The 70,192-nt window shown below is 42.3% G+C and overlaps 5 protein-coding genes across 13 annotated transcripts; 4 read left to right on the top strand and 1 right to left on the bottom strand.

Annotated features, from left to right (window-relative positions):
* The first annotated feature begins 5,280 nt into the window (after positions 1 to 5,280).
* On the top strand, positions 5,281 to 7,744 carry psmg3 (proteasome (prosome, macropain) assembly chaperone 3). Of its 2 annotated transcripts, none has more exons than XM_056407179.1 (3): positions 5,281 to 5,390; positions 6,265 to 6,493; positions 7,372 to 7,744. In XM_056407179.1, coding segments are annotated over exons 1-3 (384 nt in total). In that variant the 5' UTR covers positions 5,281 to 5,388; the 3' UTR covers positions 7,525 to 7,744. The 2 variants fall into 2 exon arrangements, with proteins under 2 accessions (XP_056263154.1, XP_056263155.1); XM_056407180.1 differs by having other exon boundaries at positions 5,281 to 5,382.
* A 1,062-nt stretch (positions 7,745 to 8,806) lies between these two features.
* Positions 8,807 to 25,392, top strand: tmem184a (transmembrane protein 184a). The gene is made up of 9 exons (XM_056406800.1): positions 8,807 to 9,221; positions 9,474 to 9,695; positions 13,163 to 13,328; positions 14,116 to 14,206; positions 16,290 to 16,365; positions 19,787 to 19,878; positions 21,245 to 21,414; positions 21,526 to 21,723; positions 23,635 to 25,392. The coding sequence occupies exons 2-9, from the start codon at positions 9,474 to 9,476 to the stop codon at positions 23,862 to 23,864; spliced, it is 1,245 nt and encodes a 414-aa protein (XP_056262775.1). The 5' UTR covers positions 8,807 to 9,221; the 3' UTR covers positions 23,865 to 25,392.
* A 752-nt stretch (positions 25,393 to 26,144) lies between these two features.
* On the bottom strand, positions 26,145 to 35,896 carry mafk (v-maf avian musculoaponeurotic fibrosarcoma oncogene homolog K). Of its 2 annotated transcripts, XM_056406802.1 has the most exons (4): positions 35,711 to 35,896; positions 35,351 to 35,562; positions 29,533 to 29,611; positions 26,145 to 29,448 (listed from the first exon to the last, which is right to left on the bottom strand). In XM_056406802.1, the coding sequence occupies exons 3-4, from the start codon at positions 29,575 to 29,577 to the stop codon at positions 29,011 to 29,013; spliced, it is 483 nt and encodes a 160-aa protein (XP_056262777.1). In that variant the 5' UTR covers positions 29,578 to 29,611; positions 35,351 to 35,562; positions 35,711 to 35,896; the 3' UTR covers positions 26,145 to 29,010. The 2 variants fall into 2 exon arrangements, with proteins under 2 accessions (XP_056262777.1, XP_056262776.1); XM_056406801.1 differs by lacking the exon at positions 35,351 to 35,562.
* Positions 35,897 to 40,744: 4,848 nt separating this feature from the next.
* On the top strand, positions 40,745 to 59,587 carry ints1 (integrator complex subunit 1). 7 transcript variants are annotated; one of them, XM_056407459.1, is made up of 48 exons: positions 40,745 to 40,830; positions 41,153 to 41,260; positions 41,357 to 41,641; positions 41,708 to 41,904; positions 42,012 to 42,149; positions 42,235 to 42,394; positions 42,526 to 42,634; positions 42,769 to 42,976; positions 43,313 to 43,458; positions 43,554 to 43,695; positions 43,839 to 44,015; positions 44,099 to 44,207; positions 44,301 to 44,421; positions 44,513 to 44,590; positions 45,018 to 45,175; positions 45,349 to 45,448; positions 45,533 to 45,624; positions 45,710 to 45,770; positions 45,861 to 46,058; positions 46,313 to 46,442; positions 46,815 to 46,994; positions 47,219 to 47,368; positions 47,447 to 47,626; positions 47,736 to 47,849; positions 47,947 to 48,114; positions 48,420 to 48,531; positions 48,611 to 48,769; positions 48,865 to 49,011; positions 49,116 to 49,214; positions 49,459 to 49,583; positions 49,750 to 50,004; positions 50,505 to 50,664; positions 50,744 to 50,875; positions 51,376 to 51,544; positions 53,049 to 53,175; positions 53,277 to 53,392; positions 53,510 to 53,597; positions 53,711 to 53,961; positions 55,487 to 55,616; positions 56,344 to 56,477; positions 56,563 to 56,755; positions 56,851 to 56,975; positions 57,088 to 57,197; positions 57,670 to 57,783; positions 57,878 to 57,948; positions 58,042 to 58,133; positions 58,267 to 58,376; positions 58,529 to 59,587. In XM_056407459.1, exons 2-48 carry the CDS (start codon positions 41,206 to 41,208, stop codon positions 58,642 to 58,644), a joined length of 6,591 nt encoding a protein of 2,196 aa, XP_056263434.1. In that variant the 5' UTR covers positions 40,745 to 40,830; positions 41,153 to 41,205; the 3' UTR covers positions 58,645 to 59,587. The 7 variants fall into 7 exon arrangements, with proteins under 7 accessions (XP_056263434.1, XP_056263436.1, XP_056263438.1 ...); XM_056407461.1 differs by having other exon boundaries at positions 53,052 to 53,175; XM_056407463.1 differs by having other exon boundaries at positions 47,736 to 47,840.
* Positions 59,588 to 67,218: 7,631 nt separating this feature from the next.
* si:dkey-43p13.5 (visual system homeobox 2) lies at positions 67,219 to 69,397 on the top strand. Its single transcript, XM_056406890.1, has 4 exons — positions 67,219 to 67,237; positions 67,703 to 67,963; positions 68,257 to 68,414; positions 68,996 to 69,397. Exons 1-4 carry the CDS (start codon positions 67,219 to 67,221, stop codon positions 69,395 to 69,397), a joined length of 840 nt encoding a protein of 279 aa, XP_056262865.1.
* Positions 69,398 to 70,192: the final 795 nt, after the last annotated feature.

The following is a 70,192-nucleotide window of genomic DNA, read 5'->3' on the forward strand; positions in this document are numbered from 1 at the left end:
ACAAAAGCAGCAAATTTGAATGTGAAGACGAAATTACCGAGACTGTGTGTGAGACAGATATAGAAAGTGAACATGCTTCACTATTCAATTAAATTCAGTTTATTCTACATAGCCTAATATCACACATTAAGAATTTGCCTCAGTGGACTTTTACAATCTGTATAGTTAAACGGACACGATGTGTTTGTAAAATTGCAAATGATCAAGCACCATCAACTCTTTTTTAAATGTGTGACAGTGAACGTTTCTTAACTTTAAGGGTGCAGTTTGTGGTTTTTTTAGCATGTTAGAGCGCAAATAAAGATCGGGACAAAATATATCTCCTTCCGAGACAGTTTAAAGGGGATTCTGGTTCCTAGATTCGAAATGTCCTCCGAAGTACATGTTGATGAGTTCACGTTGCACAACCGACAACTACAATTGAACTCCTGTCCTTTGTTGATGTGTAATGCAAAGGTTCTGATTTCAAGTCCCTCCGATGCATTCACTGTAATTTCAAGGCTGCTATTTCTATCATGTAAGATGAGTTGGAAAAGTTTGAGGTAGCAAGCAGAGGAGTGGAAAAAAGGAAGGATACTAAGCCTTTGTTTTGAAAATAATTCACTAATAATTCAAGGCCTGTATATCTTCAGAATCGAATTAAAATGGATTAGACTACTTTTGTCCCCCTGGAAACAGCTCAAGGACCCTCGATACCCTGAAACAGCCACATTAAGGTGAGTCTACTATTCATTATGCAAAACAAGTCCTTGGTCATTTACAGAAAAATAGTACATGGAATGATTAATAAGATACGTATTACACATTTCCCATCATAAAAATCTTCTCTTGACCCACCGGATAAACCTGCTATGAACATGTTCTATATGTTCCTGAAAAGCAAAAGACATTTGTGAATTTGTAAATGTTTCACCAAAAGCAATGCTGTGGAGAATGTGAAAAATGTATAAATATACAGTATATGCCATGTAGTTTTATAAGACTGTTTGAGTGTTTTAAATGATGATGTATGAACAGTATAATGAGGAACTTGTTGCTGTTTGTCTTTAGTAAATAATGGTATATTTAGAGTAAAATAGACCATCAAGAAGGGTATGCTTTAGGGCGGGGCTACATTGTGATTGACAGGTCATTACCGCGATGTTCTCCAGTCTGAGAGTTGCCCATGTTTCTGTCTTACAACTTCAACCCTTTCACACTGTGTTTTCAGTTATTGTGCTATAGCAACACCCTCTCAGGTCACTTCTGGTAGCACAAAAATAAAATTGCGACAGTCCACAGACCAAAGGGTGATTATGTCTACTTCTTATGTACAGTCTATGATTTGTATTATTTTTCTACTCCCAACAATGAGTAACTGGCCTTTTGGCATAGCTCTGCATATTCATTGCAAGTAATGCATATTCATTCCCAAATATTTTATTAATGTCCTCATTTATTAAACATCTTCATTACCTCACTGTGGCCTTTCAAAACACATTTTTTTGTACATCGCTAGTTCACATGAGCATACTATGACAGATTTTGTGACAGTACTTTACACGACTAATGCTAAAATGTTTCATATTGATCTTTGAATTGCAAATGTGTGGATCAAAAGGATCAGTCAAGGACACGGATGGTCAGCCAGGGAGTATGGGGGAGCGGTCCAACCAATTTCATACCTACTGCTGCCTACTCAGAGTGCATAACAATTCCGCTGAGCCAGCTCTTTTTGACATTGTGAGTGTGTCATGTTCATGGGGATGGCTCCTTTTGGATCAGTCAGCCTGATGCAGCACTTGCAGACTTCAGTGGTGCTTCACATCCACCTGAAAAAAAAGGTCACGCAAGCACTTTTTCGAACAGTGAAAATGCCTGCACTGCTCACCTCTCCTGTAGCTATGAATGCAGATGTGACTCCTGTAGTTGGCAAATGTCACCAAAATGTAAAGGTCCTACTAAATTGCCTCGCAGAGACTGTATAAGATTTGAATGCAGTTAAAATACAACTGCTGACCTGAAAATACGTATGAAGCTGGTTTTCTCAGACATTAAAACAATTCATGGCTTGTTTATACTTCCATTTCATTTTTATCATAAAAATGTTAACCACCCGATTCAAGCAATCAAAAAACGTTCTCCTTTCCCCTCTATCTAATGCCACTATTTCAGAAAAATAAATGCTCAAAAGAAAATTAAATGAAAAAGAAAAGAAATGCTTTATCTGCCCCTAAAATTAAAGCTCCATTGACAGTTAATTGGAAAACATCTTGCCTCTGTGGTTTCTGGCTTTGGACGATTTGTTTAATATTGATTGAAATGTACCAGGGCAAAGGATCGGCTTACTTTTAAACCTAAAATACATTCACTCTTGATAATACTCAATTAAAGTTCAGTTGAATCATTCAAGATTCAAGATTCAAGATGTTTTATTTGTCACATACACACACAGGGTGTGCAGTGAAATGAAAGTGGCAATGCTCAGCAGGAATGTGCAAGGGCAACAAGTACACACTATTTACAATAAAAAACAACACAATATTTACAGTAAGTGTGTGTGTGTGTGTGTGCCTAAGAGGGGCAGTTGTGTGGGTCTATGTGGGGGTCCTGGTGAGGTCGGAGTTCACAATCCTGATGGCCTGAGGAAAGAAACTCCGTCTCAGTCTCTCTGTTCTTGCAGCGTGACTACGGGCGCCTGCCTGACCGCAGCAGCTGAAACAGTCTGTTGTTGGGGTGGTGAGGATCCTTCATGATCCTGCCGGCTCTGGTTCTGCACCTCCTGGTGTACAAGTCCTGCAGGGTGGGGAGTGTAGTTCCAATAGTGCGCTCAGCCGAACGCACTACTCTCTGCAGAGCCTTCCTGTCCTGAGCGGAGCAGTTTCCAAACCAGGCTGTGATGCTTCCTGTCAGGACGCTCTCTACAGCTCCAGAGTAGAAGGACTGAAGGATCCTCTGGGAAACTTTAAATTTCCTCAGCTGCCTGAGGTGGTAGAGGCGCTGCCTTGCCTTTCTCACCAGAGTGTCTGTGTTTGTTGACCATGTCAGATCCTCGGTGATGTGGACTCCCAGGTATTTATACCCGCTCACCCTCTCCACAGTAGTCCCGTTAATCCCCAGTGGTGAGTACGTCCTCTGTTGTTGTACCCTCCTAAAGTCCACAATCAGCTCCTTAGTTTTGGTGACATTCATGATGAGGCTGTTGTCCTGGCACCAGAGTGACAGATCAGCAACTTCCTCCAGGTAGGCCTTCTCGTCATTGTCGGAGATCAGGCCCACCACCACTGTGTCATCCGCAAACTTGATGATGGTGTTGGAGCTGAACCTGGCCACACAGTCATGTGTGTACAGGGAGTACAGTAGGGGCTGAGGACGCAACCCTGGGGGGATCCTGTGTTCAGGGTGAGGGTGCTGGAGGTGTGTCTGCCCACCCTGACCACCTGTGGCCTGGCGGTCAGGAAGTCCAGGATCCAAGCACACAGGGGGGTGTTCAGTCCCAGCTCAATCAGCTTGCCGGCCAGTCTGGAGGGGACTATGGTGTTGAAAGCTGAACTATAATCAATGAACAGCAGTCTCACATAGCCCCCCCTCTGGCTGTCCAGATGAGAGAGTGTGGTGTGCAGTACCTGGGAGACAGCATCATCCGTGGATCTGTTTGGGCGATAAGCAAACTGCAGCGGGTCCATGGAGGAAGGGAGGAAGGCGCAGATGTAGTCCTTTATCAGCCTCTCAGCATTTCATGACCACCGAGGTGAGGGCCACCGGTCGGTAGTCATTCATACATGCTGGAGAAGCATTCTTGGGCACAGGGACAATAGTGGATCTCTTGTAGCAGGCGGGGACCACGGACTCAGCCAGGGAGAGGTTGCATATTGTGGTGAACACTGGAGCTAGCTGGTTAGCACAGGTCTTCAGTACTCGCCCAGATATGCCATCTGGACCTGCAGCTTTCCTGGTGTTCACCCTCAACAGAGCCCTCCTCACACTGTGCTCGGTCACAGAGAGTGTGTGTTCATCCCCAGCGGTAGAACTCACCTCGGCTACGCTAACGGTGTTGTTGTTAGCCGGCGAGCTAGCGCTGTTGTTGCTAGCCTCAAACCGTGCATAAAATGAGTTCAGGTCGTCCGCTAGGGATGCGTCGGCACTCACCATAGCGCGGGGTCTGCTCTGGTAGTCTGTGATAGTCCGTAGCCCCTGCCATAGGCGCCTGGTGTCGCGCTGCTCCATCTGTGATTCCACTCTGTCTCGGTACCTCCTCTTGGCCTCCTCATCCTCACGTCACTGCAGTCCTTTCTAGGAAAATCACAATGCAGATTAAAGGAATACTTCAGCCTTAAAATAACTATTTGTAGATCAATGACTGGCTCTGTATTACTTTGGATCCTCAAAGGAAACTTTGTTTTGCTTATGCCTCCACGTTGAATAGAGAATCAAAAAGGGAAGATGGATGAGTTAAACCAAATGGGAGCCACATTGAACATAGTCTTATGCATCCTCGCTAAAAACTTCCTACTTAAAATAGTTCATACTAGTCTGGACTCACACAGACTAGTTATGAGCCTGCACAACAGTGATATGTTTAAAAAAAAATTCCTTTTATTGTGCATTAAACAACGCTCGAATGTTGAATACATTTTGTGAGAAAAATAAAGAGAAACACAAATGTATTTATTGTGTACTGTAGTTGTGGGGAAGATGTAGGAAAGGTTCATTATGATGACAATTATGTAAACATACACTCATTTTTAAGCATACACTCAACATGATATAATTTGTTCTGAGACATCTGCAGGTTCCTCGTGGTTTAAACATTAATATGAACAAGAGTTGTTCTTATGATCATGTATTTGCTTTATTAAAGTGTGTACAGACTTCCATATTATAATTTTTTCATTAGTTTTCATTCAATTAAATATAACCTTGGATGTTCTTACAAAATAAGTAAGCTATTAGTGGGATGTACTTACAATCACAAAAGGATTTAATTGAATCGAGGAATAATTGCAAAATATTTTGCCAAATCTGTACAAATTAATCAAATTCAGAACGCTTAATTATAGTTTTATTTAACAGGCTTACACTGAAAGGGCTCATGTAAGCTATAGTTGTTCGATACTAATAATCTGAATCTGAAAAGCGATTTTCCAATCATGCCAAACACATAAAAGCCGCATTCTGTTTCACTTTTACAGACGAGGGACCTCGTAATTCCTCTAATTTATTTGAAATTTAAAAGAATCTATCCCGGAAGTGCGATGTCACTTCCGCTACGTCATCGCGCATAAACAGTTTCCGCTCAACTTGTTTTTTTGTTTGTGAAAGACAAAGAGCAGCACATCTCCCTCCTGAAGTCACCGAAAGTGAAGAACCAGCTTCCCGCTTTTTTACCGACGAAGAAAAATAGTGAGGATGTGTGTTTTTTTTATTTACATAAGCGTCGAAAAATCTGTTCGTTGGAACGTCGATTTCGAAGATTACAACCTGAGCTTAAAGTGACCCTGTTCTGCTAACGGTAGCTTAGCTTCTCCGTGTTTTTGTGCTCCCTCAAAGCTGAGCGTCGTCTCCGCGGAGCTTTTCTTTCACTTCGTTGACGTTACTCCGATGTAAAGTAATAGTATAGTCTGTGCGAGTGGTGAGCTGTATATTTTAGTGAGTCCAAAACTCTTAAATACGTAAGCTATGTACTTAGCTAGTTAGCATTTAGCTGCTCACAATGTGATATGAGTCCGTAACCCCCCTTTTGTCTTTTTGCAAATCGTATCTCATCTTCGAAGATTATTGTCACATATTTTGCAAATGTTTTATGTGCAACAGTATGATACATTACATTCCAGTTATAGTCTTAAATTAATGATTTAACGCAGATAAGTCCCTTTAAATGTGAGAAAAACATGTTCCCCACTGGCGAGGTAACGGGATTACTTTTGCACTCCTGCAGTAACTGCATGTGTAGAGTTAAATGTGAGTCGAGCTACAATTTTTCTTTGTTCCCCGAGGTTTTCCTGCAATACATATAACAATAATAAGAAAATGGGTATATATTTAAATCTATAAAAAAATAGTAGGGTCAGAATATGACCAGATCAATACAGAATACACGGAGGAGTAAAGTACATAGTCATAAGACATGTTGTATAAATGTCACCTTGGGATCGACATTTTTTCACAATTTTCTGACATATAATCACTACTATTGATAATCAGATAAATTATAAAAGTAGAAAATTGTTGGCAGAATAATCAGTAGGTAGGGTAAATACTCATGGACCATTTCCTGTTTTTCAGGATTGAGAAAATGCCGTCCGCTGAGCCCACCGTCAGCTCAAAACAGGTCGTGAAAGAAATCAACGGAATAACAACCCAGATCGTCTGCACTGAGTTCAGCAACTACATCTTCATCGTGCTCTCTCAGTATGGGAAAATGGGGACCTTGATATCTGTCAGACCTGACACCCACTCTAATGATATCAACAACCCAGGACTCTCCACCAAAGTAATGCTGGGCAAAGACGAGGTAGGCTGGATGAAATTGTTCTCATAAATATTGTATCGTGTGTTATAGACTCGTTCACAGGACATCAGACGGATGTGTCGCAACACAGGGTTACTCATTTAATGCTTTGAAAGGGCAGATAAGATTAGTTCTGAACTGCTGTGGCGGACGTGAAGGAGGAGTTCAGTGGTCTGTTTAGAGTTTGCACAAGGCAAACTATTTCAGCTCTGCATTAGCATGTCGTCTTTAACTGGCAATATTGAAGCCCAGTCACAGACTATAAGAATGCTGATTTAATGTTATGTAATTTAATCAAGCTTTAACTCAACAGCCGAGTCTCCATCTACTCTGTTATTGGAAAGTTCACTGTGTTTCACAGTAGCCAGAAAACCTGCATCAACTTCATCAGGGATTTCGTTCAAATATAATTGTTTTGTTGTTCATATTGAGAGACGTGCTAACACTGCTTACTTTGGGAGAACTTTACAGAAAGAAATTCAATAAGGCTGCATGACAGTAAAGGCGAGTTATAACTATTTACCACATAGGAGATGGCAGCACAGAATGTAATTGGAAAAGTAAAAAAAAAAAAAATCATTTCACAGAGGATATGAGTTCTAAAGTGAGCTGATATCTATACAACCTCAGTGTTTGAAGACGTATTGAATAGAGAAGGATATTATTGATGCACATGATATGAAATAGAGAAAATGTAAAGGTGCCATTAAAGTGCGACTGGTTTAACCTCCTCATTTTTATCAGTGGAGTTTCACACGCATGTAAAACGATTGCAGAAGTCCTTCATGTTAATCAGTTAATTGTATTCTCAAATAAACATTTTCCATGAAAACATTTATCCGTGTAATAATCTAACACCTGATTTGTGTTTCCCTCTTCAGCCGATGACTCATGTGTGTGCCAAACACCTGGCAATGGATGTGTCTCAGGAGTCTGGCAACAGACCAGTCCTCCTGGGTCTGTCGCTCAAGGATTCCTCCCTTGATTCAATAAATCAAATGAAGGAGATCATACACAGTTGCAAAGTCTGGTAGTCAGCAAAATGGGCACAAAGCCTGTACGCTGGCTGAAGTACAGGCCTTCTGGATGCCCCCAATGTCACATTTTTAAACTGTGCTGTTTACTAGATGCCAGTCTGTGATTTAAAGATTGAAAAAAAACTGATGTTTGTACTGCAAGACAAATGTATGAATCCAATTTTAATTGGCTCTGATATTTTTGATTTGTTGATCCAGTAAAGTTTTTTTGAACATGTATCTGTTTTATCTGTTACTAACGAGGGATTTTCTGCAAGACACTGTGCTCTCAGAAAACAGCAGAATGACTGTCCATTGATTTTAGTTGTAGTTTGCAAAATGAGAGCATATACCTCAAGTTTCATCACTGAAATACATATTTACCTTTGCTCCTTTTGTTTGAAATACCTCATACTGTTTGCTATTTTAGTTTTTTTAGAAGGCAAATAAGCAATATTGTTTACTTAGTAGAAATAAAGCTCGATGGACCACTTTTAAAACGTGTCGTTTTTTTGGAAGAATATTTTAGGTTTTGCACTTGTCATATGCGTCACGAATATTCCCATCAAACTGGAAAATTGGACTGCCCTGTCTAATCTTTGTAATCTGCTTTATTTATCAATCGCATGTGAAACTGGGTTCAATGCGGTTAACCATTCATTTTGAATGATTTTCAACATTCTATATTTGCGTTTATTTATTGCAGATCGTGCATAAAAGCAACACGCACGCCAGAGGCTGAGATGACGATTGATTTGGCGTCATTAGAAATGTGTAAAACACAATAGATGAAAGGATTTGTAATATGCGAGTCATTTGGAATCGTATATGTGTGATTGATAGGTTACGATAAGGGTCTTGCCTTTGTAAAGTTAATTTTATGACTCGTAACATCACACTAGTAAAACTTGGATATACAGCATAACCTGCATACATATACCTATTATCAATCATATATTCTGTGTTTGATTGTGTTAGAGGCGTTTATTCAACTTTATGCTTGATTTACAGTCATTTCTGAGTTTGTGGTTAATTGTATTTAATTGCAATAGCCCATATATGCAAATAAATGTTAATACAAAAATTAGATTTGAAATATTTAAACACATTCACACACCTTTCTTTATGACAAAGTTTAACGTACAAATAATTCAAGTAAACAAAAAGCAACGCATACAGAACAAATATATATAGAATACATTTAGCTTGAAGGCTGGCTAATTCGTAACCTGTCCCAGATAAAGCCAACGTGATGACGACACACGTGGGGCTGCGGTCACGTGACCCGTTTACCTGCGTGCAACCTGTTCTCTGCTGCGCCTCCGACTCGCCTTTCAAAGAAACATTGGAAAAGCTCGTCGTTTACTTTTTAAAGTCAAGTCTTTTTCCACTGGTTTTTTTCTGAGGAAACACTTCAAGCTACCACGAAACTCTCACGTTTCTTTTTTATTCGAGCTTTTTTTTTGAGTCTTTTTATTCGACGCGTTTGTGGACTTCGAACGAGGTCAGGCACCTGTTTCAAACAAGGAAGTCCAGGCTGGTTGAACCCGTCTGAGATAATAATGTCGGCGAGGCGTCTGTACATGGCCGTGAATTAGGTCGGTTGTCTATTCTGAAAGGCGAGTTTATTCCCCATGTTAATCCTATAATTACGTTTTGGACCGTAGCCTGCCATCTAAACGGGATAAATCTGCGTCCACCCTCTCCGAGACAAGGTGAGCCGAGTGTTGACTGTAAAGAAAACCTATCGACACAATGAGGATTTAAACTGCGGTATTGTAGTCTTTCATATACATCTACAGTAGAATAATTAATTAATAAATAAGTGTTTGTTATAACAACACAATCAAAGTTGTGTTGGCTTCACAGCAGGCTGTATGACATCATTACGTAACATTCAGTGAAACCTGTAAGTTTCACACTGTGTGTGTGTGTGTGTGTTTTCTTTTCGCCTTCATCTGTTTCAGATGGATATGTCTTTGGAGCCCAAGTATTCATCAGCCGAGAACGGCTCCATTGTTAACCTGGATGCACTGATCATCCCAGACCAGTCTGACTTCTCCAATATGACCATCATCCGGACGAGCAACGGCTCCCTCAGAGAAGACTACATGTTTTTAAACACACTGGCGGCTCAGGCCCTCTCCGGGATATTCGTCTGGTCCGCCTTGCTCATGACATGCCACCAGGTGAGTTTGTTTCCGCTTAATCATCAAGAATATTTAGAAAATATTGGAGGACAATCCCTCAACCGCATAACACGAGTGATTACAAATAGCCGAGGGCCTCGAAGCATTGCACTCGGTGGTGTAAATGTAATCACAGACGGTTGCCTGATGACACATTGAACCTCGCCGTGCCAAAAGACACAACACGCTCTTATATCCACAAAGGATGATTACCTGACAGCACGGCGTCGTGAGCTCATTGTCTCAGCGCACACCGCTTATTTCCATACTCGCCCTGGCATGTGTCTCATCTAGTCAGAAAGTATTCCAGGCAGGTATTGCTCTCTCTCTCTCTGCTGTGTGCTTGCACTTCCTCGCATACATTGTTGGGAACGTTTTGCTTAGTTTATAGTCGACTATGAGATTAAAATGGAAAATCCTTGAGCTGATTTTTAAAAGGGCAATAAATACACAGCTCTCACTCGCTGTATGTTTGAGTGGGAGAGAATCAGGAAGAATAAATGACTCCTGTGTGGGCGAGTTACCCACTGCGCAGATGATGGCTTATCATTATGGTTTTATCATTGGTAGAGAGCAATAGGGTGCCGTGTATTATCAGCAGGGAAATCAATTCGATATGGAGATAACATTTACAGCGGTATAAAGGATGAGGGTCTCGTCTTGCTCGCTGTGGTTTTAATGGCGTACAGATGTTATACTTCACAGTTTTAGTCGATTGTATAACCCTGGAATTGAGACCGAATCAATCCAAGTCGTACGCCTGGATCGTATTTATTATCAACACTACGCAGTCATAACTGTCTGTATTTTAGTGTGATTAATGCAAGTTGTTATTCTTTTGGTACCTTTTTTTCTACAAAGCATAAACATGTTGCTGCCTGTGAGTATGAAAACAATCTGTGTTTAGGGGTTCGGGACTCGATATCCAGCAAATTGGTTTCTATCGTTTTTAATACAGTACCCGTTTGGCCAAACAAGAGACATTTTAATTGAAGAAATAAATAGCGAGCCAAACCGCAGGGAGAATAGATGAAGCAGGTGTTTGCAACGGGCATCTCCTCGGACACGGGGAGAATAAAATGATCTACAGGTCTAGTGTTGCAATGCTGCTGGTGTTTCATCTGACTTTGCTCTAGAGGATTGCTATAGACTCCCAAACTCACCTTCTGAATACTAAACGAGGAAAGACGATGACCTTACATCCTCTCTGCTGTAAAGTCGGCAATGCTTTTTGAGCCTTTGCACTTGTATTCTGGATTAAGAGCAACAGTGTACTCTCATGGTGGGCTGCATGGCACATTTAGGTACATATATGGATTAAACAGTGATGCCTATTGTGTTAGAAATGGTGGCTCCTCCATGTCTCCTGGCAGCCGATGCAGAAATGCATCCGAGCTCGACTTGAAGCCATTATTCAGCAAACGACTGTGCAGTACTGTCGGGTCAGCTGTGTGGAGTCAAGAAGGATGTCGTTGGCTTTTCTGGCTTTTCAGGTAAATTGAGGACATTAGTCTCCGGTCTGCTTCACTTCACACGTAGAGATGGCCAAATGCATCACGCACACCCCCCGCCCTCGCAGTAATCAGGCTTTAATGGGCATTTAATCAAGCCCAATGCGTCTAGCAGAGTGAGACTCTGGATGTTGTTTAGTTTTATTTTACGAATGAGGGATTTTGGAAATTAAAATGGTCACACCCACCCAAATAAGCAATTTGCATTGACGTCCGAGCTGATGTCTTCGTATTTCTCGTTTTGCAAACAGTCCAAAACTTAAAAAGAAAAGCAGGAACTCATCAGATTTGAGAAATTAGAGATGTCTGTCATTTTCGCTTGAAAAATAACCATCATTACAATCGTTAATATTCCTTCAATATACTAAACCATTCATTGTTTTATCAATCTGTTGACTTTCTTAAGTTAACTAATAGGTCGTCAGCATCTTGGTTCGCTGAGAAACTTTTAGTAGGTTAGCGATTACATTTGTTCTAATTTTGTAATTTTTTTTTTACATGGGCGCTTTATGAGTCCTCAGTCACTACTTGAAAAAGATTGCAACGTTCGTGGCATCACAATAAAATTCACTATACGTTTTGGTCTGTAATAAGCGCTACATAAACAATCTGCAGAGGGACATTGATGAAACTATTTCATAGGTTTTCCTATTAAATATGCTAATTGTTTGGTTGAAGAGATCCTATGAGCATTAGTCAGATATGAATTTAGTAACGCAAGCATGCATTAGATTCACTGGCTTATAGAGCATTCAAGTATTTCTATTCCATGTTGTCGTTGGCTCAGAGGTGTTGTTGTTTTCCTTCAGATTTATGTTGCAACAGCTTTGTTTTTGATGTGTTAACATTGTTGAGATTAGCTGCGGTCATATTGGTGTTACATAAGAGGGTGCAGTTTGACAGCGCTCGCTGCAGACATATAGATTGTTAAGTGCTGGATTTGCTTGATGCCAGAATGGATTAACTCAACACTCATTACAAGGAATTTAAAAATCATTATATCATGTGTTTATTTAGCCATGACTAAAGAATAAAGGCGTAACGATGCACACGGGTCACGGCGCGGTTCTCACCCTGGTTAAGGACTCTCGGTTCGGAACAGCCGGGAAAACAAATGCATTTATATTGAGCAGACTATAGTGACGGCAGCATTCTGGATCAACTGGAGGGACCTAAGAGTCTTATTAGAGCAGCCTGAGAATAAGGAGTTGCAGTAATCCAGTCTAGAAGTAACGAACGCGTGAACCAGCTTTTCTGCATCTTTTTGAGACCAAATGTGTCAGATTTTTAAAAATATTACGTAGATGAAAGAACGGCGTCCTTGAGATTTGCTTCACGTGAGACTTAAAGGACAAGTCCCGATCAAAGATAACGCCGAGATTCTTTACAGCGGTGTTGGCTGCCGGGTCAATGCCGTCTACAGACGCCACATCACCAGATAATTGATCTCTGAGGTGTTCAGGGCCGAGTAAAATAACTCGCACACAAAATAAACCATGTGCATCAGAAGGAGTGTTTTAATTACTTCCACCACGACATATCTAAACTGCATGTGTGTGTGTTCATATTGTCTGCGCTTGTATCTGAAGTTATTGTTGTACAATAGGTGTGGCCAACAGGAAAGAGGCTGGAATGTCTTTGGCACCATTGAAAATGGGACTCGAGTGATCTCCCTTGACTTTATTCACCCCTGCCGCCGTGTTTCATAGCGACGGATCGCACAGAGCAGTCGATACAAGATGAAATAAATGAAAGAACATTTTTGATTGTTGAGGATCCATCACGTTCACAGCCACGCGGTTTATGTTGCGTTTGCATTGTTGCTATAGTATGTCAGTTTCTACTTTTTATTTCTTCAGTTACCTCGTTGTTTAATCTATAATGACTCTTAACAGGGAATTAGGAATGGTTCTTGTTTACTTATGTTGTCCGCATGCTTTGCTTCTGTATTTTCAGATCTACACACACCTTCGGTCCTACACCGTCCCCAATGAGCAGCGCTACATCATCCGCATCCTGTTCATTGTGCCAGTCTATGCCTTCGATTCTTGGCTCAGCCTGCTCTTCATCAGCAACGACCAGTATTACGTCTACTTTGATTCTGTTCGAGACTGCTACGAAGGTACGGCTCACGAGAACGCTCGCCCCGACACTATTTGCACTTTTTTTTTTTTTTACACGGCTGCCAGGAAATGATCGACAAGGAACCGACCAAACTGGTTTGTTCTGTAGATGGACCTCTTGATTTGAGGCGTTGTACTTCTAGGAGGAGTCAGGAACATCTTTTTTTTGTGTCCCAGTTTTTGCACTTTGAAAATGAGAAGAAACGAATATATAATGTACGTTTTCTTAATGTATTGGTAAATCTGCAATGATTTTCAAGATTCAAATATTATAGTTCAGTTTCCTTTTGTCATTGTACTTCACCATTGGTGAGGTGAATCATATGCAAAATGGGTTGCAAGTAATTTAAGAAAAGGGGAATTAGAAAATACATTATTCAGGAGATTAGTTTACAGTTTGCAGGCCAATTTTGTGGCAGATTGATAAATGCAGCGCATCAGAAGGCATTATGACTGGAACAGCACCAGCGGCAGCGGCTAAAACATAATGAACCTTCTCTCGGCTGGACACCATTAGCTTCATTTAATCCCTCTTTAAATAGCAACAAAGGATTAGGAAGGAGTTTCCAAGACACAGAGCCCTTGGAAGCGTCTTAATGAAAGGACTGAAACTTTTATTGTTCCAAAAAGTAAGACTAATTATTTTTATCATGTGGATGTGTAATTTAAAAAAAAACATGCCGTGGTTCATGGGTTTTATGAAGTAAACCCGTGTGGATGTATGATTTAAAAAATCATGTCATTGTACATGGATTTTAAGAAGTAACTCTTCTCTTTCTGTTGCAGCGTTTGTCATTTACAATTTCCTGAGCCTGTCCTTTGAGTATCTGGGAGGAGAGAGTGGAATCATGTCGGAGCTCCGAGGGAAGTCCATCCAGTGAGTGCCCTCCTTCCAATTCATACACGTACACAGTGCTTTGGTTTGGTATCAGCTTGAAGATTATCTTCCCTTTTTAGCTCAATTTGGACAAATTCCGCTATGGTTTTGTCTTCCCACAAGGTGCAAGGTGCGTCCTTGAATTATCATTTGCCGTGAGCGACACCGTGGCAGAGCAAGAAGCGAGTACGTTCTTAATCTGTGAATCTTATCCTTTTATCTTGGAGCTCGTGACCGGCCTCAGACGGCGTGTGCTCATGTTCTTAAGACGCCGGTGACGGTGCATTCTACAGCTTCAGGAAGAAATCGGTGCACTGCCTCGTTGTAACACGCCCTAGGGTTTTCAAATGTTGTGGATAGTTCTGTAGCGTGTTGAGGTTCAGGTCGAGCATGTATTAATGAGATCGCACAGTTTAGTTGTTAGCGTGTTAGAAACATGGTCTCCGCAATTTGACCTACTCCTTTTCTGATAAATATCAACATAAGCTTCAGTTTAATATGTCATGTTCCCATTAATGAACTTGATTAAGTGGGATATTCCTCAATAATACATCCCGGATGTACACGGCTTCTGTGGGAATTAAAACGGAGCAAGAGACGCTTTGGCTCCCAAAACCCAATTTGTTTCTCAAATTCAATTTGACTGAATAACCAAGCTCTCATCGGCATACGAGGGTATGATCAGTAATCTACAATTATGGAAACGATTAACATAATTAGACGTGTCGACATTAGGCTATTCAATTATTGTGTTTGTCTGACAGGTATTCGTTTAGAAAATTAAAAATGTAATGCATGTTTATTTTTAATGAACTCTGGATTGTAAACAAACGGGACACACCTTTTTTGAAAATGCTTTTTTATCACAAATAGAAATACAAAATGTAAACGCTATTTGGTCGTGAAAGCCAAGTTGACCGACTTCCCCCCCCAAGACGAGTCACGGAGACGATCTGAGCCGGAGCCCTCGCTGTCATAACCTATGCGGGGCTCGGGGCTAAGGGCCCCAGCGGAAGCCTCCGGAGGTTCCATCATGCACAGGCGTGCACTGCCAAGAGAGGCGGTGCTTAATGCCCGGAGACAGCGGCCTTTAAAGCGGCAGCGTTTATGCTGCATATACCAACCGAGAGGTTGAGGCGCTCCTGCCCACGCAGCAGGTTGAGTTCTTCTCTCATTTCACTCTCTTGTCTCTCACTCGCCGACGAGGATGAGATGCGAGCTGTGTTGTTGTTTCTAAGTGGAAACGGTAGACTCTTCGAGTCGTAGAGCTTAATATATAAATAATTAAAATCGGAGAATTATGACCCGGCGAGGAAACCGAGAGTGCAAATGAAAACATGAGTCCCCCCCCAGGAAAAAAATTGGCAAGGGGTTGGCGAGTAAACCTAATCCTCCTCTCTGCTTCTTCCAGGCTCAGCCAATCAGCAGAGTGTGTCTCACCAGTTTGTTTATTTCTTTTACTGCACTTTCTTCTCATTAATTCTCTAAACACTCGCATTCCGAAATTGCCAATTAATCAAAATTAAGCTGACTGCTCACAATATGGTGTAAGAAGCTTGTTAATGTTTTTTATTTAGCTCTAAATAACTCCCAAGTTGGGATTTTGTCACGTAGGCCGCTTTCCAGGAATAATATAGTCTCAATTTGTTGACATTTTGGGCTATGTTTTACATTGTACATTTTATTAGTTTATTTTTTTATATATTTCTGCTCCTGGATGCGTGAAGTAAATGATGTCGTACAAATATTTGGAACATATCTTAATACATTGCGTAGAACTGAGTTAAAGCAGTTAGAAACTGGATAAAGCGGTTATAACTATTAATCAGTTAAATATATTTGTTGTCTATAACTTAACAGTGTCCCTCTATGGATTCCTATACAAAAATTACAAAATCAATTTCTATTTGATTCATTGATGAAACGACGTTAAAACATTTACGCAATCACGTTTCTTGGCGTAGCTACGAAGTACCTGTGTTTGTATTTGACATGTCACTCAATACATACTTTAACCTGCTTCTGCTTTGTGATGCTGAATGTTTGCGTGTGGACGGCTCATCACTTCCTGTTGCCTTCTCAGGTCAAGTTGTCTGTACGGTACCTGCTGCCTCGCCGGAAGCAGCTACTCCATCGGCTTCTTGAGATTCTGCAAACAGGTGAGCCTCGCCCGCTCATCTCTTCACTAGAGACGCTCCTTTTGACCACTGAGATGAATGTACGCCGACTGGAAATAAGAATGCCAAACGGTCTTCGATGTTGCGTTGTTGATTGTCATTCTGCTCAGATCTCCAGACTGCTTAAAAATTACCGCTTTTAGAATCGTCTGTGTGCTTTTCAGAGGATAAAATCCTCTGGTTTAAGAAAAGAAAGAAGAAGGGAATCAAAACCAACTGAGGCGAGAGAATAAACACAGAGAGGTGATGTGAGCTGTCAGCGCAGCGCTCTGGCCCATTGTCTTGGGATGTTGCACCAGCATAACGCTGATTTAAAAAAATATATATATACAAAATATATAGGGGAATTGTGATCTCACGTGAAATGTTTCTCAAGAGAAAATGCGACAAGTTCTCTCTTGTGGCATATCTGAAACAAATCGTGTATAGAGGATATTTGTTAGAGGACAATTATAGAGCCGCACGGTACATTTCACATTGTAGCATAACCCCCCCCCCCCCCCATTGTCACCTCGCTTTGTTGGAGTTTGCTGGGCCCATGACCCGATTAGGATATTCTTTCACTCCCCAAATGGAGACATTCAGTAAAGGTGTTTTGAATTATTTTCCTTGAATTCAAGTTACAAATTAAATATGCCTTTTTCGAAACTTTTATAGATCACAACGCTAATAATAATGTGCAAAGATAATAATAATAAAAAATCTATTTGTTTGTATTTCATGTAAAAATCTCATCCTCTTTTTTTCCCCCTGTGAATACCATATTGCGCTTAATTTAAAGTCTGCCCACTTTTTAGCCGTCCAATCAAATGCTAATGTTCCGTTTCAGTGTGAAACACACACAAGAGAATCTAAAGACGCTCTTATTTCCATTTCACTAGGACTTTAAAGGGAAGAACAGCAGCCAGAATACACAAGCGGTTGATGTAGAAAATTAAACCAATGTATTGACATCAGTTTTTATCTGAGTTTCAAAGCAGGAAATAAAGATGCAGGAGTGGACAGCTAAGTGTTCGGATGACAGTACAAGCAGTGACCTCATGGGCAGATACATCAATGCGTCTGTAATTGTCTGTGTTGTAATACCCAATCTACAAAGTTTCCGTTTAATGGAACTCAGAGAAATGTTAAAAGCAGTTATGTGGATGGTTGCCACCAGCAAAGTGAACTCTGATGTGGTGCAAGATCAGAGCAGAACGAAGATGCTTCGGGTCCTTTCAAGCTGTGAAATGATTTAGTATTGTGATGGGGAAACGCCGGCAGGCTGCTCACCAAATAAAAGTCAAATCTGGTGAACGTAACCGATGTGCGTGTCCTCTTAAATTCACACAATCTTTTAATGCAGCAGTTTAAAATGTAGAGCTATTTATTTTGTGTCAGTTGACACTGACGCTCGCGTGCAGCTTCGTACTCAAGTATATTAATAGATTTGTGTGCGGTTATTAAATCCATTAATTTGAAGCCGAAACGGTGGTTGGCTTTTAATCTACTGGTATCGTGACCATGATTTGTGTTTGGAATATTAAGCACGTCAGGAGATGATTTGCTTTGAAGCTTTTGCTACTGACAGTTTTTGCTTTTCCCCTTTTCCTGTTCTCGTGGCAGCCTGTCGCCTCCATAGACTCAAAGTTATCTAAATGATTACAGATGTCATTTTTTTCAAGCCCACGACCGATAACTTCGGCCGTTCAAGAGAGCCTCCGTCTGGCTAGTCAAGTCAAACACTCCTTGTTTGGTGCTTTCAAGTGCAGCAACGGGGATGGGAGTTTTGAGCGACCTCTGTCAAGTTGGTTGGTTCAGGCTTCAACACCCAACGCAGAGGACACCTGTCCTCCAGAGTTGAACTGCATGCAGGTCGACGTTCCCCTTTTAAAACTTTCATAACGGATGCATTCAATATATTTCATAATTACCTTTTTAATTAAGGTCTTTTAAATATGTGTTTGACATTCAGAAATATGCTTATTTGCTTACTTGCTGTTAATTGGATGAACAATATTGAAACATCTTTCATATCTGTCCTTTAAGTAAAGGCTGCAGCCATTCATCTTTTTGTTTTAATTGTATCTTTATGTAATCAGCCGGTCTCATTGAGATTCAAATCCATTAACCTAGAAGGACATTTACTGAATCATTCACAAGAACACAACAAGCAAAATGGAAACGACACAACAACATATTAAGTACAACGTGTAAAACTGTTAAAAGAATCATGTAAAACATCAGTTAATAAAGATTCAAAATCTCCCAGAGGAACACGAGACGGAGTTTAGAGGCAGTTTGCGGTTAATTCAATTAAAAAGGTGAGAAGCACGACAAGCCAGTACTGCCAACATTGGTGCATACATGAGTGATCGCTGAGGTTAAGTGGCTACTGGATCGCTGCTGTAGTGACAACATTTAAATGAGAGGAACAGAGGAGCTTTATAAAGGAATAACGTGAGGTGGTTATTTTTTTGTCTTGACTGCAAGAAGATCCATCCAACCAATATACAGGACTGTCTCAGAAAATTAGAATATTGTGATAAAGTTCTTTATTTTCTGTAATGCAATTAAAAAAACAAAAATGTCATGCATTCTGGATTCATTACAAATCAACTGAAATATTGCAAGCCTTTTATTCTTTTAATATTGCTGATTATGGCTTACAGCTTAAGAAAACTCTAAAATCCTATCTCATAAAATTTTAATATTTCCTCAGACCAAGTAAAAAAAAAGATTTATAACAGCTGAGTGTTTGTCAAGGCTCAGGAAACCCTTGCAGGTGTTTCGAGTTAATTAGACAATTCAAGTGATTTGTTTAATACCCTACTAGTATACTTTTTCATGATATTCTAATATTTAGAGATAGGATATTTGAGTTTTCTTAAGCTGTAAGCCATAATCAGCAATAAATCAGAATAAAAGGCTTGCAATATTGCAGTTGATTTGTAATGAATCCAGAATGCATGACATTTTTGTTTTTTTAATTGCATTACAGAAAATAAAGAACTTCATCACAATATTCTAATTTTCTGAGACAGTCCTGTATATATATATATATTTATTGTTTAACTGGTTATATCTTATTTGAGTGTGCTGCACTACTATATATATATATATATATATGTGTATGTTTATATATATATATGTTTGTATATATATGTTTATATATGTTTTGCTTGTTGGCTCAATGCCAACAAGCAAAACACTCAAATATATATATATAATCTCCTTCTTTTTTTTTTTACATGAAACCTTTTAAAGAGCGTTTTGCTTGTTGGCATTGAGCAGTTCCAGATATGTTTTCAGGTTATGAGACGTGAAAACAGATCCCGCCGCTCCTCTTCATCCCTCCGCTTCCTTTTCGTGGTGTCCTTGCTTGCCTAGGTGTCTCCTTTCTGAATTGTAATGTGTTCTCCAGGCGACTCTCCAGTTCTGCGTCGTCAAACCCATCATGGCCATCATCACCATCATCCTGCAGGCCTTTGGCAAATATCACGACGGAGATTTTAAGTGAGCCTCACCTCCCTCTTTCCATTTCACTCTTTTATTCATCTCACGCAGTCCATGTCATCGCCAGCAGGCTTGTGGGCTGTTTATGTGCTCCATGGAAATAATTTTTCAAAATGAAGATAATTGTGTCACATTTGGCACGATGAAGATGTTTCGAATTTTAAATGGTTTAATTTCAGACAAAGTGCTGGGATCAAAGTTTCCTGTGGGAGTCTGCAGGTACTTTGCTGCAGCTCGTCTCAGTCGTGTCCCACATAGTCACGTCCTCTGGCTGTTGTTGGTATTGCAAAAAGTAATGAAAGGTTTTATTTTATATATGGACTAAAGAAACTATATTTCCTAATAATTTTTTCCCAGATGTAATAAGTGTCTTGACACGAAGACACTTTAATTCGTTTTGTATGCTGCACTCCGTAAAGCCCAATATTCTAAAGGAAGATGGATTGTTTAATTTCATGCCTTTTACTCTGAATGCGGTACAAAGACGGGGAGGCAAATTGCAGACTGACAAACTCAAATTTTCGTGTATTTGCGGTCGCGTACCAGATGAGACTCTAAGGGTCCCAAAAGAATATAGAGAGGGTAATGAATCAATAAAATTGTCTTTTAGCGTGTAATCAAAAGCTATAAAAATCTGCAGCCCATAAACTGCCTGATATTTCTTCAGGTGCTCTTCGGCGCCTCTCGGCTCAGCGTCTCTTTCTGAAGATTCAGCTGTGACGCTTTGTGTTTTTTATTATTTTTAATGACTACGAAGAAGCACCGAGTTCAACAAGGGCTCGCGACTATCAGCTGGATATAATTTCCCTCTTACTATCGAGCTAAAAGATCGACGAGACTTAAATTCTTATTCCTCCATATACATCAACAGCAAAAAATTAGCAGGCAAAAAATTCTCAGGCATAAATAACTTGTCTTATTTCATGTCTTTCTTTAAGCCCTGTGGCAAGACCCGGATTATTCGCTGATTGTTTACTTCTACGCTTTTAGCCAACCATGCACACTATGGATGGGAGTAATTAGGGTAGTCACAGCTGAGGCTTCAGAGAAGCTCTCTGGAATGCAAAGAGGGTAGAAAGGCAGCCTGACAATGAAATATAGACGAGTCCGCCTGTTTACCAAATGCATCCTGGGAATAAGGACGAGGACAAACGGGCTCTAATAAATGTTTCATGTAAGAGGATAACAGGGCTGTACTTCCAGTTTAAAAAATGGCATTTTAGCTGCCATTCTTTTTCTCCATTCAGCCCAAAGTAATAAATGGATAAAAAAAACATGAATAAATGATGGTTGTCAAAGATATGGAAGTCATATGATTTGCCCAAATTTGTAATGACGTGACTTTCCTGTCTCCGTTTCTGCGCAGCATAAATGGAGGATACCTCTACATCTCCATCATCTACAACTTCTCCGTCAGCCTGGCCCTCTACGCTCTCTTCCTCTTCTTCTTCGCGACCAGTGACCTGCTCCGGCCGTACGAACCGGTGCTGAAATTCCTCACCATCAAATCCGTCATCTTCTTATCCTTCTGGCAAGGTGAGCTTCACCCGGTCGCTCTTTTTCTGTGTCCGTACATAAAAGTATGCGTTTCTGAATTATTATTATTATTTTATTTTTTTAACTGCTTTTTTGTTGTTGTTGTTGTAGGAATGCTCCTCGCCATCCTGGAGCGCTGCGAGGTCATACCCAACGTGCTCTTCATCGATGGACAAGAGGTCGGCGCCGGCACCGTGGCAGCGGGCTGGCAGAACTTCATCATCTGCATCGAAATGTTCTTTGCTGCCATCGCCCTCCGATACGCCTTCACCTGCACCGTCTACCAGGAGAAGAAATTGGACGTGTCGGGTAAGTGTGCGTCACCTCCTGCCCCCCTCCGGTTCTCCCCCACAGAATGAAGGCTCACACTGGCTTGGAAGTGTGAGCAACAGTGATTGCATTCCTGAGCTTTTGGCAGCCGGTTAGTCGAGTCAAACCGACTTTTAAAGTTCTCTGTTTTACCTGATGCTCCACCTGAATGTCCACATGGTTCCACGGTTGTACTTTAAATAAATGTAGTGCTGTCATAATCAGTGTCTTGCAGGTTGGGAGGGTCTCATGCAGCAATATTCTCTTAAATATCTTTATTTTCTATAAATCTTTTGAGAGAAATAAGGAAAGTTAATGCCCTATTCAACAAACGTTCTTACACACGTGTGCTGAATGATGGTCCACTTTGATCATACATTGGGGGGGTGTCGCTTTTTCGTTGTATTAACATAAGTAACACTCTCTAAACAGGATATAAATTCACATACTGAAACATCTAAAACTATTAGAATTGGAGCAACGCCAGCGAAAGAAAGTCGATACTGGTGTTACAGGAGATTCAAAAAGCATTGAAGAGGAGTACGTCAGCCATTCAGAATCCTAATGGTGATTAAATATAAGTGATATATGGTGAGTGCGAAACAAAATGTGAAACCGTGAGGGAGCGGCACCCCTTTGACATCAGCGCTGCTTGCAAGTAAAAAGACGAATGGAAGCCACGGGAAGAGCCTTCCGCGGCGATATCCATCATGTTCCCCCGCTGCAGTAAACCCGGTGTTCCCCGGAGCTGCTGAACACGCAGCCGCTCTGGAGGTGATCAGGAGAGCTGGAACCTTAATGCCTCTACTTGATATCACTTCTTTTATTATCAAGATGAAACCTCGGGGAGGTGAAGGGACAGAAGGATTGGTTAAAGTATAATAATGGTTCTTCGAAGTGTTTGACGGCTTTATTATTTCATTTGTTTTACTTTCTTTTTCCAGTCATCTATTCCCCACTGCAACGGAACTTTTTGACGCCATTCACACTGAACTTCAGCTGGTGCACACCCACCCTCAGGTGTTGTGTGTGACTGCAGATAAAACCAGACCTCTGGTTTACCCTCCCTCTGCTTCACCCTCCCTCTGCTTCAGTCCTCTGAGAGTCGCCAGTAAGGAGAGACTCAGCAGAGCGCCTAAGTGCCCTGGATACCCACCCACCCACTCCACCCACAACCCCACCTTGCCCTTCTCTTTGCCACCTCCATAAGCCGATCTAGACGGCACTGCCGGTGACCCTGAAATGGAAGGCTGTGGATGTTGGCCCACTTTTTATTTTATTTTTTTGCAGTTGTGGGCAAAATCCAACCTGGGTCCCAGCAGGGGGGCTAAGGGACCATCAGTGAGGAGGATGCCTGTGGCTGAATTGTGTGTTTGGTCAATTTATGAACTGCAGACAGTGAAGAAGTCCATGATGAAAGAAAGACATCATGCTTAATTATTTTTATTTTTTTTACCTACCAATCAAATATTACAGCTATAATGTTTCACAAAGGTTAGTTTTAGTACCAGCTTGCCAAAAAGATAATTAATTGATAAACCAAATTAATTTGACATGTCATTAAGTCATTTATGGAGGAAAACACGGGAAAAACATTTTGTTCTGGAATATTAATTTACTGTATTATAATTTTTTATGACATATCTCGTTTTTTAATGTTTTATCTACACCTCTAAATCAGCACTTTATGCATTATATTGTATTTCTTCCATTTATTCAAAACCGAAATTCTGAGTTTTATACAAGGTCTACGACGCTGGGCTGTTTTTTGGGCTGCGAAAAGTTGCCAGGCAACCGAAGGAAACTCCAGGAAGTAACTGTCGAGCCATCCTTTCATTTAAAGCTCCGACATCGCAGTCCGTGCATGACTATCTAATCGATCACCTCCCTAACCTCCTTTTGCTCCTACAGAAAACCAGCCGCCAATGCACAGCATCTCCAGCGGTCTGAAGGAAACCATAAACCCAGCAGACATGGTGCAAGATGCCATCCACAACTTCTCCCCAGCCTACCAGCAGTACACCCAGCAGTCCACGCAGGAGGTCGTCCAGCCCAGCAACAACGGGAAAGTGGCCGCGGGCAGCAAGAGCTCCCGCAAGTCTGACAAATTCATGCTGATCACCTCTGATGATGAATTATAGCCCTTTTTCTCTTTTAATCCAGCAAGATCCAGATGTTTGGGTCCGTGCCACCCATATCTCTGACCCCCTGGGGAAACAGCTGTATCGCACAGAGCTGGATTGAATCCAGGTGTTTCATTGTCATGTTCCTCGTATTTAAGATGGACTGCTTGCTTCTGTCCTGTTTTAATGAATAAATTAAAGCAGCGAGAGGAGGAAGAAATGTAATAGTAGTTTTAAAATGCATAGCTCAACGACCAGAGAACTCACCTGTCTTCATCTCCTTTGGTAATAATCTCAGGAAGACGACGTGTCACCTTCACGGTATCGGGAGACATCTGGAGCATGTGCAATTTCTTTAAATCAAGCCGCTGCATCTTCAGCATGTTCCCCCCCCCCCCCCCCCCCCCCCGTCGTAACTTTCTGATTCGGTCATTGTGCCGGCGCTCGTTCTCCGGCCGCCCTGAAGTGCGTTCCCTCTGATTCATGTCGGCTTTCAAAGAGGACGTTATTAATATGTGACTTCGAGAGGGAAGCGGGGGAAGCCAGCGGTGGCTGGGAATGACACTTTATGGACCGTCTCTCGCATCTGCTTGTTTGAAGTGTGTGCCGAGCGTTTCCCAAGGCCCGGTTTCCTGACAAATGGGACGATTTTTTTGAACGGAGACTCATTCGTTTTGGAGCGGGCACTTCAAACCGCAGGCTGTACCACTTCGCCGTCCTTTTGTATTCGCCGTGGCGAGGACAAATTGGATGAACCCGTCTCCTCCAAAGTGGGGGTTCTAGTCTTCTCGTTAATTTTTCCCAGCATGCTAAAGAGTTTTAATTCAGTGCAACCAGACAGCCGTTCGATTACCGCCTTGTTTCGTCAGTGTTTGGCAGAACCTGTTCACATCATTATTTGTGTTTTTATGATTCCATGTCCCAGGGATTATGAAGCGTACACCGAATTTGATTGGTGTAAATCATATTTTCTGTTTTTATTTTAAAAAATAACTGTTTTGGATTTTAAATTGGGAAGATTTTAATGTGTTTTTTTATTTTATTTTTTAGACAACCAGATATTCTGTGTGGTGGAGAAGTAGCTCAACAAATTTGTGTGTGTGTGTGGAGAGACTTTGTAGTTTCTTCTCCCGCTTAGTTTTTTTAAATTTAGAAATGCTATGTTGATGTGACATGGGAGACGTAAAGCTTAAGTACATTATTGGAAACGACTTTTTTCATGGGTTGTTTGCATTTTCATACCTTGTGCCAATTATAGCTGTCTTTCTGGGAAAGCTGAAATCAATGTTGGGTTCAAGAATATAATTAACTTTTGTGTCTTTAGTCCTATTTTTGTTTTGTGTAACTTGAACCGAGTGAGTCTGCACTTCTAGAGGAGATCAAAAGCTTTATTTGAAAAAACCAAAACCCCAAAAGACAAATTTTTAGAATAATACCATTCTTTAAAATCAAGAGTAGAAACAAATAGACTTTATTTGTACATGAGGGTAGTTCATTGAGAAAACATGTAAATAAATGACTGTAAAATAAAAATAATTTAGATGTTTTTTTTTTATTCAATGAAATAAATTAGAAAATATATATGCGCAGAGTGATGACTTTGTTATGGGTACATACTCAGTTTATGCTGCCTTATTATGATCTTTGTTTGGCCTCAACATGTTTTGAGACTAGAAACAGGAAACCATGAACATCGAAATACAAACGCTTCTGTTAAACTAACATGTAATGTTTTTCACCCACAACGCTATTATACATGCTCCACTCCTTCTATTATGGAGCTTCTTCTGAATTTATAGTAAAAACCTCATTTTAATCTAGAGTACTAAAACTGACTCTACACGTCTAAAGTTGAATACTGTAGGTTGTTGAACTGGCGAAGCTGGTCTTATTTAATCAGACGGGTTTTATGGACAGATTTTTAAATTAAAACCTTGAATACATAGTCGAGTTGCACAAGAAACCTCATTTCCATGCATTTGCATTGTTATGGTTCATAAACATGTCGAATAACCACTGATGTCTATAAACGGCTCCACTATACTTGGTTGGATAACGAGATTCACCTGCAGGAAGAGACTTATCCGTGTTAGGTAATGTTTCTGCTTCTTCTCGCCCGTATAATTTATGGTTATTTACACATCTGCTTACAATTCAGCATAAAAGTGGCTTGTAGAAAATGTACATTATCAGAATATTTGCTTGTGGTAAACTAGCCTAAGTGTGTTAGAGCTTGAGTAGACCTGTGCTGGCTCGCACTGGATGAAGGATTAACAACAAAGAATGAATTCACCTGGAGAGGTTTTGTCTTTTTATTACGGGACGGAATAGTATACTTCCTACAGTTTATATTATTTAAAAAATGTGCTGCCTGAATGCATCAACCTTGGATCTGAATACAGCAATATGGGCTTAAATATACAAATGCCTAAATTTACAGCATTTAGTTTTGATACTTTACCACAAGAGCTCACTAATGCTTCGAGCAGTATTGTCTTGTAAATTGACTCATTCAAACATGTAGTATGTATTTATCGATGCATATATTCTTCAGACTATCTTGACACAAAGAGTGGACATTTTTTTTAGCAGCTTTGGAATTATTTTCCGGGATGTTTTTTTTTAGAGGTTATAAAAGCGTTACATCATCTACAACAACAGACTATGCAGATTATGTTTATAGATTATTTATTTTTCTGAATAAATGTTTTCATTTATTCTTTATCTAATGGCCCAACAATGTTCATAAAAATACTATAATAGATGTACAAGTTATGAAGTAACTAATGTGTCGGAGAACTTGCAGTCAGAATGTCATTTCCTTGTTTATTTTAACTGTTAATTATTGACTTCCAGATAATTAGCTGCAGCCTCTATTTAACTTCGGTCACGGTCCGATGACGAGACAAATGTGATTAAAGTTATGAAAATAGTTTTGTCATTGTGAATACAACTTATTTAGAAAAAGGTCAGCGTCAACATAGATTGACTGATTACATAATCACACCACTCCCAGGTTAGTCGAAGACATAAATATAGAAAAATCTCTAATATATATATATTTTATACTGTATATGCATACAAAACTATCAGGAAAAGAACATGGGATGAACCAATGTAGAAACAAAGTGAAAATACAAAAAGTGAGAACGCAGCATTGCTCCTGCTAACAAATGGCAGCAGGTTGTACAGCAGCATCGTCCCCCAGCTGTTCCTCGCAGCTGTGGAACAAGGGATAAAAAAAAAAATCATGTCCTCTTAGCCAAGATTAAATCCTGACATGAACAATCTATATTGACTTCACTCCAAATTAGGAATGGATCCCCTGTAAAAAAAAAAAAAAATTAAAAAGCGTGAATTTCATATTTAGATATCTCGCAACGGGAGGAAGGAGTTTAATGCATTTAGTTGTCGTGACATCACCATTTCTAGAGATGGCCGTCGGGAGTTCTCTTGCAGAAGAGCGTGTCAAAAAGCGTTACTCCTGTTTCAGAGTCGCCGACGCCGGCCACAGCACTTCTCGTGACCCGGCAGTTGGAATGATTTCTTATTTGGACGGGAGTTGTCGACGTAAAGCAACAAAAAGGAGGCAGTGGGAGCTTCATCAGTTCGGTAGTCTGTAATATACAGGAAGAAAGTTGAATTGCATTTCACTTGTAAGGACCACTCTCGTTATGACTGCATCCAATATGGATTACCTACCAAAGAGCGGCGCGTGGGGGGAAAGATGCACACCAGAACCCAGTAAGTGCTGTGGCATACGTATCGGAGTCCACCGTCCCGAGGTACGTGAGGCTCGACCTCGCACCACGTTTTATCATCACGATGCGATTGAGCCCGGCTAACTTCAGAAATGCAAGATTGCCTTCTGTCTGCGAACTCTAATTCGAGGATTTTTTTTTTTTTTTTTCAACCGCATCCTAACGGTTCCTTTAGTGCTCTACGGGGGCAGAAGATGGCTGAAGTCGGATCTTCTGAATCCGAACAAATGCTCATTCATCTTGTTCGAATTCCACATCGTACTCTTCCCAAATCTGCCCGTTTTAATTAAATGGCATTTCCAATCTATATAAAACAAGTATTCACCTCTTTTGCTTTAAAAAAAAATATTAGAGCAGCAGTTGTGACTACGTTCTGTCGTCAAAGGGCCACAAAGATACCAGAAGAACCTCCCATGTCTGAAACGACGCTTTTCAGCCCCTCGGACAAATCCAACGATTCCTCAAGCGTTGCATGAATGAGCTCTAGCAAAGGCACATTTAAGGTTAAAAAAAAAGAAGAAAAAATGGCATAAATGGCCATCTTTTCTAATATAACACAAGTCCTAGCAAAGGCTTGCATTTAAAATTTGGCCAATTAGAGTTTTTTTAACTTTTCAAACACCTCACAACTCCTAAATAATGCCGACACGGACAACAAATACGAACAACAGCACATCACGAGTAAGAGGCCTTCAGTCGAAAGTTGGTCAGTCTTCAATCTGCATAATGCAGTGCTCTTGACGGACCCCGGAGTGCCGTGAGGGGCCTCCAACAGGTGCCTCCAACAGGTGCCTGAACTGCTTAGAGGAGCTAATCAGTGGACACATCTGTTGTTTGGCTGGCTCTTTTTGAAAAAAGGCATCTGGTTGGGAGACCGCTGGCAACTGAAGCTGTGAAGAGGTTTTCCACCTGACCTCAACGCTGGAACAATAAATCCTCTGTGTCAAACCACATGCACGTAATCTATACACATCTGTATCGATCACTTTAAGGCAGCTTCAAAGGCTCAATTGACATCGAGACCCTTGTACTTGGAGGGAAATGTCCTTTTGGCATCAGCTTTACCGCCTCATAGGTACTACTCAAGTGCTTCATGTATGCTTAACGGCAGCCCAATCTCTGCTTAGTCATGTTTGACGTGGTCGCCGATGCCCAGAACTCTGCTGGGGGGGGGGGGGGGGGGGGGGCGAGCAGCTTGCACAGTGCACAGACAGTGTAGATTGCGTAATAAAGACAAAAGGAGACAGACAGATTTGTGAATGCAGCATAACGCACATAGAGCCCCCCCCCCCCCTTATCTCATCCCTCAGTCTAACTCCTGAGCGTCCTCTCAGTACAGGATGAGTGGGTTCAGGCTGGGGTCCGAACCCGGGGAAGGAAGGAGAGCCCAGACCCAGAACCCACTAGGCGAGGGTTGAGAACGGGGTGGGGCTGGCGTTGTTGTGGTTGGAGGACTTGACGATGGTGATGACACTGGTGGTAGCCACCTTGCCCGGCGAGAGGGGCCCGCGGGTCACGGAGCGGGCGAAGCACTGCAGGGCCTCGTACTTGGCTCGCAGGGCGTCGAGCTCCAGCTTCATGCTGGCGTTCTCGCGGGCCAGCTTGTCCACCTCGCGCTGCAGCTCCATCTTCTGTCGCTCCAGCTCCTCCTTCTGGGTGACGCGTTTGACGCGGCAGCTGGCGGCGTAGCCGCGGTTCTTCAGGGTCCGCCGCCGCTGCTTCAGCTTGGCGACGTCATCCTTGGTCAGCCCGCGCAGGTGCAGGTTGAGCTCCCGCACGGTCATGGCCACCAACTCGTCGTCGCTGACCACCGGGGCATTCTCACCCAGCTCCTTCTTGACCTGCAGCACGTGAGCAACGGGGTGAGGAACGGAGGGCGTGTCTGGATGTTGGCGACGGTCACGTTCCTCCCGTTTCTCACTCACCTTTAAATCTTTGCTCGTCTTGAAATTAGTCGTCATTCCCTGCATGCAGACAACTGGCCAGAATCTCACAGAAGACACACTGAGAAGTGGAAAGAAGAAATCATAACATAAAAACAATGTAAAAGTGATGGAAAGTCACAAAGTACTTTTATTCAACTGCTGTACTGACATTCAGTATTTCCATAACATTTAAGATTTTAAAGAGATCATTTAGTTATAAATATGATATGCATAATATGATTTAAAGTATCTCTGTTTTTTAACATTAAAATGCTGTTTACACATCTATCAAAAATAATAACGAAATAACATGTAATTCGAGATCACAGAAGGGGCATTATGTTTTTAAAAAGTACTTTTTAATTACTAAAAATGGTAGTATTTGATGATATGATAACACATTAACGCATATTTCTTTCTTATATTACAGATTCTGACATAATATCGGCACTTCTCTCCACACATTCACTTTAAAGACACAACAACATTCCAGTTTTATGGCACGTGTCAACATGCATGTGTGCGTGTTAGGGCCACTGCTGCCAGCAGGGGGCAGCACGAGCCCGTTTAACACAAGCGCGTGTCAGGAGGAGGAGGAGGAGGAGGAGGAGGAGGAGGAGGAGGAGGAGGAGGATATGTTCACCAGACCAAACAATCTCAGAATCAGACGGCCTCACGCCACACATCTTTGCATCAAAGCTCTTTCTAGAAGAACCTCTCTGCCCTCTTCACAGTGAGGTGCACAGCTTACCGGGCTGCAGCCACGGCCAAAACCTGTGGTCCTGTGAGGCACACATTCCGCCCCCCCCCCCCACCCCCACCCAAGGCTCCATTTCAGGGCCTGTAGACCAGCCCGACTACAAGTGCCCTGTTCCATGTTCCACGGCTGCCATGGAAACGCCCTGCAAATGGGCTTTTTTGGAGTGTGAGTCACATGGTCACCAAAAGGTTTCATAACCGTAACACAGACACAAATTCAGAGTACAAATGAGAAGCGGATAACTTTTTTTAAAGCCATCCTGTAGCCTCGATCTGTCCCTTCATCCTGTTACGTCCCTAAAATCCACTTTAATGTACATTGTTTATTCCCCATCGACAGGGACGCTCCTCACGTTAAAACGGACCAACGTTTACAGTTATGTTGAACTTTACAGGGCGGTAGATACGCATGTGCACATTCCTGGAGATAGAGTGTCACAGAGAAATACTTTCCTTTATAGTCAGCGGTGTATTATTTGCTGCGAGACAATGTAGTCTGTGGACTTAGGCCTGTGTCTTGCTGGTTGGATCCTCTTACACTGGGCTTTCCTGAGCTGCTCTATGCCCTTATTTAACTCTGCGGGATATATTTAGCCCACAGTGCTGACACACAATTCTGCCAGCTAAACAATTTAAGTAAGCGAGCGATAAGTGATACCTCCAGTAAGAGGGCACACATTCTGAGCTGCAGCCTTCATGTGAGAGCATACTCTGGGCGTGTGTACATCCTTTTGGCTATGTTGCTATTTAAGGACTTTGCAACTGTTCAATTAAAGTTCCTTATCGCAAGAAATGGTGCAGTCGATAGAAAAAACATCGTATTGTTCTATCTTTGATGCGACCTGAACATTAGTCATTGTTCTTGTGATGCTGTTTCTTAAATTCAACACCAAAACACAAAGATTTTTCCTGAATTGGAAAATAAACGGATGAATAAAATATTGTTTTATGACATCTGCCTCTCGGGACTACAGATGAACAATAGCCTCTTGGCTAACTCTGGCAGATTTACAGAAATGTTTTTATTAATGTGCGCTGTCCTTTATCAAATAAACCAAAGAAAAACAAATCAGAAATACGTGGAGCAGTTAAACCCAGAGCCACATAAACTCATGTTTAGACATCCAGAGAACATCTGCTGCTCTCTCTGGTGTAGTTCATTGATTTTTTTCTTTTTTGCAACCCCAAAAAAAAAAACATGCCGAGCAAGAAATTGCATAATTGAGATGAGAAAGAAATAAAAGCTGAAATATGTTCCTCGACGATGTGATAGCCAAAACAGCATAATTTAAGTGGTGTTGGCTCTGGTATATTTCTTTGCAAAGATTATGGAAAAGTGGTGTGGGGCCCCGCTCTCTTCATACAAGGGGCCCCCAGCTTGTTTCCCTGAAATTCTCTAAGCATGTGCTTATGTTTTTTTGCAACTCACAGGGAGAGACAATGTTTTCCTGATCAAGATGCCAAAGTTTCCTCAGTGGAAAAACAGCAATTATATCACACAAGCCAAATCCGCTGTTTAAGCTTTTGCCACTCAGACGAGATTTATTTTACTACATGGCTTCTCACTTTCGTCAAAACAACTCTTTGGGTTTATCAAAAGGAGTCTGGGAGAAAAAAAAATACCTCAAAGGGGAAAAAAAAAGCCACACAGATGGCGGGGAAAAGAACAAAACCACATTCCTGAGTGAACACACATGCGCAAACCCTCATGCGCAACCCGGTGTTCACTGAAGGAGGAACATTCTGTGTGAATGTGTCCCGCCATGCACTCGGACACATTGGGGGGTCAGACACTTGTAAAACAACGGCTGCAATATTCACAAAATGTCTGGAATTCAGACGCGTCTCACATCTTTCTCCTGCAGGCCGGACAAATCAAAAAGGAGGCTGTGTGGAAGTCAGGAATGAGAGTCTAAAATAAATCCTGATGAATGACACTGATGGCCGGTAACCCGAGGAGCAGTATTTATTAACCGCGATGTTATCACAGAATTATGACAAAGTGTCTAAAAGAAAAAGAAGCAGATTAGAGCCACGGGGTGACACTCCTTAACTAACCGTCCATTACAAATGCTTTACTCGGGTCTCATGGCCGTGTTGAAGCACGGGTCTTATTTGATGTTTGAAAGCAGAGTGGTGTCTGGTAAACTGGCTACTTTGTTCTTTTGTGTGTACACATTACTTTGAAGATGAACGGACCCTTTCAGGGTTATTTTTGAGAACAGAATATTCTCAGAACCCGGGATAAGACTGACTTTTACATCCGCCCCATCTCTTAATGAGCACATTCGTGAAAAAGTGCATGCACAAAATCTATACATGAGGCAAAGTCAGTTTAATGAATCTATATATCATCTGTTCATGCTGTTTTTTTAAAGTCAGGCATCTGGTCAACTTCATAACAGCAGGTGACTGTGTGCTGCAGCCTCCTCCGAAAATAAACAGCCTATCAAAGACTTATATGCGCTCATGCTGCAGTGATAAATGCAGAGTCGGCTGTTCTGGACTCTTTGTTTATCTTCTCTTTTTTTCTTTTAATTTGGGAGTATAGGTTAAGCAGAAAGCAGGCGTGTTGCTGCCCCTTGACAGCCTGATGCATTCCTGAGAGAGAGAGAAGAAGAAAAAAAGTGCTCGCTTTTCTGGCATTTCTCTCCGGGGTGATGGAGGGATTGGTCTCTGCTCTCTTTCCCCCATAGCGCAGCACATTCGGTGGGATAATATGTGAAGGAGCTGGAGAGCGTAGCCGAGCGGTGAGTCACACGCTGTTTACTGGGAAGAGAAAAAGCGGCGACCAGCGGCAGGGAATCACACCCTGTCCGTCTGACGTTTCCTGGAAAATCCCATTGTTTCACTGGGGAGGAAGGAAAAGTACAAGTACACGGTTGAGGTATTGTGCGGAAAGGGAGGAGGACTCACGGAATATCTGAGCAAAGATATTGTCCCACCCGGGGATGAAAAAGAAATGTCAAGAATGCAAAAAAACTTAACAAAAGGATACACCTGTTCCAGTAATGTGTGAATAATAGGAACATGATAATATTCCATCTTCAAATAAAAGCATACGTCACGTCGCTTTTTCTAACGAGATGTACCAAAATCAAAAAAGAAGGGTAAAAATACTGTTAATAATAATAATAAGAACAATCCAGAGCTATCTGAGACCCGTGCAAAAGGTCACACGAGATGTCACAGCAGCGCATTAATTATGAATGTTGCTCGTTTGTGTTGCCGCCAATGTGCAATTTGAGTCTCTGTGCAATCAGGAAGATGTACAAGAAAAAAAGAAAAAAAATTCAAATTAGCAAGTCGGCCCCAGTGGGAACCAACAACAACAACAACAACAAGGCCTTCCCAAATAACACGACACATCAAATACATGAGTGGGTGGCAGACCATGTGACCGTCAGATGCACAGCAGGCCTGTTCACACAGCCGTCTCTGATTGGCCTGTTTACACTCTGTTTGCCATGTTCCGCTCACTGGCTTCCAAAGTCGATACTCAAGACTTGACATCTCTTTTTTTATTTCAGCTAGAGGAGCAACACACATGGTGGTGAGCGTGTTTCACCGTGAGTCACAGCATGGCTTTAACCACAGCGATGTCACTGTCACGACACGCAACCACAGGAACGTTATACGCTTTCATCCGGCGCTCGAAAAGAGAAATCCTATATGTGTGACGGCAACGACACTGTCCTGTGTTTTCAGAGGAGCGGGGTTCTCCTTATTGTGCCTTGTCACTGTTGTGGTGATAAGATGAGTCAGCCACTGTTACTTCTCCATTAGAGGAAGACATCATCACTGTGGGGATTGAACCACACGTTGACCTCGTGACAGACGCCGTGCACCAGAAGACAACAGGGGACCACAAACGCCTCTCGAATCCAAGTGAAACTAGAATGGGCACTCGGTAGAGTGCATACCTTCGCATATCACAAGATTGGGCATTGAATTATGAACATTTTGGCATTAGTTGCATGCCAATTGGACAAAAATGTATCGTGCTATGGTAAAAAAAGAGTTTGACCTTTCCATGACCCGATCGATCCCAAAATCTAATCAACTGGTCCCCGGATAATAAACAATCATCCCACCAAATTTCATGCGATTCGGTTCAATACTTTTTGAGTTTTGCGAATAACACGCATACAAATAAATAAATAAATAAATAAATACACGGCGATCAAAACATAACCTTCCGGCATTTTCAATGCGAAGGTAACAAGTTACTCAGAGACAAATGTGTCCCAGAAATTAATCACAACGGACCATAAAAAGGTCAGAAGTCAAGTTACTCGATACATTTTTTTATATATAAGCAAGCAGTATTATTTCTGAGGTAAAGTTGTGTTATTATCAGATGATTATAAATAAAACATCTGTAGCAGGACGTCGTTTCCTTATCTTCGCTCATGTCATAAGCTTTGAAGATAAGATAAATAGTGATTTGTTTGTTTCCCCTGTGGAGGCCAGTCCCCCCCCCCCCCCCTCCCCGGTGGTCTCGCTCCACATCGTGCCCTTTGTCCCACATGCCGAAACCTCAGACCACGTGTTGTGTCTAATGTCAGAGGGAGGCTGCTGGTGTTTAGCATCACAGAAGCCGAAATTAAATCCCGCGTTGAAAACAGCAACAGAGGCAGAATTCAAAAGGGATGTGAGAATATGTTCTCCGTGATTAATCCGGGGAGGCGGGAGTGTGTTTCATTCCAGTTTCCCAAAAATCAAAAGCTATGAGAGGGTCAGACAGAAAGCTATAAATAACCAAAACCGCTTTAAAAAATAATAATCTTACAACAAGTATTTATACTGGCTCTGTTTCCGCTGAGCAATACTTAATAAGCAGGCTAACATTATAATTAACATTACTCTACTCATAGTATGTGATTTATATGTATCATGTGTCTTCATGAAACATAGATTCCTGTTTTATTTGTGGAATTAAAGATTAATTTGTTTAAAAAATACTATTAATTAAATTTGCACAAAAAAAGCAAAAAATAGTCTATTTAAAATAAGCTGTTCATTAAAATATTTATATTTTTGTAAACTTTGTCCTTACTTTTTTTTTTCTTCCCCCACGCGACCAATCCAAGCCGAGAGCGCGGCTCTTTTTGGGGGGCTTTGCGTCCCTCGAACACAACACGTGTCCACGCGACTGAAACGGTCCACAAAGTCAACATCAACTCTCGGAACCGGGATCAGAACCGCGTCCTGCGTGACATGTGGCGCGCGCGCTCCAACACAATCCCACCTGCGCGCGCCAATATGTCACTGTGACAATTTGTGCAATAAAAAAAGAAAGAAAGTGATGTCAAAATATCTTCCTAGAAGAAAAACAAACACGCGCAAACACACACACACACACACACACACACACACACACACACGTGCACACACACACACACGCGCGCAACCTCACCTCTGTGGACTCGGGTATTTGTGGACCGTGATCCGTAAAACAGTGGCGGAGTAGGTTTTCCGACCCGCGCGGCGGAGTAACTCGACCCGACCGGCGTGAAGCGTCCAGCTCACGGATCCTCGGACTGAATATTCACTACAAAAAACAACAACAATGTACCAACATTCCACGCTCTGCTTCCGCAAGCACTCACGTCACCGATTCCTCGTGACCCGCCCCCTCCATTCATGAAAATAACTTTCTGCTGACGTCAGTTTGGGCAGGGGGGAGGAGGGGGATGGAGGAGGGGGGGATGAGATGGGGGGGGGGGGGGGCTTAGGCCATAAATAGAAGGTAGAGAGCCTGCTGCTGCTGCTGGCCGAGCTGCTTTTGCTTACTTTACAAAACTAATCCGTATACAAAGTCCGCTCATGCGGCGTTATGCTTTTCAAAAAAGGAAAGTCATAACCTCTCTTAGCCCCCCCCCCCTCCTCCTCACCCCCTCCTCCTCCTCCGATAAGGAGACTCCTTCATGGAACATGGTATTCAAACAGAGTGCATGAGCAGCTCTCCTCCCTCCGTGTGACTCGGGGAGCAGCAGCATTCCTTCCCCGGAGGAAAGTATGCGCGGCGTCGTGGCCCCGTCACAGGATTCCTCTTGTTTTACGTTATTCCGGGTAAATAAAGTATGCGAGTGTAAATATGTGCAGTCGGCATGGCCCTCTTCTGGGGTCTCCCTGTTCATTCATCCGACAGAAAGAGAGCTCAGAGTGCCTGTTCCCGACAGATGCCGCGTGTTTGCTCTCTAAACATTATGGGCTGCGCAGTTCAAACAAGGAGAGAGAGGAAGAGCAGAAAGATGATCGCTCACGTGTTTCGGGACTCGTGACTCGGAAAAACTAAAAAGTTATCTTCAAGAAATACCAACAAGTTTCTTTCATGAATAAACGTCCTGCTTTAACAACGTCATACCCTTTTATCTGATATGAGTAATACTATTGCTCAGAACAGTTTAGGTCTCAAAGGTCACGTCGATATACTGTCTGAGAACTTCTTAAAGATGGAGATGGAGACACACGTGGACGTCTTCTTGGACGGTTGAAGACTTTTCATTGGTCCTGGTTTCCTCCGTGGTCCTCTGTGTGTGTGTGTGTGTGTGTGTGTGTGGAAACTCGACTCAGACCCATGGCGACATGTTGACCTTTAGAGAAAGTGTGACGATCGGATGACTGTTCAATAAATGTTCAATGTTGAGACCAAAATAAATAACTTTGTAAAGTGTACAGGCGACGCCTCTCTTCACTTAGGAAACACACACACATTGAATGTTGACTTTTCAGTCACAACACAAGCTGACAAATCGTCTCTTCAACTCCAACCATGTGTCAAATAGATTCGATTAGAGTAGATATTCCTTTATTAGTCCCACAGTGGGGACATTTCAGAATCACCTATATATATATTTTGTATAAATATATATTTATATATATATATATATATTTTTCTTCTTTTTTATAGATATATATATATATATTTTTTTTTAAAATATATATATATTTATATATATTTTCTTTTTTTTATAGAGATATATATATATTTTTAATATATATAAATACTCAGATTGGTGTATTTCTACTGCATAATTATCACATGGGCTTAATTACTTATGAGATAATTATTTCTGAGTTTCCAGTAAAAGAAAAGAGGACAAACAACGTTTGTGTTTTTGCGACACCTCCACGTCGACCACAAACAACAACACACCATTTCCTGTGTGTAGCTTTTCTGGTCGTGAGGTAAACACGAGCATGATTTGGGTTGACATCTCTTTGGCTTCCGTGTGCTCCACATTTAAATGAATCATCTTTGGATTTCCTCAGATCAGAGGAGATGAGATGAGTTAGATGACACAATAGAAAGCTTGTGTACTTCTGGTTTATTACCTTCGCATTGAAAATGCGGAAGGTTATGTTTTGATCGCCGTGTATTTATTTATTTATTTGTATGAGTGTTATTCGCATAACACAAAAAGTATTAAACCGAATCGCATGAAATTCGGTAGGATGATTGGTTATTATCCGGGGACCATTTGATTAGATTTTGGGATCAATCGGGTCAAATGTCAAGGTCATGAAAAGGTCAAAATCTTCTTTTTACCATAGCACGGTCAATTTTTATCCAATTGGCATGCAACTAATGCCAAAATGTTCATAATTCAATGCCCAATCTTGAGATATGCGAAGGTATGCGCTCTACCGAGTGCCCGTTCTAGTTGTTTCTGTGTCTCCGGCAAACAGAAATATAAGTTGGTGGAGTAAAGTCTCTGCAGAGCCCGCGTTGGTATTCTAGTCAGACATCCAGCTGCTCCGTCAACACCACACCACCCAATTACTGTCCATCTGGCAGCCGTGGACCTGGATGACTCGAATTACATCGTGTCTAACAAAATAAAAACAGCGTACCGTGTGCGGCCCACTCGTCAGGTTTCTGTTCGTTAGACACTGTGTGTGTGTGTGTGTGTGTGTGTGTGTGTGTGTGTGTGTGTGTGTGTGTGTGTGTGTGTTCTCACCGGCCGTTTTGGATTACAGGAAGTCCCATTGAGTCACTGAACTGGGCCTCTTCGTGACTCAGACTGCTGAACTCAGAAATGTGATCTGGCACAAAGACCAGGCCTGTTGTACGGGGATCATGTTTTCCTTCTAAATTCTCAGACTTTTCAGTAACTTAAAAGGCTGATATTTATATGTAGGATGCAGAATTGTGGGAGAAAGTTGAAGGAATATCATTTTCAAAATCTCATTGGATACAAAAACCGTAAACCCTGAATCCCATGTTCTTTCTCTCAGTGTGTTCGTGAGCCTCCTCTGGCACCGAGCCTCATCTCAGAAATAAAAAGGGTTGTTTTTGCAGATTAAAACAACAAAAAACTTCCCACTATGACACAATATTTAATTTGGAACATGGACTGGACATTCCACTAACGTCACCAAAATGTGTTTCATATGAAAAACACTTTACGTAACCGACTGGCAAGTTGTAGAGGAACAAATGGCGAAGTCACGGGAGGAGAGGGGGGCAGCAGCTGGATCCTGCTGGACCGGTCAAACCCCACCGGTTCTCTGGAGGCTGAACACTATTGGATCATCAAAATAAAAGTTGAGGATTTTGAGGAAAGAAAGCATGGAATGGTGCAGCGTGCACGCACAACAGGACTAAATATGGACATTGTTAAGGGGGTGTAAAGCTTTGATGCTCCGACGTTGTTCACCTGGAGGCATTGACATTTGCTTTAAATGAAAACAGCTGTACATATACATTCTTGCATTTGACTCACCATTAGTAGTACTTAAAGTCTCTCAATGGCTTAAGACTGACATAGCAGATTATAAAGTTGAGATTTAAGTCTTGTTCTGTTGTTAATTATCTGTATGTGTTCACACACAACATCTGAGTCTACTGTGGTGAGATGGAAACCATAGAAACCACCAGCCTATAGCTATCTGACTATTTCAGAGCACGAGAATGGAGACCGCTGCCACCTTGTGGTCAATTAGTAGTATATTTCTACTTTTTTCAAGTAGGGAAACTAAATCGATATGTTTCCATATGAAAAATAAAGTGAATCTTCTGAATTCAAATGATTTATTTTTATTTTTTATATTGTACCACAGGAAAACAGCTACTAGTTCATCCTTACGTTTAATTATAAAGATATGCTAATGCTATTAACAACATGTGCTGTTTAAAACAATTAATAATAACGTGTTTTATGAGGCACAATCCTCTTGCAGAGATTCTGATGACATTATGAGTTCCAAACTCGTAATACTGTGAAACACGTTTTATTAAGTAACAGTATTACATTAGCACATTCATATTTATTATATATGCACTTTTTCCCCCAGCACATCTTATTGATAGGAAACCTGTTTTGGAACATTATATTGCATCATCACTCCGTATATCAGTAAATATACTATTAAGATTAAGATTCTGTTAAAATGTATTTTTTCTACTGCAGTTGTTAGGAACACCTGTGTAATAACTCTGATATGAGGATTAATTATCATCAAATGGAAGGATAGTAAATATAGGGTAGTCCATTCAAATTCTTTATATTTATCAAGTAATGGCATTTAAGGGAATATAAAGAAAAGTAATTTAAATAGTCAGATTATATAATTTCAATTAATTCTGAAGTTAACTCCCCGTTTTGATCCGTGTTGTTGGTACATATTATTGTATACTATAAGAATAAAATAATGAGTCTATAGTGGCCACAGTGTATCTTCATCACAATATATGTTTGGGAGTTTTACTTTGAAAGTGTAAACCGGAACTTTAACTTCCTATTTTATCTAACTTGATACTGCAATTACCAACTGTGACCACCAGAGGGCGCACAATAGCTATGCTTTTATCAGTTGGACTGGTTTGCTCCAGAGATATTAAACACACACTGCCCTCTTGTGGCCATTACGCATCATTACAGCTCCCAACATTGTAAATTTATAACAGCATAGGAATACTTCTGTTCTGAAAATCTTTTACAGCAGACAATTTACCGTTTTGATCACCTTCCAGTGTACAAAGAGATTAATAATCTATTGCGGCGCCTTTGATATTTCCTTAGCGCTGACACTCTGTGATACCAGCCTTAATGCCGCTGCGTATTCCCTCTTGTGGTCATAAGGGGTAAGTACAACTCCCCACCTCGAGCATCAAGCAACACCTATATTGTAGAGTAGTACTTCCGGTAATAAATTGCAAAGTGAAGCTATGTACATGCCATGAAACAACACAATAACGATGTATCACTCAATATATATACATAGCGAGTACTCTTGAATAGGGTGTTTTGATGCGAAGAATACATTATGTATTCTAGAAGTGTCTAGTTGAATACGACACCAATTGACACTTCCGGCCGTTAGGTGGCGGTATCCACCATTTTACCTTTGTTAGCGAGCTACATTGATTCAGAGAAGAAGAAGAAGTAGAAGCAGAAGGACAAGAAGAAGAAGATAAAGGAAGAGTAAGCCGTCATGGGGATAGCTTCTGAGTCGGCTAACGCTTCTTTTTTTTACAGAAGTGCATCGCTCAGGCTAACCGCAACCCGTTTTATGAGACCGAATAAAAATGTGAGCCGTTTTAAATGTTATATTTTCACGTCAATAAACGCCAGTTCACGCGTGACACCTCTCAGCTCAAGGTGCTAACAGCCGCATAGTAACGCTAGCTTTTCACCGTTTGTTGTCGTTAGCCCAACTGTTAGGACTTTGTGTTCAGTACATAGTACAGATGAGCTTGAGCACAGACTTTTAAAACACATTTTGGTCTCTAAAGCTGCTTTTGTTTCCCCTGGCAAGTGATTAGCGTTACTTATGTCAAACGTAGGGTCCTTAAACTAGTGTGTTCTAAGTTTTCTAACGTGTGTGTGTGTCCTTGTTTTCTTGTACACAGACGACTCCAAGCCATCTAATGTCACCTGCCTAAGCCACTGTTCATTAGTCAAGATGAATCGTCCAAAGCCGACAGCCCTCAGGCGCCCCAATGCTGCAAAACCATCAGGTAGATATTGCAACCGTTGTCACCGACCACAGTGTCCTCGTAGTGTGTTTTTTGATGATGTCAGCAAACACGTATTGTGACGTCTGCTCCTCCCAGGTCACCCTCCGCCAGGAGATTTCATTGCTCTCGGCCCAAAGGGTGGAGAGCCCAAAGCTCCCGCTGTCCTGCTGAAGCCAGTATCCACAAATCTACCGGCTGACCGCAAGAGAGAGACCTCCGCCGCTCTGCCCTCTTCATCTGGTCTGTCCGGCCTCGCCAAGCGGCCCAAACTGTCCACCACCCCACCAGTCAGCGCTCTGGGACGACTCGCTGATGTTGCAGCCGTAGACAAGAGGGCGATATCGCCCTCAATAAAGGAGCCGTCAGTGGTACCCATTGAAGGTAAATCGATGGTTGTGTAAACTTGAGAAAAACATGGAAAGTTAAACGCCTCTTTTGTTGTTGCAGTGTCGGCGGCGATTCTTCTCGATGAGATTGAAGCTGCAGAGTCTGAAGGAAATGATGATCGCATCGAGGGGCTGCTGTGTGGAGCGGCGAAACAACTCAAGTTGAACCGAGCGAAGCCCGACATAACGCTCTACCTCAGTCTCATGTTCCTGGCCAAAATCAAACCCAACGTTTTTTCCACCGAAGGAATTATCGAGGTAAGATTTCTCATCGGCATTGCAAAGAAATCTTCCCCAACGTGAACCCCCGCGGATGTTTGAATTTGACTGGATTTTTTGTTCCTCTCCTCGTTTTTTGTCTCAAGGCTTTGTGCAGCCTCCTGCGTCGGGATGCTGCGATCAACTTTAAAGCCAAGGGGAACAGCCTCGTGTCTGTTCTGGCGTGCAATCTGCTGATGGCAGCCTATGAGGAGGACGAGAACTGGCCAGAGATCTTTGTGAAAGTGGGAATCTCCAAAACACTCAAATCCTTTTTAAAGTCGCCATGTAAGATGTCTTGCAGTATGTTAATCCGGAATGTGTTTCCAGGTGTACATTGAGGACTCTCTGGGGGAAAGAATCTGGGTGGACAGTTCTCACTGTAAGAATTTTGTTGACAACATCCAGACTGCTTTTGGGACAAAGATGCCCCCGACAAGTATGTTGCTGCAGGCTGACACCGGCCGCTCTGGTGGCGATCTCAGTGCAGGTACAGTTCCATTGGGGGAAGAAAAGAACAAATCGTGATTGGGTGTTTGGATTTCTGATGCAGGGAATGAGTGTTTCATGTTTATGCTGCTTTTTTTTAAAAATTAGATTTTGTTACCGTTTTGTGTTTAGGTAGCAGCCCTCATCCCTCAACCCCCGAGGAGGATGACAACCAGACAGAACTGCTGATAGCGGAGGAGAAACTCAGCCCCGAGGATGACGGGCAGATGATGCCGAGTCGGTATGAAAACTACCCGCAGGGGTTGCTACAATTTCCAACAGATACCACTTGTTCTTGATACAATTTCACTTTGCTTTGAATTTGATCCTCGATGAGATTCTGATATTTTTGTTATGTCATCACAAATCATTCAGAATGATCCTGGCGTACTGTCGGTACGATGAACTGGCAGAGAGCGTGGAAGACTACGTGCTCGACGTCTTGCGCGATCAGTTGAACCGCAGGCAGCCGATGGACAACGTGTCACGGAACCTGCTGCGTCTGCTCACGGCCACGTGTGGCTACAAAGAGGCTCGGCTCATGACCGTGCAGAGGCTGGAGATGTGGCTCCAGAACCCAAAAGTGAGTACGAAAAGGTCCTGGAATATAAACCACGTGGCACGCTCAATCTCTGCCATTTATTCTGTCCACGACTTGTGGTCAAATACTGCTTTCGGTGAGTGAACTGCAGGGTGAATTTGTCACTATAATGAAAAGTAAAACATAGTCTATAATGGCAAACGAATATGAAGCCAATGCATTAGTGTCAATATTGTTCATCTTGATTTCTTGGTACATGGGTATGTTGCAGTATCTTATATTTTTCAGTCTTTTTGTTTTTGTTTATGTGAAATCATGACGATGGAAATGAATGTTGACAACTCCTATTTAATGACTGTTACCTCTTTGTGTGCACAGCTGACTCGAGCGGCTCAAGACCTCCTCATGTCCTTGTGTATGAACTGCAACACCCAGTGTGCAGATGACATGGAGGTGATCTCCAATCTGATCAAGATCCGACTCAAACCTAAAGTTCTCCTCAACCAGTACATGCTGTGTGTCAGGTGTGTGGAGTCTCTCGTTGTCTCGCTCCTAACTTGTTGTTCCACACGTAACAAGCGGCGACTTCCGCTCACTGGCTTTGGCTGTGCCTCTCCAGGGAGCTGCTCAACGCGAACAGAGACAACCTGGGCACGATGGTGAAGCTGGTGATCTTCAATGAGCTGTCCAATGCCAGGAACCCGAACAACATGCAAGTCCTTCACACGGTGCTGCAGCACAGCCCCGATCAGGGTCCAAAGGTGAAACTTGAGACTTTTCAAGTTGGTTTGAACGAATGATAGTTTGGAAATAGTGTTCCTATTTTAATCACTCATTAAATGTGTTTTAAATTCTGGTGTTTTCTCAAAATCAACGTTGTCCCCTTCTTCTGTTCTGTCTGTAGTTCTTGGCGATGGTGTTCCAGGACCTGCTGACCAATAAGGACGACTACCTCCGTGCCTCGCGAGCTCTGCTGCGAGAGATCATCAAACAGACCAAGCATGAGATTAACTTCCAGTCCTTCTGCTTTGGTTTAATGCAGGAGAGAAAGGAGACCACCCATGTGGACTTGGAGTTAAAAGTATGTTTGTGAAAACCCCTCGGTAGTTCCTGCTTTAATCTTCATGCGTTTACTCTGGACTCTTATCTCTGACTCTCCCGTAGGAACGTTTTGTCATCCAGGTGACGGATTTACTGACCGTCTCTATGATGTTGGGCATCACCGCTCAGGTCAAAGAGTCTGGCATCGCGTGGGACAAAGGAGAGAAGAAGAGTCAGTGCTGTGTACTTGTTCAAATGGTGTGTCTATTAACCATAATACATCCACGATGGGCTTTGTCTTAAACACACGTCTGGTTTGTTTCAGATCTGGAGAGCCTGAGGTCGTTTCAGAATCAGATTGCTTCCATCCAGAGAGACGCCGTGTGGTGGCTTCACACCGTGGTTCCTACCATCAGCAAAGTGAATGCAAAAGACTACGTTCACTGGTCGGTACCGTAACCCGAACCCTTAAAACTGCACAAGCTAACCATGTTTTCAATTACTTTTATACGTGAATTATTCCTTTCACGTCCGCAGCCTTCACAAAGTGCTGTTCACGGAGCAACCCGAGACGTATTACAAGTGGGACAACTGGCCTCCGGAGAGTGACAGAAAGTGAGTGTTCCTCCATTATCAGGGTTCGTACGGTCATGGAAAACCTGGAAAAGTCATGGAATTTTAAAATGGTCGTTTCCAGGCCTGGAAAAGTCATGGAAAAAACTTAAATCATAAAAGTTTTGGAAAAGTCATGGAAATTTGTTAAAATCACATGTTCGTTTACGCCGAGTTTGAAATAATTAATATATTTTTTAAAGAAAGACGCTCAAAATATAAGCTGGTGTACGCTCTCAATACGCAACATTTTCTACAGTTTTCATGTTTATACCGAGATTTCAGTTTGGTCATGGAAATTTGGTTAAAAGTCCTGGAAATCCATCGGTCAACATGTGTAAGAACCCTGCATTATTCAAAAGGAGTCGTGTTTTCCTCTCACTGTATTTGGCACGTCACTAAGCTGCTCTGGTTCTAAATTACTCCTCAGTTTCTTCCTTCGCCTCTGCTCCGAGGTGCCTCTGTTGGAAGACACGCTCATGCGCATTCTAGTGATCGGGCTGTCGCGGGATTTGCCCCTGGGCCCCGCCGATGCCATGGAGCTCGCCGATCACCTGGTGAAGAGGGCTGCTGGAGTTCAGTCCGATGGTGTGTGAAGATCCACTTGCGCTGCGACAGTTTACGATCACAGTTAAAGCTGTGTATATTACTCTCAGGCAGAATATTTGGACATTTGGTAAACACATGTGCCTCCGTTCGGAAAGTATGAACAAAGGAAATGTCGCTGTGAGAGCGCAGAGATGACGGATTGTTTATCTCAGTAGATCTGGAGGTCCTGAGAGTGGAGAGGATCCAGCTGATTGATGCGGTGCTGAATCTATGTACATACCACCACCCGGAGAACATTCAGCTGCCTGCAGGGTACTTCCACCGTCTTTTAAAAAAAACACTTTCAGGTCATTCAGTTTACAGTCTTGAAATAACAAATGATCCTCGATGTTGAAGGTACCAGCCGCCAAATTTGGCAATATCCGCACTGTACTGGAAGGCTTGGCTGCTGCTGCTTGTGGTGGCTGCGTTTAATCCTCAGAAAATAGGTACATATGGTGAAAAAATAAGAGTTGCTACGACTAAGCTGTTAAATAACCGCATTAATATGATGTCTGGTGATTTTTCCGTTAGGTTTGGCTGCCTGGGATGGCTATCCGACACTGAAAATGCTCATGGAGATGGTTATGACCAAGTAGGTGAAGGTTATCTACACAAGACCAGTTCCAAGATATAATAATGCTCAACAACTAAAACACACAACTCTCTCTCTCTGCTTCCATAGTAACTACAGCTACCCTCCATGCACCATTGCGGACGAGGACACAAAGACGGAGATGATCAACAGGGAGCTGCAGGTCTCCCAGAGAGAGAAACAAGATATCCTGGCCTTTGAGAGCCACCTGGCTGCAGCCTCCACCAAACAGACCATCACAGAGAGCAACAGCCTGCTGTTGTCTCAGCTCACCAGTCTGGATCCACAGTAAGAGACCAGGAGGAATAACCACTAGTCCAGTATGACTGGTTGATTGGATTCTCAAAGGAAATGCCTCCAATTGGATCGTGACACTGTTCCAACGTCCTCCACTTTCTTTAGATTGAAGGGAGGACAGTGAACTGATACCGTTTAACTTTTTATACAGCAGACAGTTCAATCCACTAGAGATAATATAATTTTTTTTACACTTTTCAATTGTGTGACCGTGAGATGGATTCATAGTTTGTGTCTGTGTTCAGGGGTCCTCCTCGGCGACCTCCTCCTCTGATCCAGGAGCAGGTGAAAACCCTCAACCAGTCTCTGCGGCTGGGACATCTCCTTTGCCGCAGTCGCAACCCAGACTTCCTCCTCAACATCATCCAGAGACAGGTGACGACCACATTTACCGTATTACTGCTTATCGTGCAAAATGTATGTCTAAAAAATTAACAAATATAGGTGACAGCTATGTTAAGGATATTGTGTCTCAACAAACGTATGACTTGTGTAAGATAAGAGCTTGGTGCTATGATGCACCTGTTTTGGATGAGAACGCAGGATCTTTGGTATCTTAATAAAACTTAAAACAAAGCTCAACTTCAAGTGGGGAAAACCTGTTGGGAAGTCAAACAGAATAATTTGCAGCAACAACATTGATCAAGAGTTCAAGACCATAAAAATAAGCAGAGGGAAAAACAAAGCATTATTTCGAAGGCTTCTGTTGTGTGCATCCTGTAACTGTACACTTGTAATCCTGCGCAGGCTTCCTCTCAGTCCATGCCGTGGTTGGCTGATTTGGTCCAGTCCAGCGAGGGGTCCCTGGATGTGCTTCCAGTGCAGTGCCTGTGTGAATTTCTGCTGCACGATGCTGCAGATGACAGTCTACCAATAGAGGATGACGAAGAGGGAGAGAGCAAGGAGCAAAAAGCCAAGAAGAGACAAGTATGTTGATGAGAACAACATACCTTACTGTTGCCAGGCAAATATTACTGAAATTGTCCTTGTTTTGACATTGTTTTTAAAATGATGTTCTTAACGAGTGGTCTTACTTCATCTTTGGGCTTCATTTTGGATGGTGGGATTATACCTGCGTTTTGGTTAAACTCATGTCCAGCTTTCCGACTCACTCTTGAATAATCCTGTGTTATTATCTGTCGTCCTGCTAGAGGCAGCAAAAGCAAAGGCAGCTCCTCGGACGGCTCCAGGATCTGTTGTTGGGTCCTAAGGCTGACGAACAGACCACATGTGAAGTGCTGGACTACTTTCTGCGTCGCCTCAGCTCTTCTCAGGTGGCATCGCGAGTCCTGGCCATGAAGGTACCAAAGCCGTCTTGATGAGCGCTGGTGTTACCGTTTTTAAACACGATTTATTTGACACGTTATGTTTGTGTGTAGGGTTTGTCATTGGTGCTGAGCGAAGGAGGCTTAAAAGATGGAGACGAGCGGGATCAGCCCATGGAAGAAGACTCGACAGATGCTGAGCTCTTGCCAGGGTACCAGTGGCTGCTCCAAGACCTCCCAAAGCTCCCCTTGTTTGACAGTGTCAGAGGCATGACGTCCACTGCTCTGCAGCAGGTCAGCGTCGACTCGGCCGCAAACCGCCAATAACTGAACATGTATCACTCTCAGGACGGTAAATGACGAGGAGTTTGTCGGCCGCGTCTTCTTCTCGGCTTCCTCACAGGCGATTCACATGGAGACGGATCCGCAGACAATCAGTGCCTATCTTATCTACCTATCCCAGCATGCACCAGTAGAGGAGCAGGCTTCTCACAATGACCTGGCCCTGGTAATCACGGCGAGTTACTTAACCTTAATTACATTACATGCTTTCCTTTAATCTGTTTTCGTCGAGCACACCTGAAGTGAATGTGGTCCCCGATTGCTCTCGACAGGACGTCGCCCGGCTCATCGTCGAGCGCTCCACCATCATGAACAGCCTGTTCTCCAAACACTCCGGCAGACCGGAGTCCGACGCCGTGCTCAGTGCTTTCCTCACCATCTTCTCCGCCTACATCAAGAGGATGAGGAAGACCAAAGAGGGCGAGGATCTTTACAGCTGGGTGAGCATTACCAACAGTTGCGTTACTAACTGAACTACAATGTCAGTTACATCACGGCGAACTAGTTCCTGATACTCTCACCGGTTCGACGTAAGATCAGTATCTTAAGAATAAGAAGCAAGCTCCACATCCCCTGAAAACTTCTCGCAATCCAAAAAAACCTTTTAATTCAAAAGAAAAAACAGGTTTGAAAAAAATCAGTTTTGAGGCTGCAACCAAAATGTAATCTGCAATTTTCAAATGAATCCCAGTTTAAGTTGGTAAAAGAAAATTAAAATTGTGTTTGACAATCTTTTTTTTTCCAGTCAGAATCTCAGGACCAGGTGTTTCTGCGTTGGACCACAGGAGAAACCGCGACCATGCACATTCTTGTCGTTCACGCCATGGTTATCCTGCTGACTCTGGGGCCACCCAAAGGTAGTCCTGTTAACTCTGCACCTCAATGTTGAGAAGAAGACGCGATAAGAACATGTTTACCATGGTGCATTTCTTACAGGAGAAAGTGATTTCTACGCTCTTCTGGACATTTGGTTTCCCGACAAAAAGCCTCTACCGACGGCCTTCCTGGTTGACACCTCAGAAGAGGCCCTTCTGCTGCCTGATTGGCTGAAACTGAGGATGATCCGATCAGAGGTTTCTCGATTAGTTGATGCAGGTACAACTTGTCATAGTACACCGAAATATGTGCTGGTCACCATGAAAATTAGATTTTTTCTTTTTTTTAATGGAGCAATACATGTTTTCCCTCAGCTTTGCAAGACCTGGAGTCTCAGCAGTTGCTGCTGTTCGTCCAGTCCTTCGGCATCCCCGTGTCCAGCATGAGTAAACTACTGCAGTACCTGGATCAGGCGGTGTCTCATGACACAGAGACGCTAGAACAGAACATCATGGACAAGCGTAAGAGTGCTGCTGATATCCTACTATATTAATTGTTTTTAAAGATTTTTGAGATGATATTCTTGAGTTATTTATGATTTATCTATTTTTTTATCCTGCTTTAGACTACATGGCCCACCTGGTTGAAGTGCAGCATGAGCGAGGTGCCACCGGGGGGCACACTTTCCATTCAATACTGAGCTCCACTCTTCCTCCAGATATCGGTTGGTGACTTTTGTCTCTAAATGATTGTTTATGTGCTGTTTTATCTTTTAACATTTTAAGACATTTTCTTGTTACTTTTTAAGATTGCCCACATTCAAAGTATTATTGAATATTGTAAATGTGTTTCAACAATAAGAATATTTTTTTTTGTCCTCGTACATTATCTTTTAGATAATAAAGTGTCACGTAACAACATTATTTTAAATAATCTAAATGAGTCCACTTCCTGACTACATCTGACAGATTCTGCTGAAACAAGTACGGCCAAAGTTACCGTGGAAACGCCACACAGCTCTGTGAAGATGAGAGCGGCCAGTCAGCTTCCTGACGTTGGGCCGGAAGACGATCTCACCGGCATGTTGCTTCAGGCGGGTTTTATTCTCTTTTCTTTGTTCTCATTTCAACATTTTGGACGACATTATGTTAAAAATCACCTCTGAACTAAAGTTGAGTCCCTTTTTTATTCACACCGAGCTGCTGTTGAATCACGTCTTTGTCCAACTGACCCGTTTCTGTATCCTTTTGCTTTCACAGATATTCCCGTCAAAAGTGGACCCCCGCTGGCACGGCCCCCCTCCCAGCCAGCTCTCTCTGGCCTTGCAGCAGGCTCTCGCTAAGGAGTTGATGCGGGCCAAGCAGGGCCAAATTCAGCAGGGCGGGCTAGCGTTTCGGCTCCTGCAGGCCTTTGCGGCCTTGCTCACCTCTACTCACGCGGGGCCTGTTGTCATATCGATGCACCACAGCCACGCCCTCTCCTGTCCTCTCATGCGCCAACTTTACCTCTACCAGGTGAGGCTCGCTTACAAATCGGTGCATAATTCCAAATTGCAGGGTTCGCACGGTCATGGGAAACCAGGAAAAGTCATGGAAATTGTAAATGGTTATTTCCAGGCCTGGAAAAGTCCGTAAAAAAAAATACCCGAAGTTTTGGAAAGTCGTGGAAATGTGTTATATTCATATGCGCATTTACGCTCTCATACCCACACATTTTTCGCGCTGCAAGTGAACGCACCTTAACTGAAAAGACATAAATGTTTATTCTTTTAATAAAACTATTGTCTCTCATTCATTTGTTTGATTTAAGGTTATATACGGTATGCTTTGGAATTCTCATTGTTAGTTTAAATACTAAATGTTATCACTTTTTCATGTGTGCACCGAGATCAAGAAAAATTCATGGAAATTTGGTTTAAAGTCCTGGAAATCCATTGGTCAACATGTGTGTGACCCCTGATGTTGAGTCATACGACCTTGTACAGAAGACTTTGTTTTGTCCTTGTTCCTCTCAGCGTCTCGTGTCCCAGGACAAGGCTTTCTCCTCACTATTCCTGAAGGTCATTGTTGAGATGCTCATTTGGTTAGACACCCCAACTGTGGAGGCAGGACCGCTGAAGACTCTGCTCAAATCCTTCGCCGGTCAGAACTCTACCAAACACCGGCACAATGATGGTGAGCACCTAAACGCTTCAAATGTCAATTGATTTATTGTATATTTTGTCAGTAAGTGACACGTGTCTCTGTCTTGCAGTGCGTTCCGGTTTCCTCCACCTGGCGGAAGCTCTGGCGTATCGCATAGAAATAGAAGTGCCGCTGATAGCCATCATTGCAATGCTGAAGTCTGGAGAGCGATGCAATGCGGAGCCAGAGCTCATTGAGAAAGGTATGAACAGCGTTACTGAGGATCATGTGACTGTGTATTGGATTTGTTTGAACTGAGCATCAGATTCAGCATTTCAAACTTGAGTCGAATAATTAGCTGATTGACAGAGAGAATTCATCACAATCTTAAAACATTATTTCAGGATTTATTTAGCTTGTTTAAAGTACTTTTTTTTTCATTGATCAAAAAAGGTTTTGCAGAATTACAAAGGATTTTTAGAAGTGACTCGTAATGGCCTTTGGAGTTTGGATATGTCCATTATTGTTGTTGCACTGTTGGGAGTTCGGTATTTGGTTTTTTTTCAGTTCCATTTTCAAATTTATTTAACAGTATTAATTTGTAAATAAAAGTATATGTTTAAAAAAGAATCAATTGAAACATTTTTTTTGTTGATTTTTTAAACATTGTCCATGTGAACCAGATAATTTTTTTTTTTTTAAATGACAGCCCAAGCTTAGGATGCTGTTTAAATTCTGTTTCTCCTGTTATTTATATTCCAGTGTTACAAGGGCTGATGGAGGCGAGGTCGCCGTATCTGGAGGAGCTCCTGTCCCTGTTGATGACTGTTGGCACACAGAACGGGACAGCCGGCCCCGTTGCCACGGTGATTTCCTTGCTGCTTCAGGAGAGTGAGGAGCGATCTGTGAAAAAGGAAGTGGATTCTAACAAGTGAGAAACCGCAATTCTATTTCCCCTCTCAAGTCATGCGAGAAACATTTATATTTGACGGGACTAAATGACAAACACGGCACAAAAAAATATCAAAGCGGTGTGTGTGCCGTCTGCGGCCTTGTACTCGGAAACTGCTTATGGATTTAGTCCGGAGAGGTTTAATTGGTTTTGCAGCTTTACATTGGCTTTACAGATCCACTTGCTGTGGAAATCATAGAACACTTTTGAGAACCATCGGCAGCAGAGCAGGTACACACTGAAAAATTGCTCTCGCACACAAGCGGCAAGGTCTTTTTTACAAAGAGTGCAAATATATGGAGTGATTTTATTTGTGTATAATGCTGTTTGTGTGTCGTTAGAACATAGAGAGAGTTTTGCTTTAACAGAAGAAACCTTATTACCACTGTGTGAAACATGGTGTATCATTAAGAGTCCAAGTGTTTTACCCTATCTTCATTATGCAATCGTTATGCAATTACACACAGGCTCAAAGTGAAGGACACGCTGTCGTGCTGCCGATGGGTTCTGTTTGTGTTTTTAGCCGAGTTAGAAGAACAGAGAATATTCAGTGAGAACAGATCAGCAATGCTGTATTGCTCTCATTGTTCTCCGTTGAGTTAGAGTAGATCTGGAGGATGAGCGAGCTCTACACTCTAAAGAATAGCCTTTAAAACGCTGCATTGTTTGTCAGCAACTCGTCGTATGGTGGCATTTTGGCCTTGTGCGATCTTATTCATATATGCGGTTAAGAGACGAGTCATAATTTTGATTAACCCTCCTGTTACCTTTACATTTACTAACATATTTTACCCTCGGGGTCAATTTGACCCCAGAAATTAAAACCTCCAGAAAATTATTAGAATTAATATTGTTTCCCAAGTTTAAGTGTGAGGTACTTTATGTTTGTTTGTTGACTACCTAAATAGCCCTTTAAATATATAAACAAGTTGATATTTCTTATATGTTTGACAGTGAAAAACAGCCTGGGGTCAAATTGACCCCAAAGAACACCGACATTAAACATTGAATGGGGTCAAATTGACCCGAAAGGTAACAGGAGGGGTAAATGAAAACTCAGCTCATGGCATTTGCTCATGGTTTCCTTCACAACTGTTTTGGAAGAAAGACTTTATGGGAGAACCGGGGAAACCAGCTTTAAAAGTGAGATATTCTATTCTTGTTATAAGTGCTGTGCGATGGAGGAAATGTGTAAAGAAAGGTCCATGCGGATTCTCAAAAGTAACTAATGGGCTAAATAATTGGAACAAATTGATTACAAAACCTTTAAACAAGCTTGAGAACTTGATTGTGTGTCGTGGTAGATGGTTGTTTAAGCAGTGAATTTGTAGGTTGTACTCAACCAGCACGCCGGGAACATGAACATCGGGCATAACATCTTTAGCACAGTTGTATTCTGAGGTCTTGATGAAGACTATAATTAGATTGAATAAGTGCAGTCACCTCTCCGAAGAGGTAAACCTTCTACTTTCCCCTTTCCCAGCAGCACCGAGGTGACAAAGTCCGGACTGAGCTCTGGGCTGCTGGTGGATTGGCTGGAGCATCTCGACCCTGAGGTGACCTCCGTGTGTCCGGACCTGCAGCAGAAACTGCTGTTTGCCCTCAACAAGGTGAGATGAGCATCATGTGATATTCTCTCATCTATTCGCACTACAGCACGTGTTTGCGTGGCGTTCCTGATGCATCCTTTCCTCCTATTTCTCTATTTCAGTCCAGAGGAACTCCTGCCTACAGACCATATCTGTTGGCCTTGCTCACACATCAGTCAAACTGGTCCACCCTCCTGCAGTGTATCAGTGCTCTTCTCAGCAAGTGCAGAGACTACAAGTACACCCATTTATTTTTTTTATAACCTGTTATCCGCAACTGTTTTGTGTAGCCAGCAATATTTATTTTCTGGATGGACGACATTTTATTGAGCGTGTCTGTATACCATGTTTCCAGACTCGACCCCTCATCAGCCCTTGATTTCCTGTGGGCCTGTAGCCACATCCCGCGTATCTGGCAGGGACGCGATCAGAAGATCCCTCAAGTAAGATCAGAAGTCCCGGCGCCGGGTTGTCACCGTTGTCTCTTTTTGAATGCGACCGAAGCCAGAGAGTTCATTCCCGCTGAATTAATTTGTATTTCTCGGGGTCCGTGCAGAAGAAAACCGAAAAGTGTGTGCTCCGACTCAGTTCCGAAGAGCTCATCAGCCTGGTGGACCTGATCCTGTCGGAGTCGGAGCTCAACAGTCGCGACTCCCCGCACAATGACAAAAGCAGATTGGACCAGGCCTCCTGCTCCCTCATCCAGTCCCGGCTGCCCCTCCTTCACTCCTACTGCAGCGGAGAGCTGGAAAACATTAAGAAAGTCTCCGAGTACCTCATCAACTGCACAAAGAAATGGGAGGACAGGTACGGTGTATATTTATTGTTGCAATCTCCTCTAGCTCGCTCGTCTGCATTCGAAGACACATGCGCTCATCACCTACGAGTCACCAAAGTGTTCAACCAATTAATTTTTTGATAAGTTGTGTTGGTGTTTTTAATCGGCCCAATCGTGGAAAGTCATTCTTTCGTCCAGTTAGTGTGCTGATGAACTCGGGGTATAAATCGCACTAGATTTTCCTTCTCGGTGCAGATGAACTCTTCAGACTTCCTCTGTCAGCCACAATGCCGTGGACCAGGGAGAACCTCGATAATTAGGTCTATTGGTGTGAAATAAAAACCAGCAGAAGTCGTCTGTGCTGTGATCTCTTTAAAAGCGCAGTGCATTATAACGAAGCCAAGAGGATTACGGCTGAAGCTCTAAACTTGCCTGTGTTGTGATTTCCTGCTCTGACTTAGCTGTCAGAGATCAGGGTGCAACTCTTTGTGGAGGCAAACCCTCCTTTCATGAATATGTCTCTGGTTTTTAAACCACTTTAATGAGGAAACTTTGGCCAAGGTCAAGCAAAATTAGCTCCCGAATTACAGTATATTTAAGTAGAGCTAAACTGTCTGGCAAAATTGTTGCTCGTGAAAATATGGCAGGATAAAAAAAAACATGTTGAAAGCAAAGGGTTTTGGCCTCGTGTTGAATAAACACTTCACTGCATGTTGAGCATTCTTCTTGGGGAACCTCGCTGTCAGATGAGCTGGTGTTTATTCCGATTACTCACCAACTACTAAACAACAAGCAGACTCTTTACTCCCGGTCAAGGCCGCTCTGAATTGCTTAATTCATAGCTGTTATAAATCTCTTAGTCGAGAGTACATCATGTGAGCCTGACGAGAGCCTTAAAGGATTGTGTGAAACCACAGTGACTTCAAGGCAAATGCATTTCACTATTCATGTGCCTGGTTTGTATTAGTGTACATAAATTATTATTATTGTTGTCGCTGGTAGACAAAGGGTAGAAAAGCCCTTTTTCGTTCTTTAATCTGGGATCTCGTGTCATCTTTGTTCATAAGCTGTTTGTTTTGTAATCAAATCTTTTATTGTTTTTTTGAGATATGCTCATGAAAAATAAAATATGTACACGTTGTATGTATACAAAGGTACTCAAACAGAAAACATACAAAAATAAAATAAAGAATATATATATAGAAATACGGTAAACATGCAATTTGACAAACTTGAGGTAATTATTATGTCCAACTGGGAATGTTGATTTTTTGGTGTTGATTTTAGTCTCCCTTTAAAAGCTTAAAAGTTTAAAAGCTGAGACAAACTTTCTGTGGCTACACAAAATTGGTCAACCAGTCACTGTCAATTAAATAGCTTCAAGCCACACAACTCAACATCATCAGGGATTACAGTCTTTATTTATTTTGAGTTACTAAGCTTTAACATGAACAGCTGAACTGTCCCAGCCAATAATAAAATGTATCCCCCCCCCCCAAAGGTGATTGCATACAGTGTCCCTCTCATTCCGTTTTATTTTTGGTTGTCTTTCAGTGCGATGAGTAAGCGTTGCCAGAACTTGCTGCTCCAGATCTATCTGCACTTCCCTGAGGTCATCCAGCACGTTACCCTGCCCGAAGGCACATTCAGCAGCGGGGGGGCTGCAGACGGCAGCAGCTGCAAGGTAACAAGGTTTTTATTGCATTCAGAAGAAGAATAAAGATAAAGATGGCATACTGTACTTTACTGGGTAAAATATGTAGTTAGATGGAAAAGCAAAACAAACGAATGCGCTGAAAGAGTTTAAATCGTATCAGAAAATAGGTCACATGTCACAACTTCACTGCATTTGTATTCATTAAATAAATAATTTCACCATAATACTTAACACAGGGTTCGTTTTCATGGAAAACCTGGAAAAGTCATGGAATTAGTAAATGCTTATTTCCAGGCCTGGAAAAGTTCTGGGGGGGGAAATCTCAAAAGTTTTGGAAAAGTCATGTAAATTTGTTATATTTGTATTTATATTTTACACTGAGTTTTAAATAATTAACATGCTTTTAATAGAATGACGCTCAAAATATGAGCTCTCATACTCGCAGTGCAGATTTTTTTCGCGCTGCAAGTGAACGCACCTTAACTGAAAAGACGTAAATGTTTATTCTTTTAATCAAACTTTTGTCTCATTCATTTGTGTCATTTTAGTACTTATTTTAGTTTACTGCATGCTTTAAAATTCACATTGTTAGTTTAAATACTACATCTTCTCACCTTTTCATGTATACACTGAGATTTCACGAAATATTCGGTCATGGAAATTTGGCGAAACGTCCTGGAAATCCATTTGTCAAAATGTGTGTGTACCGTGTTAACAGTGTGGTGTATATACTTATTTTGTGTATTCCTCCCAGCTTGATGTTCTGGTGCATCGTCTGGTCACACTGCTCGCCGATATCGGAGACACAAAGTCCGTTGAGGGCCGTGTGTCCGATGCCAACCTCGCATGCAGGAAGCTGGCGGTGTCGCACCCGGTCCTTTTGCTCAGGTGAACAACTCGGTGGTACTCTCTGCAGCACTGTGTTGGGATTTAGTCCACACACACATTGTAAATGTGTTTTGTTTTTCTCCAGACACCTGCCTATGGTTGCGGGTCTCCTACACGGCCGCATTCACCTGAACATGCAGGAGTTCCGGCAGCAGAACCACATGACGTTCTTCAGCAACGTGCTCGCCATCCTGGAGCTGCTGCAGCCGCTCGTGTTCCACGGCGACCACCAGAGGGCGCTTCAGGACTGCCTTCTGTCATTTATGAAGGTCCTCCGGGTAAGCGGCTCAAAATCCTCACCACCGGATTTTGATCTTGGGATCAGACGTTTTTACAGTGTTCGTATGCGTCTGTGCATCTTTCCTCCCCGTAGAACTTCCAGAGGACTCGTTCGCCGCTCGTCTTCATCAACAAGTTTTTGCAGTTCACGCAGAAGTACATCACCCACGTTGCAGCGGCCGCCATTCCCTATTTACAGAAGCACTCTGACATCTTGCAGTACGTTTATCCTTTAACGATTACACTGTGATGGTTGAATTGCAAACAATGAATGAGTTTACGGCAATAATGGCTTTGTCGGAGATTTTAGTTTTGCTCCTTCTCCTGCCAGGGGTTTGTGTGCAGAAAACCCCGACCTGGTTCAACTGAAATCTCTGCTGGCTGGACTCACGCTGCCCGTGAAAAGGTCTTCTGCAGAGACTGATCCCGAAGAGAGAGACGGTGAGCTCAGGATGATGTTCCAGATCCCAACTACATCTGAATGAGAACATTCACGTTATATCCCCTCTGCATTCAGTCTAAATACCTGGTGACATTGTATGAATGTGTATATATATATATATACATATATATATACATACATATATATATGTATATGTATATATTTGTATATATATGTATATATATACATATACATATGTATGTATATGTATATATGTATATATATATATTTTTGTATATATATATATATTTTTTTGTATATGTATATATATATATTTTTGTATATGTATATATATATATTTTTGTATATATATATATATATATATATATTTTTGTATATGTATATATATATGTGTATATATAGATATGTATGTATATGTATATATATATATGTATGTATATATATATATATATGTGTATATATAAATATGCATATATGTATATATATAATTGCTGTTTTTCTCTCTCCTAGATGACATGTCCACTGGTTCCTTGCCCCTCGTTAACATATCGGCCTCGGTTTCACTGAGTATGGGTGACATGACAATGTACCTGAAGAAGATGTCGAGAGGAGAGGCCGTCGAGGGTAACAAACATCGCTGCAATTTCACACGTGTAAATCTGTGTATGTATCACGATGAGTAACAACGCTGTTTGTTTTTTCTTCACATCTGCTTTAGATGTGTTGGAAGTGTTGACAGAGGTGGATGAGAAGTCTAGGAGGACCCCCGAAATCATCCAGTACTTCATTGTGAGTCATAAATAACATAAACAGAAAAAAACGGTCAGCGATAGAGTCCATGTCAGTAACTCCTCCATCGCCGCTCTGCGCCTCTGTTTCCAGAGCGATCTGCAGAGACTCATGATGTCGTCTGAGGAGCTGTGTCGGAGCATGGCCTTCAACCTCGCCCTGCGCTGCATCCAGAATAATCCCTGGTAGGTTTACAGCGGCTACAGGAGAAAAGCACGGCGCACTGATACCCGTCCGTCAAGCGATCGCTCTTTAATCCATCTGGTTATTTGTTTGCATTCGCTTTACACCATGTTTTGAATGTTTTCTCCGCCGCAGCCTAGCAACGGACTTCCTGCCGACCTTCATGTACTGCATGGGCAGCGGTAACTACGACGTGGTCCAAACGTCTCTCAGGAATCTTCCGGAGTATGTGCTTCTCTGTCAAGGTGAGAAGATACTCTGTAGTCCCATTCGCCGTGATCTTGTAGGAAGCGGCCCCCTTCTGTGTCCGCCTAGTCACATGACCACGCAATATAGACAAAGCATGCACCCAAAGCTGTCGTCAGTCACACATCCATGTGCTTTCTTTCCTTCACAGAACACGCAGACATCTTGCTCCACAAAGCGTTTTTAGTGGGTATCTACGGACAGATTGACACCAGTTCAATGATCTCAGAGTCTATGAAGGTCCTTCACATGGAAGCAACAACATAGCGACAACGCGTACGGGGCCACATCCAATACACATTAAGTTTCTGCATTCCAGAGGTTTTTTTCATTGCCTTTTTCGTTCAAACATTGCTCTTATTTGATCATCACGGATTAATAAACTCTGTGGCTCTTCAGTGCTCCATATTAAAAGATCCAGCAGTAATCTAATTACTTCTGGATAATTTAGTGACTTCAAAGAATGCATTACAAGTCCCTCTAAATGAGTTGAAAATATAATAACTAAAACTGTAAAAATGCTTTTATCGTGATAATGGCGCAATTAGTACATTTACTACTTCTAAAGGGATTTAAGTAATTTTTAACTGATAATATAATGATACATTATAAAATAATTAAAGAGATAAGAAGAATGAGGATGTAATTAGGTGATATTATTATATTATCAGTTAAGGCAACACAGAATATCAAAATTATTATGAATATGTAATATAATAATACATATTATAATTTTAAAGTGTAATTAAATTTAAATTAAAACATCCATTTTTTATTGTATTTTCAGACATTTGTGTGGGAGTTTTTGCCCTTCTGCAGTTATTAAATTACTAATATACATTATTACAAAGTGCAGAGCTTGATGTGTAATTGGAAAATTGCACACTGGTGTTGCTTGATAGCTAGAATATGAAATATCAACAGTATTGTACAATTAAGAAGCGGACTATATGCCACCATATGTAGTTAATGAACAACAACAGAAAAAAAGCAATATTTCTTCTCACAATCCCTCGATCCAGTGTATGGCAGCAACTCTGATATCATTTTCCTCATTCTTTTCAAATTATTCAGAATAAAAACTGTTATTGTGAATTACTTGAATCGCTCAAGAGAACCCGGTCATTTATTTTTAAGTCTCAATGCTTTACCTGAACATCATCTTTGAGTAATGTGGTGTAAACTGAATTAATAAAACTTTTGGAATATGCCTTTTTTATTTCCTTTTTGGCATCACCCAATGGAAAGTGTATATTGTAACCTATTTCCGCAGTTAAGCACCGAGTTCAGGGCTTCAACGGAAACTTCGCATAACTATTTAATTGCAAAGCAGTTTAATGTTGAAATTTCCCAAAACCAAAATGTCACAAAAAACAATTATTACCTTTCAGAATAATATTTTAGCACCTCAAATAAATGGAAATGGCGCGAGGTTTGTGGCCTACCATTTAATTCCAATAATTTCTCGCATCATGATAAAACTGTAAACGGCTGTCACAGCTTCCTCTTCGACGGCGTGCAGCGGACGCGTTAACGACGCCGCGGTGGAAACCGTTTTGCCATGAAAAGTGCGAGTTGTTTTGCCGAGCGCCACTGACTTCATCATCAAAGGGAAAAGTTAAACAACGGATAGGCATGCCGGTAAATTAGGAAAGTGGACGTCCCTACTGATAGTCAATGAACCGTGGCGGTAATTGTTCAATCACTCAAACCAAAGGGTGCTTTGAAGGCCTGGTGTGTGTGTGTTTGTGTGTGTGTGTGTGTGTGTAGGATCTTTTACAGCACAGTGAGGGTGTGACACGCCCAGACTGGTGGGTCATTAAAATCTGTCATTCAGAATAACAATAATAAAGGCATTGAATGAGATACCTGGCTGGTAAAGGTCGTCTCAGACTGCACACGTCATGCTTTTCAAACACAAGGCTCAGAGGTAAAAGTGCGTACTCTACACACGGCCTACTTTGTTTATAACAAAGACACACGTACCATGTTTATTTGGTCAAACAAAAGATCAATTCATTGTCTGGCTTGTGACAACAGTCACGTGTAGAATTAAATCCAAGACGACGTGAATACATTATAAACGCGGTCTTTTGTCTCCTCATGATGCCTCTAAATCCCCATTAATGAATATGTATTCACACATCCATTCCCATAATTAACTGGTTCATCTGTAAAGCCAAACATGTCCTACCCATCATGCCTCCTCTTACCTGCTGCTCTCTCTGCTGCCGCTGTCGGACGTGTTAATTGCACCTGTGTGGTGTCCGATAACTAGCCAAACGCTCTGTTTATGGTTATCTATCAACTTACAACACAAGTCTTAGCAGCCTGGGCTCTTGGTCCGGCGCCAGCATCTCATTGGCTGGGCAGCAGTGAGGCGGAACAGAGATGAATGACAGCTAGCGAGGAAATATTAGGAGGGACAGTTGCGGGGAGGGGGGGGGGGGTACTGACAAGTTAACAACCCTTGCCTTTATTCATCCACGCTGGATGCCCTGAAATGCAGCTGCGAAGAGCAAACTGACGACATTTAGCATCACGGTGCATCAAATGTTTTTTCCGAAAGTTTTTTTTAACGCTTATTAATACTTTTTATACGATTCCACAACATTTCAGACGGGAAATATTGTCCTACTTTTTACTCCACTATATTTATTTGAAATCTTTAGTTTGTAGTTACTTTTCAGAATAAACATTATACACAGAACAATGAGACGAGAATGCTGAATAAATACAAAACGATGCATTGTTCCCTATGTCTTTGGTTTTTAGATATCTGCGAGTTTCTAGCCATTCCAACAAAGATGTTACCTTGTATTTCCACGTCTCGTGTCGGTTTATTTAGATAGTTTGAGAACCAAATATTTCAAAAACAATCTAATATTTTATAAAAAAAGAAGTAGTAAAAAAAAAAAGTGAATATCTTTCCATACCCATTAATCATCTAATGACCCCTTTAGTTCCGCTTGTGATTATCTGTCGAGGGTCATCTGTTGGGAACTTGACAAAAGTACCAAACTGTAAACAAAGTAGTCACAAGTAGCTCCTCCTTTCACCTGCTAACTAAATTCAAATTTCACCTCCACATTTTTGCTTTAGAAATGAACATAACCTGCATCGCTTTTGACTTTTTAAAGTGGTATTTTTCTCCACAATGCACGACTTCCACTTGAAACGGAGGCATCTTCAAATAAGTGTATCTATCGGAAAGCAAATCAACTTGAAGGCTTCTCCCAACACTGACCACAGGAATGTCCGATTTGGTCGCTGGGTCTTGCTGCCCATGTGAAAGTGGACAGTGAATGAGCGGCGGGCAGGAATGCGACCAGCGGAGGCTTTTCTGGCGTCTCTCTCAGCTCCAGGAGGGGCCCCGATATGCCGCTACCTGCCCATGCACATCTGTCTGCTCTCCGTCTTCCTCTCAATGGCACCCTCGCCTTAGATCATCTCCTCTTCCTCCACGCTTGAGTTGCACTTGGCTCGCGTGGAAAAAATGTGGACCGTCTCTCGCCTCTCGTCTCCCTGGCACTTTGATGTCTCGAGTGTGATTGCTCTTGGATTGTGGCCGCTTTCCCTTGAAGGTTTTTGACATGAAAAGCAGGCTGTGCTCTCAGGTTTATCCCATGGCCAGTGATCCAGGACTAAAACAATCAGCCGGCTCACTGTGGGATACTATTACCAAGGAGAGTGAGGCACCGAGCATAGGGGCTTCCTCAGCCATGAAATACACTTTTCACTCAAGTTAAAAACACATTTTAGGTGTGTTGATTGAATTATACCGATCCACGCCGCCATTAATAGATTTTAGTTTGAAGTTCGACGCTAAAAGAACAGACGCGAGCGGTCGGAATACATCCGCGGCGTGTTTGCACAGAGGTGGACGACGGAAATGATTCAACATTTGTGATGAATTAAAAAGAAATGAGGCCAGTAATTGCAGTTAAGATTGACCCAATCTGATAAGTATGATAATGTGACATGTCATTAACAGCACAGGCAGAAGTGACAACCCTTAAGCTTCACTTACACTTTCATTAAATATTGATCTTATCTGTGCTCATTGCTGTTGCAGCCTGCAAATTACACCGGATAGATATATTCCCATGGCGGCGGAGCTGACGATAATCATCCATCTTCGCGTGACATTTGGCAGAACTCTTGCTTCATGAGCTGAAGTGTCATTGTAGTGGATGAGAAAGAATAATAATGTGCAGTGTCCACGATCTCCATTATGTTAGATTGCATCGTCTCACACTGAGGGGGCAGTGGGGTGGATGGTTAATCCACTTTAGCCAAAAAGGGGAATAAATAGCCCTCATCATTTTAATTCACATTTCAACTCAAGTGTCTGTATGTTTTTTTGTTAACCACGAGTGACTTTTTTGCTGCAATGGTTGGACCTGTGTCCTCTTATTGTATTTTATATATTGTTGTATTTGTGTTTGTTGTTTTATGGACACATGAGTCTGGAATAAAGAAATATATGTCTTGAAAGTGCTTTTCTGCAACAAAGTCCAGAAGACAGTTTATTCAACTTCATTTGGCTTCTGAACTAGTTGTGATGTCACATGTCCTACTTTCAGAAACTTTGCCCCCCTCAGCGGATACGTGTTAAAAACAGCCTTCAATTGTCAAAGCGCACACACACACACACACACACACACACATCATTCTGCACAGCGAAGGCCAAACATCCAAGTGATGCAAAGCACACTCTTTATTTAAACATTTCAGAATCGCTACGTTATCGACGATCCGAAAACACCCATCGGCGGGGGATTTCAGACGTCCCTTTCCCCTCTACTCCGTAACGAACCAACGCAAGCTCAAACAAGTCCCATTTCAAACTAAAGCCATGTGAAGCCCATTGGTGGCTTGCTAAACCCACAGATAAGGCACATTCTGTCCCTGCAGTTGAAGCTCGGCTAATGATACGCTGATTGCCATTTTAGCCGTGGCTCTCTCTCCGGTCTTGCCATCTTGTCATTCGGGGAGCTGGAGATACCTGAGAGAGCAATAAGGCCCGGGCATTAGCCATTACTATTGTTGTCTTAATGCCTCCTTCAATTATCCACAAGCAGCTCTTTTGAGTAACAACTGTTACAACCTCCCCCACTGGTTTTTCACCAATTTTGTCCCTGATTATCTGGATCAATGGGCATTAAAGGACCCAGGCACAGACAAACACAGTAGTTTGGGGGGGGGGGGGGGGGTCTACTTTCAGACACAGCAGAAATCCCTTTAACTACCTGTGTGCCGGGGACAAACGGAGATGGCTATTCAGGCGTCAGTCCCACCACACGCACTGTTTATTCAGCGGCAGCTCAAACAAGACACTTTTAATCTATTTTGCTTTCCCCCCCGCAGAACTTTCAAACCTAAGAAATAATTTATTTTAATCGCTGTCTGTCTCACACACACACACACACACACATGGATACATACAAACTGACTGAAGTGCTAAAAGTTTGTCATAATCATCGGGTTATGTTGCCCACCAATGATAATGGTACTTGCTATATATATCATCGTTGGACCCTCTGCAATTTGCTTACCAGCCTCATGTGGGAGTGGACGACGCCATATCATCTCTGCCTGCTGCACAGCTCCAGTCGCATGATGGAACCGATGTCTCTCTGTGAGAGTCACTTTTTTCTTCTCCATTGCACAACACCATCCCACCACTGCTGAGTGAGAAGCCTGAGGGCTGGGTGGTGGGCACCATCTCCACTCCACCATCCACTGACTCACAGACCACAGACAGGTTTGTCAGAATGGGTCAGTGCTGTGTGTGTGCTGTCGTGGTGGGTGAGTCCCAGTGAGCAGAACTGTTGTCTTGTCTCCTCTCCTTCCTTTACTGTACACCAGTAGGACAACAGTCAGAACACATGTCATCTGCCTATCTGTACTCTGATGGATGTGTGTGTGGATGTGTATTAGGGAGGGGAGGGCAGTGAGGAGAGTGGTGAGTGGTGGGGCGAGTGAGACCCAGGCTGAAACACCACGATGAGAACCACCGTGGGTGGTGGAGAGAGAGAGAGATGGAGGTGAGGACTCTGGAGTCTGCTGGTCCTGGGATGGGGTGTGGAGGGAGGGGGAGTGGAGTGAGCGTGGACATGGTGCTGGACGAACAAGCGACTGAACTGGCCAAACACAACTGGAATACAAGAAGGGGGAGTCGTCTCTTTTTTCAGAAATTCATGATCCTTCAGCGTGCAGCTTCATGCCTTCAATGTCGGTCCAGTGGTTGTGCTACACTTGCCCAGTGGCAGTTGTTGTGTGCTGCGCGTCTGCTGGGGGCCGACATAAGCGGCCTGGACGCCTGGTTAGCTGCCATGGCTGCCTGGCTGGCTTGGGGGCTGGCTGGCTGGAAGGAGGCTGGAAGGAGGTGGAAAACTGGGGTTGTGTGGAGGAACCCACCCACCCACCTCCCCACCCCCTCTCACCACCTCACTCTACTTTCTCGGAGTACTCGCTCCCCTTCTCCTCCTCACGATACGATCCCACAGAGAGGGAGAGAGGACAACAGTTCTCACAGGCGCTATGACTTGCTACATCACCCCACCCCTTCTTATGTTTTTTGTTTTTTGTTTATTTTGTTGTTTGTTTTTTTTTACTGGTGTGTTTTCTTTCTACTTGGGAAATTTATTATACACCTTACATTAAATAAATGCAGAGCCTGGATTATCTACATTATTTCATCAATATACCTTCTCTGCAATGTGGATTCTGACGGTTTTATGGAAAACTCATAAATTGCTCAACATGTTTTGTTCGTCAAGTTTCCACCTCGGTCCAAAGATATGCAGCTCGGGTTAATCTGAGGCCCGTAGGTGTGAATGTGAGCGAGACGGGTTGTCTGTCTCTCCATGTGTCGCCATGCGATGAACTGACAACCTTCACCCGAATGTCAGTCCCGAAATATTGAGAGCGGTTTGGAGAATGGAGGGGAAGATTCACTGGAGCCTTCAAGTGTCCCATGATGTTGTCCGAAACTGTGAAATAAGTAATATTGTTTTAAATATCAGGAAATCAAATTATTGGTGAAATTGTGAACGTTTTCTAATTATTTTGACGTTAAAAAAAATGAACATTTAACCACATGTCCAAACCCAAGTTGGTCAAACCCTAACACTAACTCACCTACGGCTTGAATGCAGTGTTTGAACAGGTGCAGATGAAAGGGCCACAGGTGAGGGGCTTGCAGAGGAATGACCACCCCGTGACTCACCTGGGCTCTGACCAGCTGCCGGCTGCAGAGTCCCGGGCAGATCAAAGCCACCGCCGCCTGCCACTTTAACTGTGACGACACTGACAGCTGAATGTTTCCACCAGGCAGCGGGACGTGTCGCTCGGTTGATACGTATCGGATTAATTGACACACCTGTGTTTTAATGCACGTAGACAGTTGACGGATCTCATCAGAGATCTGTCGACGCGAAGCTACAGCTGCCTTGCTCAGAGTGGGGGGGGGGGGGGGGAAGGTGTGAATACGCTTCCTGTCTTGGTGATAATGTGTTGATGTGATCGCTTTGATGCGAGATGGAAAAAATCCTGTAAGTGTACGGTAACACGCAGACGACAGTGTCCAGACAACGATGCTACGGATATCAGCACCGATGACTGCAGCGTACATTAGTTAGGAACAAATGAAGGATATAACATGACAACACAACGCAGTATATCTCTACAAACATCCGTCAGTGAATGTCTTTGTACTTTTTTACACTGAGGCTCCATCTGGAAACCTCGTGGTAGTGAGTGTTAGAAGGTTTAAGAAATGGCCTTTCTAGTTTTGTACCAGTACATTCCACAAAACACATATTAAATGAGTTTGATTAGATCTAACTTTGGGTATGTGCTCAATATGCACTTATTAGTTCAATTCAATTCAGTTTATTTTATATAGCCCAATATCAGAAATTATAAATTGGCCTCAGAGGGCTTTATAATCTGGACACATACGACATCCCTGTCCTTTGACCTCACATGGGGTCAGGAAGAACTCCCAAGAAATTAGCCGGGTCACAGTGTAAAGAATCAGCTTCTATTTAAATTAAAAGTCTGAAAAACCCAGGAGGTCGTTTCACAAACTTCCTGACTATCGGACAATGCGGATCCAAAAAAGTGACTTTATTTTCTTAATCAAAAGGTATAACTGCGACTTTTCGTTATTTTTTTATATCATTTTAGATATAGACCTTTTCCAGAAATCCATACGTTAGGCACTACGTGTGGTCAAAGTTCCAACGTTATAGACGACATAGATGTATAATCATAAAAAAGTTTTAGGATTAAAGCACCATCATTTAGTTGTTTGTTATTCTCACACTTTCGTGCCACCTTGTTTACCTCGTTCATTTCATTAGTGGATTTCTACTCGAAGGGATTTGTGTTAAGTTAACAGACGTGATCATTTTCACACAGCCGGTCACAGCGAGGTGGAAAATAAACCGCAGCTTTAGAAAAAATAATAAGAAAAAAAACAATAAAATTAAATCAACAACAGAGTAAACAAAAAGTTACTCAGAGGGATTTAAAACATTCAGTAAATGAGCTTTTAGGGTCGTCCCATTGTTGTCAGAGGGAGTGTGTTTATCCTGGAACCTGCTGTTCAGGATCTGCTGCTTGTTTTCTCCCCGGAGGACTGAACAACATGATGTATTACTTGCAGTAATTTGTTCTCATTCTACTTTACAACTGTTCAACGGTTAAGAGTTGTGTGCGCATCTTCCGGGCCAACTTCTTCTCAATGAGCATTACTCATCTTCAAAACTCGAGTTTCCACACACTGAGCTCACGTCCATCTCACCGATTTCAAAACTGCAGAAGCCAAAGATGTTACAACTTGTCCCAGGTGAGCAGACAGAGAATCATATAGCCCGATCACTAAAATGTCAGAACCGGATTGTGGTTGGAAAAAAAGTCATGACGAACACGGCAAACACTTATAGAATAACACTGATAATCCACTGAGAAGTGAATCACGGGCTGGATGTTTCACGTCCTATAAACAGAGCCCCGCTGTCTGTTTGGAGGTCATGTGACTGGGAGAGGCGGGGGAGAGGATTTGGAGGAAAAAGCACAGAAAGCTAAGGTGAGACCACCTCTACTACTCAAGCGTTACCTTTGGTCCTCAGGCAACACATAATCCCTGCGCTTAGCCACATGCAGCACGTTGAACCCCCACCTGGACAGATACACCCAGCAGACAATCGGAACTGTTTTCTCTTCTTCTTTCTATGGACATTGGGATGCATTTCACCATTCCATCTGTATCCCCGTAGGAGTCCACCTGGCCCTTTCCAGTGGACTGACTGAGTATATCGGGCTCTTCCCAGCATGGACATGTTTGGCCCAGGACAACTGGTATCTGCTCTGCTGCCTGCAGTTTTCCATTCACCTGCAGCTCACTTTTTCCCTGCATTCCCAACCAGACTGGGCTCTCAACCTCAGATTCTGATCCCGGGGCCCTTCATCAGCTTTGAATCCTTGAGGAATTATCTGCAGCCAGAGCCGTGCAAGGAAGCTTTTCTCCTGGCCACGCAGGCGGTCGGGATGGGGCCGCTCACAGAGGTCACGGGTGAGTTCAAACGACAGCGGGGGGAAATGGGACGAGCGGTACGGCACTTGCGCACAGCCACACTGGCACAGTTTGACACGCAGTCGGTTTTTAAAGACGGTCGGTGACGAGCATCCGATCGCAGTGTAAATGTTTACAAAGCATCGGCTGACAGCTCGTAACTAACAATCAATTATCAAGCCCTGTTTAAGTAGGCCTAATGATTGCTTTGCTAATTATCCAATCCAGAGCCATTAGTTCCTTGTCACCCGTTGGCGATTGTGTGTAATTGGGGCTCGCGCTGTGCTTTCCAGATGATCAGAGGCCAGTGAAGCAGCGTCGCGCACGGGCCAACTACAGCAGCTGGCAGCTGGAGGAGCTGGAGAAGGCCTTCGAGACCACCCACTACCCCGACATCTTCATGAGGGAAGCCCTGGCCCTCAGACTGGACCTCATCGAGGCCAGAGTCCAGGTAATTGGCACACTGAACTCCTGGAAATGTTCGCTTCCTACTCATTCAGATGAAGGTTTTTTTTTTATACGGTGTATAAATAGATGAAGCTCTTCAGCCATGTTTATGTTTTTGTAAGTCCATCAGTGCCAAGTGACAAATATTTTTTAAATCCACACAGATTTCTAATTAAGATATCAAAGTATTAAACAATATCGAGGTTTTCACACAGATTTTCAGGGAGAAAAAGTGTCTGGAATATAATTATTTTCATCTGAAGCTTCAGCAGTCTGCGTAAGTTGAATGAAGTCGATATCTTTTTCACGTTTTTTCTTTTAAATGCATTTGGAACTGCGTCAGACAGGCATTTTATGATGATGATTACAGCATAACACGTTCAATCGTCATGTCAGTTGACTTGAATGCGAACATATCCTTAAATAACTGCTCAAATATGTCAGTGTGGGAAAGTTTATTTTGAACTTTGACAGTAACTTAGAGCCAAATATCTTTTTCTGTCATTTTGAAAAGACGTTACAAGTGCATTCATCTATTTAGACTTTCCTGTCATTTCAATGTAATGTTCCCTTATTTCCTTCCAGGTGTGGTTTCAAAATCGCCGCGCCAAGATGAGGCGGCAGCTGAAACTCCAGGGCCACGTCGGAGGGCCTCACGTAAAAAGGGACGACGATGAAACGTCTGAGAAAGCGAGGAGGGGTTTGAAACGGCAGACGGAAGGTTCTACCGGCGAGCAGCGAGACGGTCGACAGGAAGGAGAAAACTATCCGTGGACAAAAACTGTGAGTGCTGCGCTGAGCGTGCGCGTGCAGCCCGTGACCCAGAGGTCGGGGAAGTGGGAGAGGCCGGAGGGGCCGAGCTCAGACGAGCTCCGAACCTGCAGCATCGCAAAGCTGAGGGCCAAAGCCAGAGAGCACGAGGCCGAGCTCCACGGCGCCGTAAACATGTCGCAAACGCAGGAAGACGACGCCGCGCACGACGATTGATAGTCTTCCTTCTTCCTGTTTGTACAGATAATAATAGAGACACAGCGTAGGCACTATTAATATGCAGTAACGTACTTTTTTTATAGCAATTTGGGATGAGGAGCTTCATTATTTAGCTTTTTATAAAACCTTAAAGAAATGTTTTACATGCTTTCCGATCAAATAATAAACACGTATTTATCTTGCCGCACGATTATCAATCTCATCTTCCAACTCACCTCTGATGACATCTCCAGACCTTTTTTGTTTATATAGAACTTTTTAAAGTTCTTTTTAAGTTTGGGTGGTAAACGCATCAATGCTTTATCTTTTGGATATAAATGTATATATTTTTGTTTTTTATTCCTTTAAGAAGTGATTGTTTATCTCACATGAATGTGCTGTTTATGTCTCTTTATTTTCAACGCAGTTTTCAGCTGAATGCGACTTAGGTTGTCAACTCAGAATGACACACACACACACACACTGTGTGACAGTCTTGAACAGATGACAAATGATAAATAATATTATTGGAGCGCAGCTGAAATCGGATGCAGTGAAATCATGTCTAAATAATTCCACTAATGGCCGACTCATCCCTGACCTCTCGGGTTTCACAGACGTGCAGGATGTCTGCATGCAGCCGCACGTCCTCACGGGAAACAATGGGAATAGCAAAAAAAAAATGAAATCATGAAGAGTGAGTGGGTATATATAACAAGTGACTATTTGCATCAAGAAAGTATAGTGCACAATCATTTTTCGTTGGCAATGACACAGATTCCATGAAGAGATGTCTTTTAAAAAGATTTGAAG

This window comes from Pseudoliparis swirei, chromosome 23, assembly GCF_029220125.1.
Source record: "Pseudoliparis swirei isolate HS2019 ecotype Mariana Trench chromosome 23, NWPU_hadal_v1, whole genome shotgun sequence".
Classification (NCBI taxonomy): domain Eukaryota; kingdom Metazoa; phylum Chordata; class Actinopteri; order Perciformes; family Liparidae; genus Pseudoliparis; species Pseudoliparis swirei.

Coding starts and splice junctions, on each gene's coding strand:
- psmg3 (XM_056407179.1), top strand. Junction 6,494..7,371: donor TAATGCTGGGCAAAGACGAG/GTAGGCTGGATG, acceptor TTCCCTCTTCAG/CCGATGACTCATGTGTGTGC.
- tmem184a (XM_056406800.1), top strand. CDS start 9,474: ATGGATATGTCTTTGGAGCCCAAGTATTCATCAGCCGAGAACGGCTCC. Junction 14,207..16,289: donor CTCCGAGGGAAGTCCATCCA/GTGAGTGCCCTC, acceptor TTGCCTTCTCAG/GTCAAGTTGTCTGTACGGTA. Junction 21,415..21,525: donor CTTCTTATCCTTCTGGCAAG/GTGAGCTTCACC, acceptor TTGTTGTTGTAG/GAATGCTCCTCGCCATCCTG.
- mafk (XM_056406801.1), bottom strand. CDS start 29,577: ATGCAGGGAATGACGACTAATTTCAAGACGAGCAAAGATTTAAAG. Junction 29,449..29,532: donor AGACGAGCAAAGATTTAAAG/GTGAGTGAGAAA, acceptor CACGTGCTGCAG/GTCAAGAAGGAGCTGGGTGA.
- ints1 (XM_056407459.1), top strand. CDS start 41,206: ATGAATCGTCCAAAGCCGACAGCCCTCAGGCGCCCCAATGCTGCAAAA. Junction 44,591..45,017: donor CCTCCGGAGAGTGACAGAAA/GTGAGTGTTCCT, acceptor ATTACTCCTCAG/TTTCTTCCTTCGCCTCTGCT. Junction 45,771..45,860: donor ATGGAGATGGTTATGACCAA/GTAGGTGAAGGT, acceptor CTGCTTCCATAG/TAACTACAGCTACCCTCCAT.
- si:dkey-43p13.5 (XM_056406890.1), top strand. Junction 67,964..68,256: donor GCCGCTCACAGAGGTCACGG/GTGAGTTCAAAC, acceptor TGTGCTTTCCAG/ATGATCAGAGGCCAGTGAAG. Junction 68,415..68,995: donor TCATCGAGGCCAGAGTCCAG/GTAATTGGCACA, acceptor ATTTCCTTCCAG/GTGTGGTTTCAAAATCGCCG.